The 71,518-nt window shown below is 46.6% G+C and overlaps 2 protein-coding genes across 6 annotated transcripts in view; both read left to right on the top strand.

Annotated features, from left to right (window-relative positions):
• LOC122542881 (metastasis-associated protein MTA1-like) overlaps positions 1 to 7,100 on the top strand; it is a 118,509-nt gene extending 111,409 nt beyond the window's left edge. For all 4 annotated transcript variants that reach the window (XM_087984041.1, XM_087984043.1, XM_087984040.1 and 1 more), the window contains exons 20-21: positions 520 to 674; positions 3,430 to 7,100. In XM_087984041.1, the coding sequence (XP_087840167.1) occupies positions 520 to 674; positions 3,430 to 3,580 (306 nt within the window). In that variant the 3' untranslated portion in view covers positions 3,581 to 7,100. The remainder of the gene's footprint in view (positions 1 to 519; positions 675 to 3,429) is intronic.
• An 8,898-nt stretch (positions 7,101 to 15,998) lies between these two features.
• med29 (mediator complex subunit 29) lies at positions 15,999 to 62,632 on the top strand. Of its 2 annotated transcripts, none has more exons than XM_043680997.2 (5): positions 15,999 to 16,250; positions 25,392 to 25,450; positions 28,598 to 28,682; positions 31,872 to 32,191; positions 62,402 to 62,632. In XM_043680997.2, the coding sequence occupies exons 1-4, from the start codon at positions 16,011 to 16,013 to the stop codon at positions 32,085 to 32,087; spliced, it is 600 nt and encodes a 199-aa protein (XP_043536932.1). In that variant the 5' UTR covers positions 15,999 to 16,010; the 3' UTR covers positions 32,088 to 32,191; positions 62,402 to 62,632. The 2 variants fall into 2 exon arrangements, with proteins under 2 accessions (XP_043536932.1, XP_087839995.1); XM_087983869.1 differs by lacking the exon at positions 62,402 to 62,632 and adding an exon at positions 61,382 to 61,539.
• Positions 62,633 to 71,518: the final 8,886 nt, after the last annotated feature.

Below are 71,518 nucleotides of genomic sequence, written 5' to 3'. Positions count from 1 at the left end.
TCAAGGGATATGGGGAGTGAGAAGAAAATAGATCTGAAGCCTTAAGATTAGCCTCAATTGTCTTGAATAGCGGAGCAGTCTAGCTGGGCTGAATTACCTACTTTTTCTTCTGATCTTCCTTGGCAAGTTATAGACCATGTTCTTCAGATGCTTGCAAGTGTGTTCCAAGTTTTAATTCTCTGCTGTTTGACAGTTCCGCGTGGGGATATGAGTTTGGTTTGAAGTGCGAATGAGTAGGTTTATTGCCAAACAATGAACACAAGCACAAGATAGAGGCTGATGCTCCATGCAATACCCCTGGAACCCATCAGAGGCTGCCTCTTCCTAATGCTACAGCCAATCATCAGGTGTCTGTTTACTTGTAGGCATCTTTTATATAATCCCCAAATGTATAGCACCATGGTGGAAATCATTTGGTCTCGGGTCTGTTCTTGCAGTTTCTTTCTCCCTTCTTTCCTCCCTCTTTTGCTAATCCATATCTTGTATTTCTGAATACTAATTGTTTGTGTCCTGTGACAGACTGCCATTAACAGGGGTTACATGATTAATGGGAAACCATACTCAAGAAACTCCAAAGTGCTGAAGCCGGGGTCCCTTCCCCCAATGAAGGGCAGGAGGATGAACTGGATCGACGCACCAGATGATGTTCTTTTCATAGCAACGGATGAAACTCGGTAATGACTGAACTTGCTCTATGATACAGGCAGCATCCTGTGTCTGTGGTGTACTAAGCTTGGTGATGATCTGCTGTTTGTGTGGCCTCCCTATTTACATCTGGCTAATAAACATGAGCAACTTTTAATTTTTTTGTGAGAAGTGGGTATTGCTCATTAGGCCAGTTCCCTCATGTGTCATAAACCACTTAGCAGATTGATGTGGTTCAACACATGTTATGCCCCTGTGAAATGATCATGTGAAAATCAAATCCAACCAAACAAAGTATGCTACCATTGATTGTACTGGACGTTTGTTGTAAAAATACACATCGCAGATTTGGTCGCTGATTCAAAGTGTCATCCCAAAATCAGCTGACGATATGAGGAGTAGGAGAGATGGAGACCTTGACAAGAAATAGGCTAGCAAAAGGACTAACTCTGAGGAAGGGTTGGGAAACAAGAATGAGAAATATAAAAATGAGTAAGTTCTGCAATTTATGCCGTAACAAATAGGAGGAGCCATTCAGCCCCTTATGAGCCTTATCTGCCATTCGGTAGAATCATGGTTGATCGAACATTCCGCACCTTCACTTTTCTTCCCCATAACATCATCTGCTGATGAATCTTTCTATCTCATCCTTGAGCATATGCAAGGGCTCTGACCCCACAGTTCTGTGTCAAGGAGTTCCAAAGACACCCGATCCTCTGGGAAAAGAAATTTTGCCTCATCTCAGTCTTAAATTCGTGCCCCTTAATTCTAAGGCCACCTCCTCTGGTCCTAGGCACTCCTGTGAGGGAAAACATTCTCTCAGCATTTACCCTGTCAAGCCCTTTAAGAATCCCATCACCTCTCATTCTTCTCAACTCCAATGAATAGAGTTCCAAACCTTTTAGCTTTTGCTCATAAGACGATCCCTCCATATCAACCGTTATCATTCATGTTTTCTCATGTGATACTCCATTTGCCAACTTTTTGTTCACTCACTTAACCTGTCATTATCTCTCTCTGTAAACTGTTTGTATCCATCCCGGAGCCTGCCTATGTTTGTCTCTTGCAAATATGGCTGCAGTACATTTGCTTCCTTCCACCAAGTCATTCATATATATTGTAAACAGTTGCAATCCAGCCAGAGGACGTATCTGCCTTTAACCACATTAGTTCGTCAAAATACTAGTTTTGTCATGATGGGGATGGTACTTAATTCCTCCCCTGTATTCTTTAGCATTAGTGGGATGTTTGATGTATCTTCCACCATAAAGGCTGCTCCAAAATAACTGTCTAATTCCTCTGCCATTTACTTGTTTCCCATAGCCATCTCTCCAAATTCATTTTCTAAGGGGCCTATGTTCACTTTGACCCCCTCACTACTTGTATATTCAAAGGCGTTCTTATTGTCAGTTTTTATATTCCTCACTAAATTGCCCTCTTTTCTTCCCCTTTTACTATCTTTTTGGTCTTTTGTTTCTGAATTTATTGTAGTCTTCAGGGCTATCACTAACTTTTGTTTCCTCATGATTTTCCTTTCAACTTAATGCTGTTTTTAACTTGCTCAGTCAGCCATGGTTGTTTTATCCCTCTCTTAAACTCTAGAGGAGGAAAGATTCTTTGAAAAGATTTGTAGCTCAGGTTGTGGATGAGGTTGTAGATTTGTTCGCCGATACTTATGCCACAAACCTAAAGAAGAAAACACTACACAACCAAACACGAAAGTGACAATGCTGTACATCAAAGAAATATCAGAAGTGACTACCGGACTACTCAGACCCCAAGGAATGTTAGTGACCCACAAATTGACAAACACTTCTCACCAGCTCCTCTCTAAAGTTCATCCTGTTGGATGTGGGTGTTGGGTCTTTAACATTATCTACAATATATCCTGCAAAGACTGATAAACACCACATCATACAAACAGGAAGAAAACTGACTATACAAGTGCACTCTCATCAACTCACCACTCCTGACATGGCCAGTACACACTCATTTCCAACCCCACAGACAACTTGGACACATGTTCAACTTGGACAATGTAACCATTGTAGCAGGGGCAAAATGGAGAGAATTCCCCGAAGCCTGGCAATCCAACTATAAGTCACTCAATAAACAAATTGAACTGGACCCCATTTACAAGCCACTCAGATACAGAAACGGCGGTACCAAAAAACAGAGACACATAAATGACAGGCGGGACAGACCACCAACACTTTATTGAAGACACACTGATGATGTCACCTAGTGAGGCAACGAAACATCTGCAGAAAACCACACCAGCTCAGCAAACAAATCTATGACCTCATCTTTCTTCCATGCTGGCATGCATTTTTGCTGAGTCATGGGTTACCTCCTTAAACATTCATGCTTACTGTCTTTCCTGCTAATCTATCCTCCCGTTCACTTCAACGACCTATCCTTGTTTCATTGTAATTCCCCTTATTTAAGTTAAACAGAGTTGTTTGCGACTCAAGTTGCTCTCACTCAAAATGAATATTAAATTCTGTCGTGTTTTGATCACTACTAGGGGGATCTTTTACTCTGAGATTTACAGAATGGGGAGTGATCAGCCAATGGTCAATGTGCTGAGAGACAAAATGGGGAATTGGTAAGGTCAGGATGATTCGGGAGTAGGTTAGTTTGCAGGTAGTTGATTTGGTCTCCGAAGCTAGACTATTAGTTTTCTGATCAAACCTGAACTGAAACCGCTCTTTCAGTTGGAAAGTTTGTCTGTTGTACAATTTGCAGTTTTATTTAGTATTGTCTTTTTCCCTTTGAAATTAGGAAAGTGCGTAAGATGCTGGGTCCTGTCGATATGAAGCGGGCAGCGCGTCAGCCCTACAGACAGATTCTAATTCGACAAGGACGTACATCTTCTGCATCGCAACAACCCAGGCAGCCCATGAATGAAGAACCAATTGTCATCGAGGATTAATGCAAAGTGGAGTTTTAATAAAGCGAGAGACTTGTAGTCCCTGTTATACTTGAACCTTCAGTGCGCATGAAGTAGAGCTCCTGAACTAGACTCCAAATCAAGTGCTTGTCAGCCTCACGTTTAAGATCAATTTGAAGGATTATTATTTGAGTTAGATTTCCAATGTCCTTCCAGAGTGGACAGTGGCAGTGGACAGAGTAGCTGATGGCTACAATTAAAGGCAGCTCCGACAGCCTCTTCCACCCCTTCTCGGTGGCTACTACCTTTGTTTTTGTTCCTGCAGGAAGCGGAGCTGCCTCGTGATGTTATTTGCGAACCTGAATGGCCTGTGGTTCTCTTTGTTCTTTGAACTATCCTCTTGCTCCAGTCTGTGCTGCTGGGGCTCCCAGAACAATGTGGTTGTCTATGGCTTGGTAAAAGGTTTTTTTTAAAGAAAAAGAAAAGTAAAGAAAAAGATTTTAAGAATTCCTTTTATTTTGAGAATTGTCTGTAATAGTTTAAGGAGGTGCCGTTTCTCCTCGGTTTAAGAAGCAAGTTTTGTTTTTATGAACTGGTTGGCGTGCAGTTAATGCAGTGCATTGTTTTTGCATGTTACACTGTATATTGTATCCTTGAACCCATTTAAAATGGTGCAGTTTTCCAGTGGAACCGAAGAGGGAAAAAAACTTTCTTAAAAGACTTTTTTTCATGTATGACCTTGAATCTTTTCATCACTTGAGATTCGTTATTGCAAGTTTCACAGTGAATAATTATGTACAAAATATTTTTCCATGTTTCTGACTTGGGTTGTGTTTGAAGCACCCTGATTTTCACAGTGAGATATATTCCTACTACAAGGTTCTATAGTTTAGTGTGCTGATATGTACATACACTGCTAATGTAGTTGGTAAGTTAGTGTTATTCAGTCATTCCATAGGATTCAGGGAGGGGCAGTGGATGTAAAGTTTTACTGATTCTCTTTGTAACAGCTTAAGGACGTGCAGTGTCCCCACTGGGGCAACCTGGACTCGGTGTCCCTCTTGGAATAGTCAAATGAAGCTCATCCTTAGCCATACAAAAATAATAAAGCATCAACTGAAATCTCTCCAAGTTACTTTCTTCTACTTCAGTGTTTTATTTTGTCAAGTGCTCTTTGGCTATCTTGCGATGCATGTGGCATGTTTTCTTTTCAGTGTCTGTGTGGAGCCCTTGCACCTTGTTCCAGGGCAGCCTTCACACCTTTTCTGAACCAATGCCACAGCTTGAAACATAACCCACAACGAAAGAAATGGGAGTGCAAAAACACAGCCATAGGCCAATTAGTCACACAGACCATTCGGAATCCGACATGATTGCTGAAAGAGATATAAAAACTGTCCTTTATTTTAAAGGGGTGTGACCAGGAGGGCAGATGAAGGGAAAACCAGCATTTAATCTACCTGGATTTCAAAAAGCATTTGATAAAGGAGGCAAAGTTAGCTGTGAGAAGGAAGCACAAAGGCTCCAAAGGGATGTAGGTTAGGTTAGTAGGAGAGAGTGTAGCAGGTGAAAAATAATGTGGGAACATGATGCTATCCACTGCAGGAGGAAGAAAAGAAAAGCAGTGTTTTTTTAAAAGTGAGAGATTGGGAAGTGTCAATATTCCTAGAGAGCCAAGTGTTATTATACACCAGTCACAGCAAGTAATTGCATGGTATGTTAATTAATTTGTATTGCAAAAATTATTGCAATGTGAGTAAAGAAATCTTAACTGCAGTTGTATAGGGCTTTGTGAGAGCACACCAGGCGTACTGTATACAGTTATGATCTCCTCTAGAAGGATGAATTTGGAGGGAGTGCAATGAAGATTCTCTGGACTGATTCCTGGATGACACGATTGTCCATTGAGGAGAGATTGAATACAACAAACCCAAATTCCATAGAATTTGGAGGAATGAAAAATGACTTCATTGCAACTTGGGCTTCACAAATTAGATGCTGGGACAGGCAGATGTTTGGAGCATTGGGCCCCAGTGTCCACTTTAAGCTTCAGCGTGGACTGGCCTGTTTCCACACTGTAAGGAGTCTAATCTATTTAGAAGCGAGATATTTCTCCACACATATGATTGTAAATCCTCCATTCTGTTCGGAGAGCTGTAGATGATTTGCCATCGGCAATACTTAAAACCAAACTCAACAGATTGTTTTAAAATTATACAAATGGAATTGAGGGCTGTGGAGATGGTGGGGTTGAAGCAGATTTGAAATGCCGCATGGCTTACTAATCATATTTCCACGTTCTTACACAGCTTTCGTTTTCCCCCCCTCGGGAAAATATTTTCTCCAAATCTACCCAGTTAAACCCCTTCATATTGTAAAGATTTCAATGAGCTATCTCCTTAGAGTAAGAGGAGCCTGGCTTGTTCAGTCTGTCCTGATGGTTATAACCTCTAACCTCAGAAGGTATCATCTTTCTGAGTCCTGTTTGCAATATCTCCGATGCCTCTATCACTTTTGTAATGTGGGGTCCAGAAGTGGGTGCAGCTTTCTTGAACGTGGGCTGAAGAATGTAATTTTTGTTTAACAGAACTTCCCTGATATTCAGTCTTGCTCCCCTTGAAATGAACTCCATTGCTGTGCTCACCTTTTTGTAGATTTCTGAACTGATTTTTCTACTTTTTAAACATTAAGTTCCTAGATCCGTTTGCTGCTCTATTCCAACTTATTTTGCAAGGAGTGAATGACCTCTTTACCCTTTCCAACAAATGCACCTTTGCACGAATCTCTCTTGAAATTAATTTGACAGTTTTAGAATTGTAACTAGTGTAAATATATTATGTTGGTGGCTGTGAAGCCCAATGAGACACCTTGTGGTCATGGAAAATGCTACAGAAATGCAGCTTTATCTTTTCCTGGAATCAAGGTTGATTCTAGGGTTAGTAGAATTATCTTGAGAGATTGAGGAACCTGGGCATGTGTTCCCTGGAGTTTCAAAGAATGTGAGGCCATCTCATTGGAGCTTACAAAATTCTCTCAGGATTTGATAGGGTTAATGTGGATAGGATGTCCCGCCAACTCCAACAAGGGGTGGGGTGGCAGCAGTGTTAAAATGCAGTCTAAGTCACTTAAGACTGAGGTGAGGAGAAATTCCTCCATGGCAATGGTGAATCTTTGGAATTTTGTACACCAGAGGGTTGTAAACACTCAACCGTTGAGTATGGTCAAGACACAAACCTATTGAATCTGGGTAGGGATGATTTCAAGGAATACAGTGATAATTGGGGGAAATGACTGAGGTGATAAACTTTGATCTGTTTAAATGGCAGAACAGGCTCAATGGGTCAAATAGGCAAATATCCAGGGCAACTAGGAATGGGCAATAAATGCTATCCAGCCAGCGACACCCACATCATGAGTGAAGTTTTACAAAAAAAACCTACTCCCATTTCCTATATTCTTATTTCAAACCACATATCGAAATAAACATTTCATGGTGATGTATTGCATTTTGTGGATTAAGCAATTGAATGTAAGAAAATTAAATGCACAAATGTCTTTGATAGAGTGCTAGTCATAAATATGATTTCCCAGTCAAGTGTCAATAAATGTAAACCAAAAAGGCTATAACTTATCTTTGATTTCTAATGTAAGGCCACCTTTTAAAATGGTATTATTAAAGGCATGAGTTTTACTATTTTCAACACTGCTGGTTTAAGGGTCAGCAGTACGGGTACAGTAACCAAGACTCCAGTAGTGAACAACAGTCATCCCTTCGAAAATGAAATTTTGTTAAAATACTGTAAACCAAAACCATGCTTTGATTATCACATATTTCTGCTAATGTTTGGATGATATTGGGAAAAGAGAGAGCTGTTTTTTGCTTGTTTGCTTAAGATGTGCCTAAGACCAAGCATGTAAAAGGATATCCCGACAAAGAAAATTCAGATTCACCATGATTTTAGTTAAATCTTTTATTCATCTTTTGTAATTGTAGTCAAAACTTCTCACTGTCCACTTATTTTAGTAACTCAAAGTAGTTTTACACTTGATAGATTCCAAGAATAGGATGCCTCCAGTTGTCATGGTGATGATAGAAAACCCTTTCATCACTGATTTCCCATCTGGTTGAATAACAATCAGCCCCCAGCTGATCAGGTGCTGTTCATGATCAAATTTTAACCCTTTGCAAAACCCTTCTAAATCTTATAAAAAGTGGATCAGAAGCTGACATATAGCAAAACTTAAAACCTCCTCCAGAATTTTGGCACACAATGTTAAATGGAACTTTATAGACACCTTGTGTTTAACTCTATATAAGTCACATTCACATTTTCTGATATTTAACCAATACACAGTCACTTTAAAGAGTGAATGTTGAGTGTAATTAATTCTGACACATTATTGACGACTCTGTTATAAGGGATGGATTCAGTGCCAATATTTTTCATGGGATGTGGGCTGTGCTGATGAGGCCAGTATTGTTCTCGCTATTTCAGAGGGCAGTTTGGAGTCATTGCTGTGGGTCTGGAGACACAATGACAGCAGATTTCATTCCCTAACGGACATTAGTGAACCTGATTTTTTACATTTTTTTTTGCAACAATTGTGGCTTGTTGTCACCATTTTTGGGACTGCTATAGTACTTTAAATTTTACAAGCTGCAATATGTTGGGATTTGAATCTATCCATTAGCCTTGGCCACTAGATTCTAAGGGTACTACATTTTTGTCATCCTTGTTACAATCCAATCTCAGGGCGTTGTCATATAATTTGACTGAGTTCAAAGCACTGAGAGATTTATGAAGGATAAAATAAGCAGACGTTCTTAATCACAGACATAAATGCTCCACTTTGTAATCAAATCTTAGTTTTGCTGATGTTTATATTGTATTTGCTAATGATAGACGATGCCTCTTGATTTAAGAACATTAATGGACCTCAAAGGCCATCTTGTCAGTGTTGCAGTGATGACCTGTCTGTCATCTTTAAACTTCGGCAGGTTTCCACTGCCAGCGTATAATGAGGATCCTCGTCAAGTAGTTGGTACAGAACATGAGCATAGCTGAAAGAGACATACTATTGAAGTTTATCCTGTAGCATTCATAGAGTCTTAGAGACGTACAGCATGGAAACAGACCCTTCGGTCCAACTCATCCAGGCTGACCAGATATCCTAATCTAATCTAGTCCCATTTGATAGCACTTGGCCCATATTCCTCTAAACCCTTCCTATTCATATACCCATCCAGATGCCTTTTGAATGTTACAATTGTACTGGCCTGCATCATTTCCTCTCGCAGCTCATTCCAAACATGCACCACCTTCTGTGTGAAAAGGTTACCCCTTTGGTCTCTTTTATACCTTTCCCCTCTCACCCTAAATCTGTACACTCTAGTTCTAGACTGTCCCACCCCAGAGAAAATACCTCGTCTATTTATCCTAACCATGTCCCTCATGATTTTATAAATCTCTACAAAGTCACCCCTCAGCCTCTGACGCTTCAGGGAAAACAGCCCCAGCCTGTTCATCCTCTCCCTGTAGCTCAAACCCTCCAACCCTGGCATCATCCTTGTAAACCTTTTCTGAACCCTTTCAAGTTTCACAACATTGTTCCAACAGGAAGGAGTCCAGAATTGCAAGCAGTATTCCAAAAGTGGCCTAACCAATATCCTGTATAGCTGCAACATGGCTTCCCAATTCCTGTATTCAGTGCTCTGACCAATAAAGGAAAGCATACTAAACGCTTTCTTCACTATCCTATCTACCTGCGACTCTAGATACGTTCAAGGAAATACGAACCTCCACTCCAAGGTCTCTCTGTTCAGCAACATTCATCTGGATATAAGTGCAAGAATGCCAAATTTCAAAGACTGCAACAATTTATACTGTATCTAGTTGGATGAGAGGTTGGTTGACTACTCAAGGTTTTTCTACAGGAACATTGCATTCTGTGCATTAACCACTTTGTTTAACACTTACAGAACAATTCTGATAATTATGCTGACAAGTTAAGATTGTCTCTGTAACACATCTGGGACCTATATGTAATCTCTCACTGATTTATCTACAGGAAAAGGAACATGACCAGGCATCACATTAGACATATGGGCTTGTACTTCCCTAGTGCATTCATGAATGCCTTAACCAATTTACCAACCAGTCTGCACCCTTTTCTCATGGTATAAATTATTGCTCGCTTTGGAATTTCACATGCTTACATCTGTCCTCCAGAGTGCAAGATGAAAAGTTCCAGAGCAATTTTTTTAGAGCAATATATGGTCACCAACAATCTGAGCTGGTCTGCCACATCAACGTGACACTCCAGAAAGCAAAACAATGTCTCTACTTCCTCAGGAGGCTAAGGAAATTTGGCATGTCCCCAAAGACACTCAGCAACTTTTGTAGATGCACCATATAAAGCATCCTATCCGGATGCATCAGTGTGCTATGACAATTGCTCTTCATAAATCTGTAAGGAATTGCAGAGTTGTGAACGCAGTCCAGTCCATTATCGCCATCTGTACTTCCTGCTATATCAGGAAAGCAGCCAACATAATCAAAGATCCCTCCCACCCTGGTTATACTCACTTCCACCTTTTTACAGGTAGAAGATATGAAAGTTTGAATACATGTGCGAAGACATTCAAGAACAGCTTCTTCCCTGCTGTTATCAGACTCTTGAATGGTCCCCTCAAATGTTAATATCTCATCTCTCTCTCATTGAGCTTATTGACATGGCTGATCTGTTTCTCAACCCTATTCTCCTGCCTTCTCTCTGTAACCCTTAATCCCTCCCCCCTCCCCCAAATTAATCAAGAACCTGACCACCAGTCTTAAATACATTCAATGACTTGACCTTCGCAGCCCTGTGTGACAATGAGTTCCACAGATTAGCTTTCTTCTGGCTGAACAAATCCTCCTCATTTCAGTTCTAAAGGATCATCCCTTCATTGAGCAATGCCCTCAAGTCCTAGTCATCCCCACGATTGGAAACATCATCTTCACATCTAATCTGTCCAGGCTGCTCAACATTCTGTATGTTTCAATGAGATTCCCCCCTTGTCCTTCTGAGCTCCATCATCAGCCACCATCCTCAGATGCTGCTCATATAACAAGACCTTCATCCCAGCATCATTATTATCCCATTCCAAACATTACTTAACCCTCCAACATCAGCACATCCAATTACTTCTCAAACAACACCATGGGTGTACCTACTCTCCAAGGACTGCAATAGTTCGAGGAGGTGATCACTATTATCTTCTCAGAGGCAGTTGGAAATGGAGCCAGCCAGTGATAATCACCTCCCAAGGAGAAATGCATCATCCATTAATCTGACACCAGTGGACGTTTCATGGAGTCAAATGGTCAGATTTTTCTAGCTTTCAGTCACTGAATACATCTTCATAGAATCCCTACAGTGTGGAATTAGGCCATTCGGCTCATCAAATCCACACTAACCCTCTGAAGATCATCCCACCCAGACCCATTCCTCTTACCTATTCCTGTACCCTTGCCTTTCCTACGGCTAATCCACCTAACCTGCACATTTTTGGACTCAAGTGACAGTACGTAAACAATGATGAATATTTTTTATTTAATGCAAATAAGTAATTGAAGGTTGTTACGGAATGAAAAATGTCATTTAGTTAGTTTTATCTGCAGCAATGTTGAAGAACTTACCAACTCAAATTTAAGTGATAAAGTGACATGCAGTGCTATCAACATTTGGAAAAGTGAGGAACCAACTATTTCCTATCCCCCAGCATGTATGTAATTCACAGCATTTTTATAACTGCTGAAAAGTATTCACAGGCCATGCAAAAAATGCTATGCTTTAACGTTCCATGGTTTTTTTCTCATGTGTCGCTTGCTCTGGTACTCTGGAGATTTCTCGATAATTCTATGTCAGGTAATTCCGCAATGGTAACCCTAAATGTGAGTTTAAAAGTCTGGAAATTTGTGGACATTCCAAGGACTTAGTTTCCAATCGTTCATAGCAGGAGCAAAAGTAAGCCTGTGAGTTGTGAGGTGGTTATGCAACACATACAGAAGGGAAAACCAGTAAAACTTGCAAATGACACGTGGTGTAGATATTTCCAATCAACTTGTTCAGGAATGTTATGACACACATCTGGAACAGGAGCCTTCTGACCAAGAGGTGCCTCTCTGGTGCCAGGATCAAGGATGTCTCAGAGACCTTGCAGAATGTTCTTAAGAGGGACCAGCAGGAGATTATTGTACACATTGGAACCAATCCCATAGGAAGGGAAAAAGATGAGATTCTGAAGGGAGAATACAGCTAGGCAGGAATTTAAAAACTCAAAGGTAGTAATATCTGGATTACTCTGGGTGCTATGAGCTAGTGAGGGTAGGAATAGAAGGATAAAGCAGATGAATGCATGGCTGAGGAGCTGGTGTATGGGAGAAGGATTCACATTTTTGGGTCATTGGAATCTCTTCTGGGGTAGCAGGACCTGAATTGGAAGGGGACTAATAAACTGGCAGGGAGATCTGCTAGAGTTGCTCAGGAGGATTTAAACAGGTCAGGTGGGGGTGGGAGTAAGGGAGATAGTGATGAAAGAGATCAATCTGAGACCAGTACAGTTGATAAAAGAAGCAAGTCAAACAGTCAGGGCAGGCAGGGACAAAGCAGAGAACAACGTAGGACTGATATATTAAATGTATTTATTTCAATGCAAGAGGCCTAACAGGGAAGGCAGATGAACTCAGGGCATGGTTAGGAACATGGGACTGGGATATCTTAGCAATGACAGAAACATGGCTCAGGGATGGGCAGGACTGGCAGCTTAATGTTCCAGGATACAAATGCTACAGGAAGGATAGAAAGGGAGGCAAGAGAGGAGGGCGAATATCATTTTTGATAAGGGATAACATTACAGCTGTACTTAGGGAGGATATTCCCAGAAATATATCCAGGGAAGTTGTTTGAGTTGAACTGAGAAATAAGAGATGGATGATCACCTTATTGGGATTGTATTATAGACCCCCCAACAGTCAGCAGGAAATTGAGAAACAAATTTGCAAGGAGATCTTGGTTATCTGAAAGAATAATAAGATGGTTATGCTAGAGGATTTTAACTTTTCAAACATAGACTGAGACTGCCATAGTGTTGAGGGTTTAGATGGAGAGAATTTTTTTAAGTGTGTACAGGAAGATTTTCTGATTTAATATGTGGATGTACCTATTAGAGAAGGTGCAAAACTTGACCTACTCTTGATAAATAAGGCAGAGTAGGTGACTGAGGTGTCAGTGGGGCAGCACTTTGGGGCCAGCGACCATAATTCTATTGGTTTTAAAATAGTGATAGAAAAGCATAGACCAGATCTAAAAGCTGAAGTTCTAAATTGGAGGAAGGCTAATTTTGACGGTATTAGGCAAGAACTTTCGAAAGCTGATTGGGGGCAGATGTTTGCAGGTAAAATGACCCTTGGAAAATGGGAAGCCTTCAGAAATGAGATAACGAGAGTCCAGAGAAATTATATTCCTGTCAGGGTGAAAGGAAAGGCTGGTAGGTATAGGAAATGTTGAATGACTAAAGAAATTGAGGGTTTGGTTAAGAAAACGAGGGAAGCATATGTCAGGTATAGGCAGGATAGATCGAGTAAATCCTGAGAAGAGTATAAAAGCAGTAGGAATATACTTAAGAGAGAAATCAGGAGGGCAAAAAGGGGACATGAGATAGCTTTGGATTCTCCTTAGAGTTAAGGAGAATCCGAAAGTTTTTACAAATACGTTAAGGACAAAAGGGTAACGAGGGAGAGAATAGGGCCCTCAAAGATCAGCAACACGGCTTTTGTGGGGAGCTGCAGAAAATGGGGGAGATACTAAATGAGTATTTTGTATCAGTGTTTAATGTTGGAAAGCACATGGAAGATATAGACTATAGGGAAATAGATAGTGACATCTTGAAAAATGTCCAGATTACAGAGAAGGAAGTGCTGGATGTCTTGAAACACATAAAAGTGGATAAATCCCCAGGACCTGATCAGGTGTACCCTAGAACTCTAGGGAAGCTAGGGAAGTGATTGCTGGGCCTCTTACTGAGATATTTGTATCATCGATAGTCACAGCTGGAAGACTGGAGGTTGGCTAATGTGGTGCCACTATTTAAGAAAGGTGGTAATGACAAGGGAACTATAGACTGGTGAGCCTGACATTGGTGGTGGGCAAGTTGTTGGAGGGAATCCTGAGGGACAGGATGTACATGTGTTTGAAAAGGACTGATTAGGGATAGTTAACATGGCTTTGTGCATGGGAAATCATGTCTCACCAACTTGATTGAGTTTTTTTGAAGTAACAAAGAAGATTAATGAGGGCAGAGCAGTGGACGTGATCTATGTAGATTTCAGTAAGACGTTCAACAAGGTTCCTCATGGGACACTGGTTAGCAAGGTTAGATCTCATGGAATACAGGGAGAACTAGTCATTTGGATACAGAACTGGCTCAAAGGTGGAAGACAGAGGGTTATTTTTCAGATTGGAGGCCTGTAACCAGTGGTGTGCCACAAGAATTAGTGCTGGGTCCACTACTTTTCGTCATTTATATAAATGATTTGAATGTGAGCATAAGAGGTATAGTTAGTAAGTTTGGTGATGACACCAAAATTGGAGGCGTAGTGGACAGCGAAGAAGGTTACCTCAGATTACGATGGGATCTTGATCAGATGAGCCAGTGGGTTGAGGAGTGGCAGATGAAGTTTAATTTAGATAAATGCGAGGTGCTGCATTTTGGGAAAGCAAATCTTAGCAGAACTTGTATACTTAATGGTAAGGTCCTGGGGAGTGTTGCTGAATAAAGAGACCCTGAAGTACTGGTTCATAGCTCATTGAAAGTAGAGTTGCAGATAGATAGAATAGTGAAGAAGGTGTTTGGTATGCTTTCCTTTATTGGTCAGAGTATTGAATACAGGAGTTGGGAGGTCATGTTGCGGTTGTACAGGACATTGGTTAGCCACTTTTGGAATGTTGTGTGCAATTCTGGTCTCCTTCCTATTGGAAGGATGTTGTGAAATTTGAAAGAGTTCAGAAAAGATTTACAAGGATGTTGCCAGGATTGGAGGATTTGAGCTATAGAGAGAGAGGTTGAATAGGCTAGGGCTGTGTTCTCTGGAGCATTGGAGGCTGAGGGGCATGGATAGGATAAATAGACAAAGTCTCTTCCCTGAGGTGGGGGAGTCCAGAACTAGAAGGTACAGGTTTAGGGTGAGAGGGGAAAGATATAAAAGAGACCTAAGGGGCAATGTTTTCACACAGAGGGTGGTATGTGTGTGGAATGAGCTGCCAGAGAAAGGGGTGGAGGCTAGTACAATTGCAATATTTAAAAGGCATCTGGTGGGTATATGAATAGGAAGGGTTTGGAGGGATATGGGCCGGGTGCTGGCAGGTGGGACTAATTGGGTTGGGATATCTGGTCGGCATGGACAGGTTGGACCGAAGAGTCTGTTTCCACGCTGTACATCTCTATGATTCTAGGAATGAGGTGTGTAATCTGTTGCCTAAACTGGAGATAAGAGGCAGCATTTACAACTTTGCATGCTTTTATCTTTTAAGACCAATCTAAATTTGCCCCTAAACAGGTGTTAGATTTTACACAGTGAAACTGAAACAAGAATTGCTGGAGAAACTCAATTAAAAATCACACAACACCAGGTTATGGTCCAACAGGTTTAATTGGAAGCACACTAGCTTTCGGAGCGACGCTCCTTCATCAGGTGATAGTGGAGGGCTTGATCGTAAAACAGAATTTATAGCAAAAATTTACAGGGTGATGTATCTGAAATTATACATTAAAAAATTGATTGCCTGTTAAGCCTTTCATCTGTTAGAATACAGTGATAGTTTCACTTCTTTTATGTGTAAATCACAACCTTTTTTTTAAAGTTGCATTCTCGGGTTAGCTGTTTTTCAATGTATAATTTTTCAATGTATAATTTCAGTTACATCACACTGTAAATTTTTGCTATAAATTCTGTGTTAGGATTGAGCCCTCCACAATCACCTGATGAAGGAGCGTCGCTCCGAAAGTTAGTGCTTCCAATTAAACTTGTTGGACTATAACCTGGTGTTGTGTGATTTTTAACTCTGTACACCCCAGTCCAACACCGGCATCTCCAAATCATGGAGAAACTCAGCAGATCTGGAGAGGGACCCGAAACGCTAACTCTGTTTTTTTCTCTCCACCAGACCTGCTGAGTTTCTCCAGCAATGTTTGCCATTATTGCAGATTTCCATCATGCACAATTCCCTGTCTCATTGTCAAGGTGGCAGAATGCCACTTGTGCCAGTATCAAAGATGGCGACCCAGCCCATACTGTTATCGTGGACGAACTGCGCACGCGATGCCGGCCGGAGAATGATTGACGTCTCAATGAACCAATAGGTAAAGGGATCGGTGGAGCAATGTGACCACTGAGCGCGAGGGAGCGGGATCACGCTCTAAGCGGGTAAGATGGCGGCGCCGTTGAACCAGCAGCAACAGCAGCAGCAGCAACAACAACAACAACTGGCGGCTGCCCAGCAGCAGCAGCAGCAACAACAGCAGCAGCTTGTCCAAGCCCAGCAATTGGCCGCAGCCCAGGCCCAGGCCAGTCAGCCAGCACTCACCCAGCAGCAACAGCAGGCCCAGCAACAGGACGACCCAGTCGCTAAATTCAAACTCCTGATTCCACAGCTGAAGGACTCTCTGCAGGTATCCACCTGGGAGGGCCAGTTTATCCATGGTCACCTGGAGTCAGGGGTCAGGGGATCCATGGTCACCTGGAGTCAGGGGTCAGGGGATCCATGGTCACCTGGAGTCAGGGGTCAGGGGATCCATGGTCACCTGGAGTCAAGGGTCAGGGGATCCATGGTCACCTGGAGTCAAGGGTCAGGGGATCCATGGTCACCTGGAGTCAGGGGTCAGGGGATCCATGGTCACCTGGAGTCAAGGGTCAGGGGGATCCGTGGTCACCTGGAGTCTAGGGTCAGGGGGATCCGTGGTCACCTGGAGTCTAGGGTCAGGGGGATCCATGGTCACCTGGAGTCTAGGGTCATGGGGATCCGTGGTCACCTGGAGTCTAGGGTCAGGGGGATCCGTGGTCACCTGGAGTCTAGGGTCAGGGGGATCCGTGGTCACCTGGAGTCTAGGGTCAGGGGGATCCGTGGTCACCTGGAGTCTAGGGTCAGGGGGATCCGTGGTCACCTGGAGTCTAGGGTCAGGGGGATCCGTGGTCACCTGGAGTCTAGGGTCAGGGGGATCCGTGGTCACCTGGAGTCTAGGGTCAGGGGATCCGTGGTCACCTGGAGTCAAGGGTCAGTTGATCCATGTCACCTGGGGTCAGCAGATCCATCATCATTTGAGGTCAAGGGTCAGCTAGATGGCAACTTGTTGATGGTTGGTCACCTTTCAGGAGTCAGGGTGTTAGATACTTGGTGCAACAGTTTCCAACTTCTGACCTGCTGTTGAAGCTGCAGTATTTATAGAGCTGGTTCTTCACTGGCTCGTGCTAGATGAAGCTGATGGGTGGTAATTGGTGGGTTTGAATTTGGCACCCTTTTTGTGAACATTATACCTGGGCAATTTTCCACATGGTCAGGTAATGCTGGTGCTGTAGTTGTACAGGAACAGCTTGGTGGCTTTAAACTAAAACTAAATAGTTGGGGAGGAGGGTTCAATTGCATGAAAAGTTATGGAAAAAGTTAAAGGGGCTTGAAGCCTCCACAGAGATTATTAAAGTTTCCAGAACAAGTAATAGCTCAGAGAGTATGGTAAGGGTATAGAATCTAACTTAAAGCACAATAGATAAGTGGACAACTACGAGAAGGGTGACATTAATCATAGAGGACTTCAATATGTGGACGGGGAACATAGAACAATACAGCGCAGAACAGGCCCTTCGGCCCTCGATGTTGTGCCAACCTGTGAACTATTCTCAGCTCGTCCCCCTACACTATCCCATCATCATCCATGTGCTTATCCAAGGATTGTTTAAATCTCCCTAATGTGGCTGAGTTAACTACATTGGCAGGTAGGGCATTCCACGCCCATACCACTCTCTGAGTAAAGAACCTGCCTCTGACATCTGTCTTAAATCTATCACCTCTCAATTTGTAGTTATGTCCCCTCGTACAAGCTGTCGTCATCATCCTAGGGAAAAGACTCTCACTGTCCACCTTATCTAATCCTCTAATCATCTTGTATGTCTCTATCAAATCCCCTCTTAGCTGCCTTCTTTCCAATGAGAACAGACCCAAGTCTCTCAGCCTTTCCTCATAAGACCTTCCCTCCAGACCAGGCAACATCCTGGTAAATCTCCTCTGCATCTTTTCCAATGCTTCCACATCCTTCCTGAAATAAGGCGACCAGAACTATACACAATATTCCAAGTGCGGCCGCACTAGCGTTTTGTATAGTCGCAGCATGATATTGTGGCTTTGGAACTCAATCCCTCTACCAATGAAACCTAACACACCGTATGCCTTCTTAACAGCACTATCCACCCGGGTAGCAACTTTCAGGGATCGATGTACATGCACTCCAAGATCTCTGCACATCCACACTACCAAGAATTTTTCCATTGACCCAGTACTCTGCCTTCCTGTTATTCTTCCCAAAGTGCATCAGTCACATTTAGCTGAATTGAACTCCATTTGCCACCTCTCAGCCCAATTTTGCAGTTTATCCAAGTCCCCCTGCAACCTGTAACATTCTTCCAAACTGTCCACTATTCCACCGACTTTAGTGTCATCTGCAAATTTACTAATCCATCCACCTATGCCTGCGTCTAAGTCAGTTATAAAAATGACAAAACAGCAGTGGTCCCAAAACAGATCCTCGTGGAAAATCAGGTCGGTAGCGGATCTCAAGAAAAGGAATTTATAGAATGTTGATGAAATGGTTTTTTTGGAGCAACTTGCGGTCGAGCCCAATAGGGAACAGGCAATACTGGATCTGGTGATGTATAATGAAGCAGGCTTGATGATGGAACATAAAGTGAAGGAACCCCTGGGGACAGCGACCATATTATGATAGAATTCATGCTGCAGTTTGAAAGGGAGAGATTGGACTCCGATGTAACGGTATTACAATTGAGTAAAGGTAATTAGACAAATATGAGAGAGGAGCTGGACAGTGTTGACCGGAAGGGGAGCCCAGCAGGGAAGACAGCAATGGTAGGAGTTTCTGCGGTAATTCGGGATGCACGGTGGTAATACATTCCAAAGAAGAAAACATACTAAGGGGAGGAACAGGCAATCATGCCTGATAAAGGAAGTCAGGGACAACATAAAATCAAAAGAAAAAGCACACAATGTGGTGACGATTAGTGGGACACCAGGGGATTGGATAACTTTTAAAAACCAGCAGAGGACAACTAAAAAGTAATTGGGGGGGGGGGGGGGAGCGAGAAGATGAAATATGATGGTAAGTTAGCTAGTAATAGAAAAGAAGCTTGCAAGAGTTAATTTGAGATACAGTCTGTTCTGATATAAAATGATAGTTCCGTTCCCGTGCGATTCTGTGTTATAAGAAAATCGTATAATAGCAGCGCCATTTAAATCAATGGGACCACAATTGCATTCTAGCCAATTCAAGTAAGGAAGGTTCGCATTCTACAAATAATGGTCTAAATTCTTCAATCACGTTATAGTCAATTCGCATTGAGGAAATGCACGTGATAACAGAACTGACTGTGTGTGAAAGTTAAGAGTGGACAGTGAACTGCTGGAAAATGAGAGTGGAGAAGTAGCAACGGGACAAAGAATGGTGGAGGAACTGAATAGGTACTTTGCATCAGCTTTCACAGTGGAAGACTCCAGTAGCATACCAGAACTTCAAGTGAATCAGGGGCAGAGCTGTGTGTAGTGGCCATCACCTGAGGAGAGCACAGCTGGCGAAGCTGAAAGGCCTGAAGGTGGATAAGTCACCAGGATCAGATGGACGCTGCCCCAGAATTCGGCAGGAAATAGCTTTGACGAGATTGTAGAGGCGTTGGTGATGATCTCTCAGGAATCACTGGAGTCAGGGAGGGTCCCAGAGGACTGAAAAATGGTGAATGTAACATCCTTGTTTAAGTGAGAAGAGAGACAAAAGCAAACTGCAGATGCTGGAATCCAAAGTAGACAAGCAGGAGGCTGGAAGAACCCAGCAAACCAGGCAGCATCAGTAGGTGGAGAAGTCAATGTTTTCAGGTATAAACCTTCTTCAGCAATAGAGGGGGGGGCATGGGGGGGAAGGGGGAGCTGCAGATCTGGCAGGGGTGGGGTTTGAGTGGGGAGAGGGGTGGAATAGTGAGGTCGTGATAAATAGATGGAAGGGAGGCAGAGGACAGGAAACTACAGGCTAATTAGCCTGACCCTGGTTGTTGGTAAGATTTTAGAGTCCATTATCAAGGATGAAGTTATGGAGTACTTGGAAATGCATGGTAAAATAGGGCTGAATCAGCACGGCTTTGTCACAGGGAAGTCTCGCCTGACAAGTTTGTTGGAAATCTTTGAGGAGGTAGTGAGCAAGCTAGACAAAGGCGAGCCAGTGAACATGACTTGTTTGGATTTCTAGAATGCTTTTAAAATGCCTCCATGCAGGAGGCTGCTAAGTAAGTGTCCATGGTGTTAGAGGCAAGATACTGGCATGGATAGAGGATTGGCTGACTGGCAGAAGGCAGAGAGTGGGGATTAGGGGGTCTTTTTCAGGATTGCATAGAACATTACAGTGCAGTACAGGCCCTTCACTCCTTGATGTTGCACCGACCTGTGGAATCAATCTGAGGCCCATCTAACCTACATTTTTCTATTCTTGTCCATATGTTTATCCAATGATCACTTAAATGCCCTTAAAGTTGGCGAGTCACTACTGTTGCAGGCAGTGTGTTCCACGCCCCTACTGTTCTGAGTAAAGAACCTACCTCTAACATTTGTCCTATATCTATCACCCCTCAATTTAAAGTTATGTTACTTCATGTTAGCCATCACCATCCGAGGAGAAAGGCTCTTCCTGTCCACCCTATCTAACCCTCTGATTATCTTACATGTCTCAGTTAAGTCACCTCTCAACCTCCTTCTCTCTAACAAAAACAGCCTTAAGTCCCTTAGACTTTCCTCATAAGACCTTCCCTCCATACCTGGCAACATCCTAGTAAATCTCTTCTGCACCCTTTCCAAAACATCCACATCCTTCTATAATGCGGTGACCAGAACTGTACGCAATACTCCAAGTGCGACCGCAGCAGAGTTTTGTACAGCTGCAGCATGACCTTGTGGCTCCAAAACTCAATCCCTCTATCAGTAAAAGCCAACACACTGTATGCCTTCTTAACAACCCTATCAACCTGGGTGGCAGCTTTCAGGGATCTGTGTACCTGGACACCAAGGTCTCTCTGCCAATCTACACAGCCAAGAATCTTACCATTAGCCCAGTACTCTTTATTTCTGTTGCTCCTTCCAAAGTGAATCACCTCACACTTTTCTGCGTTAAACTCCATTTGCCAACTCTCAGCCCAGCTCTGCAGCTTATCTATGTCCCTCTGTAACCTACAACATCCTTCTGCACAATCTGCAACTCTACCAACCTTAGTGTCATCCGCAAATTTTACTAACCCATCCTTCTATGCCCTCATCCAGGTCATTTATAAAAATGACAGACAGCAGTGGCCCCAAAACAGATCTTGCGGTGCATCACTAGTAACTGAACTCCCGGATGAATATTTCCCATCAACCACCACCCTCTGTCTTCTTTCAGCTAGCCAGTTTCTAATCCAAACCGTTAAATCACCCTCAATCCCATTCCTCCGTATTTTGTGCAGTAGCCTACCATGGGGAACCTTCTCAAACACCTTACTGAAATCCATATGCACCACATCATTCACTTTACCCTCATCCACCTGTTTGGTCACCTTCTCAAAGAACTCAATAAGGTTTGTGAGGCACAACCTACCCTTCTTACAGCCTGTGACAAATGGACCCAGGGGTCAGTGTTGGCGTCATAACTGTTCACGTTATTACATTAATCATCTGGATGAAGGAACTGAGGACATTGTTGCTAAGTTTGCAGATGACACAAAGATAGGTGGAGAAACAGGTAGTGTTGAGGAAGTGGGGAGACTGCAGAAGGACTTGGACAGGCTGGGAGAGTGGGTAAAGAAATGGAAGTGGAATGCAGTGTGGGATAGTGTGAGGTTATGCACTTTGGTAGGTTGATTAGCAGCATAGACTATTTCTACATGGTGATAGGCTCCAGAAATCTGAGTTAGGAGCCCTTATTCAGGATTCTGTTAAGATTAACATGCAGGTTCATTTGGCAGTTAGGAAGGCAAATGCAATGCTGGCATTCATTTGAATAGCTGAAAATGTGTTGCTGGAAAAGCGCAGCAGGTCAGGCAGCATCCAAGGAACAGGAGAATTGACATTTCGGGCATAAGCCCTTCTTCAGGAATGAGGAAAGTGTGTCCAGCAGGCTAAGATAAAAGGTAGGGAGGAGGGACTTGGGGGAGGGGCTTTGGAAATGCGATAGGTGGAGGGAGGTCAAGGTGAGGGTGATAGGCCGGAGTGGGGTGGGGGCGGAGAGGTAAGGAAGATGATTGCAGGTTAGGAAGGCGGTGCTGAGTTCGAGGGATTTGACTGAGACAAGGTGGGGGGAAGGGGAAATGAGGAAACTGGAGAAATCTGAGTTAATCTCTTGTGGTTGGAGGGTTCCCAGGCAGAAGATGAGGCGCTCTTCCTCCAACCGTCGTGTTGCCATGGTCTGGCGATGGAGGAGTCCAAGGACCTGCATATCCTTGGTGGAGTGGGAGGGGGAGTTAAAGTGTTGGGCGACGTGGTGGTTGGGTTGGTTTGTCCGGGTGTCCCAGAGGTGTTCTCTGAAACGTTCCGCAAGTAGGCGGCCTGTCTCCCCAATATAGAGAAGGCCACATCGGGTGCAGCAATTCATTTGAATAGGTCTAGAATACAAGAGCAGGGATGTACTTCTGAGGCTGTATAAGGCTCTGGTCAGACCGCATTTGGAATATTGAAAGCAGGTTTGGGCCCTGTATCCAAGGAAGGGAGTGTTGGTGTTGGAGGGGGTCCAGAGAGTGTTTACAGGAATGATCCCAGGGATGAAGGGCTTGTTCTGTGAGGAGCGATTGAGGATTCTGGGCCTGTCCTTGATGGAATTTGAAAGGATGAGGGGGGATCTGATTGAAACTTATAGAATACTGAAAGGCCTGAATAGAGTGGATGTGGAAATGATGTTTCCACTGGTAGGAGGGACTAGGACCTGATGACATAGCCTCAGAGTGAAGGGAAGACTTTCTTCAGTCAGAGGGTGGTTAATCTGTGAAACTCATTGTCACAGAAGGCTGTGGGGCCATGTAATGGAGTCTATTTAAGACAGAGAGAAAGAGAGGTTCTCGATTAATAAAGGAAAAAGGTTACAGGGAGGAGGCATGAGAATGGGTTTGAGAAACATATGAACTAAGATTGAATGACAGAGCACTCTTGATGGGCTGAATGGCCTAATTTTGCTCCTATATGTTATAATTTATGACTAGTTCTAGAGCACAAGTCTTCAGTTCTAGTACTTGGATGTTGCAAGGTCCCAGAGCCTTTGTAATATCAAGTGCTTTCAGCTCTTTTTTTCATATCACGTGGAGTGAATTGAATTTGCTGAGAACTGGCAGCTGTGATGCTAGGGACCTCTCGGGGAGGCGAAGGTGGGTCCTCCACTCAGTATGTCAGGCTACCGATTAACACAAATGTTTTAGTCTATCATTCGTACTGGAGTGCTGGGCCTCCCCACCGTTGTGGATGGGAGTATCTGTGGAGCCGCCTCCTGCAGTGAGCCATTTAATCGTCCATCGCCATTCACAACTGGATGTGGCAGGACAGCAGAGCTTAGATCTGATCTGTTGGTTATGGGATTGTTTAGCTTTGTCTATTATGTGCTATTTAACACATAAATAGTCCTCTGTAGTAGCTTCATCAGATTGATATCTCATGCCTGGTGCTGCTCCTGTTAAGCCTTTCTATACTCTTCATTGAACCAGGGTTGATCCCCTGGCTTAACAGTAATTAGAGAGTGATGAGCCACTTGGGTGCAGATTGCGTTTGAATGCCGTTGTGCTGTTGATGGCCCACAGTGCCTCCTGGATGCCCACTTTTGAATTGCTGCATCTGTTTGAAGTCTATCGCATTTAACACAGTCGTAGTGCCGTACAACATGATAGAAATCAGTTTCAATGTGTAGGTGGGGTTTTGTCTTCACAAGGACGGCGCAGTGGTCGTTTTTACTGAAACTGGATTGATGAACATGCGACACACAGGATGGTGCGGACAAGTTCCAGAAAGGAAGGGGGGGGGGGGTTTCCTCTTGTCAATTCCCTTCCCACCTGCTGAAAACTCAGTCTAGCATCTGTGTTCTTTAGGACATGACTAGTTCAATCAGTGCTGCTGCTGCCGAGTCAGTATTGCCGATGAGTACCAAAGCTTCCAACCAGCATCCATTCTGTGCATCCTCCAAGTGGTATTCAGCATGGAGGAGTATTGATTGACCTGCTGAAGGGACGAAGATTCCCTTTCCCCTGTTTGACCTCATGGTTGAGAAATAGTGCATTCTGGAGTCAATGGTGAGCATCCCCAAGGGGTCTTGCTCCCAAATGTATGTCTCTGTGCCACCAACTCTGTAGTGGTCTGTTCTGCTAGTGAGATAGGGCATACCTTTAGAACACGATCTGATGTTGCTTAACTAGTCTGCAGAATCACTCTCCCTGTTTCAGTACAAGCCCTGAGATCTTATTGAGGAGAATGTTGGCTCGTCTGTATGGTTTTAATGCTAGTTTGCTTTTCTGTCTATCTTGGTTTTGTGCAGTTGTTGGGAATTAGTGAACCTGATGGCGCTTCATGACGGTTTAGTTGTTTTACAATTCTCATTAGAAAGGTTTAGGAAGTGGAGGTGTAGGGGGCAGGCAGAATATCACTGACACTAACTTTTCCTGATTTGTTGAATGAACGAAATTGAAATTTCCCAGCTACTCGGGTTGGATTGATCTTTATCTATTTCAGAGCTGTGTCTCTCTCCATCGGAGTTACTAGTCTAGATTAGAGTGGTGCTGGAAAAGCACAGCAGGTCAGGCAGCATCCGAGGAACAGGAAAATCGACATTTCGGGCAGGAGCCCTTCATTAGGAATGGCTCTTGCCGGAAATGTCGATTTTTCTTGCTCCTCGGATGCTGCCTGACCAGCTGTGCTTTTCCAGCACCACTCTAATCTAGTCTCTGATCTCGAGCATCTGCAGTCCTCACTTTTGCCATCGGAGTTACTAATCCACTTTCCTGTTGTCCCCTATATACTTTGTCGAGTTCTCTGATGACTTCATGTTGAAAGTAAGTTCCCAATAAAAACAAATCCTCGCCTTAAAAGTCTGCATCTGACCAAGCTCAGGGTGTTAGGGATGGTGGTAGTGGCCATTAAAGATGATGATGTTGTTGTTTCAGTGAGTTCTGTGGACAGCATTGTCACTGCAAATTGTAGCTGTAAGTTCTCTGCATCTCTATAAATTTCACTGCAGCGCAAAGTGTAGTTTAGACCCTTAACCTGAGTTGGAAGTGATTGTAACCCGTGTTAGAGGCAGGACCACCTTTTTTGGATGTTTCAGCCTGAGGGGCAATAGATATTTTACGATTCATTCCCCATTAACTGCGGTTTGTCAAGATATGTGAAAGGCTATATGTTTGTTTGTGTGTGTCTGTGAATGAGAAAGAGACTTGGTGAGTGAGAGAGAGATCCGCGTTGCGAGTGTTTGTATGGGACAGAGAGATTTTGTGCATGTAGCATGATTGGATCGATCCATCTCACAGTGAACTTTGTGTCTACTTTCCAGAATCTCATGAGGATTGCAGCCCTGAACTTGTCTCAAAACACAACCATTGACAATGGACAGTGAGTATCCTTTTCTGTATGCATATAAAGACAGGGGTGTTCTCCACTTATTAAGGTGAAGCATCTTAACTGCATGAGCTCTGTTCTGAGTTGCCTTTGAGCTTGTTAAGATGGATGTGTGGTCCAGAAGCTGCCTTTTTGAGGTTGCATTGACTGACATGAGATGGCTGGGTGCGTTGCTGTCAATGTATGAGCACTACAACAATAGTTCCAGCAGGTGGCGCACTGGGGATGAGTTTGTACTGACTGCAACAGCCATCATCTAAATGGAAGGCAAAGGGCTGAATGGCTGCCTCCTGTTCTGATATTCTGACCCATCGGGGTCAGAAGGAGAGCGGGCTGCCGTGTTGTTACTGTCAAGTCCTCAGTGCTGGTGATAGGGCCAAGTCTTTACACCCTGTGACAGCAGAGCCAATTAGTTCAATCCTCAATCTCAATGTCCTTTAGAGATACACAAATAGACAATACCTGCTAAAGCATTCAGCTCCTCAATCTTGATCACTATTCAATAAGATCCTATTATATCTGGTTTGAACCTCAACACCACCTTCCTGTCTACCTACCTGTATTCTGAAACCTCTCTGGTCAGTCAAAAACCTGCTGGTCACTTTATTCAGTGGCCAGCTCACTGGGATGAGAATTCCACAGACTTAACAACCCTCGAGAGACAGAAAAAAAATTCCCTCATCTCTGTTTTAAGCAAAAGATCCTTTGTTTTTAATCTGTGTCCCTTCGTTCTAGTCTCTTCTCTGCAAGGGGAAATGTCCTCAGAGCATTCAGTTTATCAAGCCCCCTCAGGATCTTAAATGTTGCAATAAGATCACCTCTTGCTCTCCTGAACTTCTGTGCACCATCAGCCCAACATTCAAAATCCCTCCTCATTCATCCTAGAATCAGCCGAGTGAACCTTTTTTCTGAATTGCTTCTGATACAGTTACATCACTTTGTCAGTTAGAAACCAAAATTGTAAACAATACTCCAGGTGTGAGCTCACCAATACCCTGTACCTATTTTTGTATTCCATTCCCTTTGTGATAAGCAACACCATTTCAATTGCGTTCTTAATAACCTTCTGTACCTGCAGTCTAACTTTTTGTGATCCATGAACCAAGACACCAGCTTCCCCTGTACTGCTGAGTTCAGCAATCTCTCTCTCATAGAGTCATAGTGTCATAGAGACAGCACGGAAACAGACCCTTCGGTCCAACCCATCCATGCTGACCAGATATCCCAACCCAATCTATTCCCACTTACCAGCACTTGTCCCATATCCCTCCAAACCCTTCCTATTCATATACCCATCCAAATGCCTCTTAAATGTTGCAATTGTACCCAGCCTCCACCACCTCCTCTGGCAGCTCATTCCATAGATGTACCACCCTCTGTGTGAAAAAGTTGCCCCTTAGGCCTCTTTTATATCTTTCCCCTCTCACCCTAAACCTGTGATATACTCCTTTTCTATTCTTCTTGTCAAAGTAGGCGAGTTCACATTTCCTACTTTTTAACTCCACATGCCACATTTTTGCCCACTCGCTTAATCTGTTAACTATATCCCTTTGCAGCCTTCCTGTATCCTCTTGAAAACTTAAACCTTCTGCTAATATTTTGCAATGTCAGCAAATGTAACAATTTCATACTTGATCCCTTCATCGAAGTTATTCCTCTAGATTGTAAATAGTTGAGACCCAGCATTGATCCCTGTGGCATTCAGTTACAGCTTGCCTATCTAAAAGTGAAATGTTTATCTTGATTTTCTGCCCCTCCCGTCAGCTAACGGATCCTCTATCCACACTAACACATTACACTTCCTACTGCATGAACTCTTACTTTGTGAACAAAAACAGAAGTTGCTGGAAAAGCTCAGCAGGTCTGACAGAAACTGTGAAAAGAAACCAAAGGCTCCATTGACCCTTCTTCAGGACCTCTGGGTCCTCACTGTTCTCAGTGTTCTGAGGAAGGGTCACCTGACCCAAAACATTAACTCTGATTTCTCGGCACAGATGCTGTAAGACCCGCTGAGCTTTTCCAGCAACTTCTGTTTTTGTTTCTGATTTACAGCATCTGCAGTTCTTTCAGTTTTTATTTTGTGAAGTTACCTTTAATGTGGCCTCTTATGAAACTGCCGGATCAGTTAATTTTAATGTTAATTTTAAAACTGGGATAAATGTTTGTTAGTCAAGAGTGTGGTGCTGGAAAAGCACAGCAGGTCAGGCAGCATCCGAGGAGCAGGAGAATCAACGTTTCAGGCATACACACTTCATCAGGAACATCCTCAGCAAAGATATTCTGGAATATGTGCCAAAGACTAACTAAACAGTTAGGCCACAGCTCAACCATCATCTCATTGAATGGTGGAACAGATTTGAGGGGCTGAATGGCCTACTCCTATTCCTGTGTTCCATGGATAAGGTAGGGGCTTCTGTGAAACCAGTAATCTGGAAAATGTCAGTGAGGACAGAAAGGGGTTAATTGCAAGATGAAGGTAGGTGGAAAGGTTAAATTATGGAATATCATCCCAACGCCCAGCACTATGCTCTGTGTAACCTCTACGAGGTGTTAGTAACTCATCCAGAGAAAATCAGAAACAGTGGACAATTCAGAGTTTGTCATCTCCTGGTGCTTAATTCCAGTTTGCTTCTGCGGCACTGACTTTCCACCCAGTAACACCAGGCTTTGTGGATTTAATCAAGGGCTGATCTGATTGAAACTGTAATCCCTCCTTGCTCTCTGCAGCAACACCCCACCTCATCATAACCATAAATCCCTTAGCACTTAAAACTCTATCTAGCCATGCAAGTCTGTTAAAAGCTGAGTAAATCTCCCTATGTGCATTGTCCTGTCAGGCCCTTTCAGGCAAGTGTGTGATGCTGTGAGGCACCATGCTTGGAAAATTGTCCCCCTTTAGATTATAGAATCATAGTCGTAGAGATGTACAGCTGGGGAACAGACCCTTCTTAGAACTGAGGGTCTGTGAGGAACCCTGGCATTTTGTAGATTCTGAATGGAGAAATACTGCCACCAGCTGGCTACAGGGGGAATGTACAGAGGCTGGAGTTCCTTGTTAACACGTTCCACTGGCGCAGAATAGAGAGACAGTTAGTTGGAATCAATTCAATTAATTAACTGTCATTATTTTTTACCCTTTAGGAAGAGCAGTGACACAGCCCTGCAACGGTTTGATAAGAGTTTGGAAGAGTTTTATGCTCTTTGTGACCAAGTAGAGTTGTGCCTGGTGAGTATGACTGGATTTAAGTGTGGTTTTGTCCGGGTGGTCTTTATTCTGCCTAATCTGCCTCATTATTTAGGGCTCATTTTTACCACCTCAGTGTACCTTTCATACCTTAAGCTGCTTTCCTGCCTGAGTTTGTGATGTCAGTCCAACTATTGGTTACTCAAGCTGGGAATTCCAGTTATAAGAAGCGATAGCGTTATCTTTGCAGAGTGAGTGCTGTAGATTCAGGTACAATGTCAGTCTGACACAGGGGGATTAGATTAAATTCTCTGCAGTATGGAAACAGGCCCTTCGGCCCAACAAGCCCACACTGCCCCTCCGAAAAGTAACCCACCCAGGCACATTCCCCTACCCTATATTTACTCCTGACTGATGCACCTAACGCTATGGGCAATTTAGCATGGCCAATTCACCTGACCTGCACATCTTTAGATTGTGGGAGGAAACCGGAGCACCGGGAGGGAGCCCACTCAGCCACTGGGAGAATGTGCAAACTCCACTCAGACAGTCGCCCGAGGTTAGAATCGAACCTGGGTCCCTGGTGCTGTGAGGCAGCAGTGCTAACCACTGAGCCACCGTGTTGCCCAATGGGATGTGGGATGTAGGTGTCACTGGCTGGTGAGCCGCTTCCTTGAGTCGCTGCAGTCCATTTGGTGTAGGGAGATCCACAGTACTGTTAGAGAGGGAATTCCAGGATTATGACCCTGTTATGGTGACGTGACAAGTATTTACTCTCTTACCAAGTCACTTTAGATCCAATGTTAGTTCCATGGCAGGAAGCGAGGAGTATTGTATGACTGGTGATTTAGTTACTGAAAGGTCCTTTTATCAGTGAATTAAATGTCTGTGCCATGATTAAGCTATTTGGAGATTGTATGAAAATTAATTGGCTGCTTGAGAATTGGGAAGAAATTTGTAGACTGCAGGAAGATATTAATGGACTGGTCTTGCAGTGTGAAAAGAGATTTATTGACAAGAAGACGTTGAGTGCTGTTCTGGAGTACTGAGTCCAGCTCTGGTCACCCTGTGTTTAGAAGGATATGATTAAGCTGGAGAGGGTTCCAAAGAGATTTACCAGGATGTTGCCGGGAATGGAGAGTTTGAGTTATAAGAAGAGGGTGGACTTTATTCCCTGGAGCGTAGGAAGTTGAGGGGTGACCTGATAGAGGTTTATAAAATCATGAGGGGTATAGATAAGGTGGATGACAGGTGTCTTTTCCCTAGGATGGAGGATTTCAAGATTAGAGGCATATTTTTAAGGTGAGAGGAGAAAGATTTGAAAAAAGATGTGAGGGACAATTTTTCTACACGGAGAGTGGTTCATGTGTGGAGCGAACTTCCAGAGGAAGTGATGGATGCGGGTACAATTACAATGTTTAAAAGACATTTGGATAAGGACATGAATAAGAAATGTTTGGAGGGATATGGGTCAAGCGCAGGCAGGAGGGACTAGTTTAGTTTGGGATTATGTTCGGCATGGACTGGTTGGACCGAAGGGTCTGTTTCCGTGCTGTATGACTCCGTGAAGAGAATTGTGAGAATTCCCAGCAACTTGGAGTAGTGCCATAGGACGTTGAGCCACCAGCTGAAATGGAAGCAACACAGTGTCTTCAAAAAGAGGAAACCTGCTCCCTCCACCAACACCGCACACTCTCAGGTATTGGATGACATTGTTGACAGTGCGGACCAATTCAGCCAATTGACCTCGCCTCCCTCCACCCCACCCTCCACTCCCTCCACCTTCCCTAGCCACCGCAAGAGGTGTAAAATCTGCGCCCACACCTCTACCCTCCCCTCCATCCAGGGCCCCAAAGGATCCTTTCACATCCAGCAGAGATTTTCCTGCACATCCAAACACCTCATTTATAGTATCCGTTGCTCTCAATGTGGGCTCCTCTACAATGGGGAGACAGGATGCCAACTCGCGGAGCATTTCAGAGAACATCTCCAGGACACTGGTGCCTCCTGGTGCCCACCACCTCCTCCCACTTCGCTAAGGCATGCAAGTGCTGGGCTGCCTCCACTGCCAAATCCTTGCCACCCGACGCCTGGAGGAAGAACACCTTATCTTCTGCCTTGGGACGCTCCAACCATACGATATCTACATTGACTTCACCAGTTTACCCATCTCCCCCTCCCCCCACTTCATCCCAGATTCAACCCTCCAACTTTGCACTGCCCTTTTGAACTGTCCTACCTGTCCATCTTCTTTCCCACCTATCCGCTCCACCCTGCGCTCTGACCTATCACCATCACCCCACCTGCATCTACCTATTGCCTTCCAAGCTACCTTCCCCAACCCCGTTTCCATCCTCCTCCCATTTATATCTAAGACACTCGGCGCCATTCCTGATGAAGGGCTTATGCCCGAAACATCGCCTTTCCTGCTCCTCAGATGCTGCCTGACCTGTGCTTTTCCAGCACTTCGCATTTCATCTCTGACTGTGTGCAGGTCCCTCAATACTGACTCCCCGACAGTGTGGCATTCCCTCAGTACCGACTCCCTGACAGTGTGGCATTCCCTCAGTACTGAATCCCTGACAGTGTGGCCTTCCCGCAGTACTGACTCCCTGACAGTGTGGCATTCCCTCAGTACTAACTCCCTGACAGTGTAGCCTTCCCTCAGTACTGACTCCATGACAGTGTGGCATTCCCGCATTACTGACTCCCTGACAGTATGGCATTCCCGCAGTACTGACTCCCTGATAGTGTGGCATTCCCTCAGTACTGACTCCCTGACTGTATGGCATTCCCTCAGTACTGACTCCCTGACAGTGTGGCCTTCCCTCAGTACTGACTCAGTGATAGTGTGACATTCCGTGAGTTGTGACCCTCAGGCAGTGCAGCACTCCTGCTGTTCTGACCTTCTGGCTGTGCTTCCTCGGTGCTGATTCTCTGTGAATGGTCGTTCCTGTGTTTTATATTGAAGTTGCTGGAGTGTAATGTCTACCCTGGACCTTGTGGTTCAGAGGAGGTGAATAGTTTGCACTGAGCTAAAGCTCACACCTGGTCATTGTGGTCTAGAATCAGCCAGACATCCCACTGGCCTTTTCCAGTGTCCAGTAGTGTGCTCTGTGGCCAGGGGCTGGCAAAAGCTGCTTTGCCCTTCACATGGATTAGCTCAAGAAGTGGATTGTCTGACCTGGATCTCTCTTCCTTTTGCTGGTGACTTTTCTTCTTATTTTACAGAGACTGGCCTTCGAATGCCTTTCCCAGAGCATTGACAGTTCCAAACACTCTCCTAACTTGGTTCCCACAGCAACCAAGCCGGACACGGTGCAGACAGAGAGCCAGTCGTACACTCAGTACCTCAGCATGATCAAATCGCAGATCTCCTGTGCCAAGGACATTCACAACGCCCTGCTGGAGTGCTCGAAGCGGATAGCCAGCAAGGGCCAAATCTGAACGGCTCTGCGTTCCTGTTCAGGTGTTTATCCTGAGATGTGTGATTCCAGGATCGGAGCTCGAACTGCCACAAGGTCTCGTGTCTCCTGGTGCTTTCAGACAAGGTCATTATGGGGGCGGGGAGTGGGGAGCGGGAGCGGGGAGTGGGGAAGTGGGGGGGGGAGGAGTAGGGGGGGCAGGGAGTGGGGGGGGGGCGTGTAACGTCTGGACAATTCAGTGTGCACATTCCCTCAGTTCCTCCACCCTTTTAATTTGTGACCGACACACTCTATTCCTGTTTGTTGAAGTATGGCTGGGGGTGGTACGGTGTAAATGTGGAGCTAAGAGAGTGTTTACAATAAGCAGCCATTCTGTCACCTGCATTCCGTCTAGTCTATGATTGTGCAGCATTCATTGCCTTTGTACATATTCAGCTTGTCCCCCTAACTATGTTTAGCAGCATGTTCTGAAACAGAAATGCACAATTCCTGAAGAATTATAACAAAGACTTGCACTTTGAGCTCCGTGTGTCGGACTGCGGGGGCAGGGAAAGAGGATTGGAGCTGACACTGAAATTCAGTTCAACTGTAATTTAATCCATTCCTGAAAGATGGCAGGATGGCACAGGCCATTCAACCCCTCTGCTCTGTTCCATCATTCAATTTGAAACTAATTGGTACCTTGACTCCTTTAATCTACAACCTTCCTTTATCTTGACAAAAAAATTCCAAACTCAAGCTGGACTGTTTTAGTTGATCCCCAGCATCCAAAGTCCTGCGGAGGATTGAGTTCCGGATATCCATGTCCTGAAAAGTTTCCTAACTTTGCCCCAGAGGAGCATCCCTCTAATTTATAACATTTAAACCCTTGTTGTGGTACCCTCTAACCAGAGGAATTAACTGACCCTCCAAAATGATTTTATGATTGCAAAGCCCTTGGTTAAATCATCCACTCAATCTTTTAAAACTGAAGGGAACAAGGGTATAGATTATGCAGTACTGAGTCTTGTCGAACCCCCGCACTGTCAGGTGCCTTGCCTGGATTGTAGGAGCTGATCCATGTGGCTCAGTTGGTCACATAAACCCATTTGCAGTCACCTCATGTTTTCCCTGACTTTCCTTGGTGTAACCATCGATACATGATTCCCCCCCCCCCCCCCCCCCCCACCCAGCTGTGAAATTATTCAGCAGAAGTGAGGAATCCAGCAGTGGCTGCTTCAGAGTTAACCCCTGATCTGCCATTGAGGTGCACTCAGACCTGGCTGATTCCATCCCAGGTCTTGTGGGAGGGATACAGTCCCCTCTGGAATAAGAGCCAGTTGAACTTGGTCTCAGTGCAGTCAGCAAGGAGAGATTCTGGGCTTATTTCTCTTGAAATAAAATGTACAATTAATGTGAGCATTTCTACCGAGTGCCATGTTTACATCTCTCGCTTTGTTGGTATCTTCTGCAGTTTACTCGTGACTAACATCTCATGAAATAAAGGATTGTTTGAAAGAAGCGTATAGCTCACGATAATGGCTGCTGAAGAGTGATTTAAATGGTTCAGTTGAATGTCTCTGTCTCTCTCCGTCTGTCTTTTCCCTTCTTCCAGGTCACTTCTCTTTTGAAACCACTCAGCTTCTCTTTCTGACCCCAGCATGAGCTGATGCTGTAAATGAGTCTGTCAGCAAGTCATCATCACCCTCTTCTTCAAAGCTCTTGAGCCTTGAATCCTTTACAAATCATTCATAGAAGATTGAATCCCTACAGTTCAGAAGCAGGCCATTCAGCTTATTGAGACCACAACAACTCTCCTAAGCACCCAGACCACCCCCCCCTACCCTATCCCTGTAACTGTATTCCTCATGACTAACCCACCCAGCCTGCACATCCCGGGACACGAGGGGTAATTTCCCATGGCCAATCCACCCTAACCTGTACATTTTTGGACTATAGGAGGAACTGGAGCAACGTGAAGGAAGCCCATGCAAACACTGGGAGAATGTGCAAGCTCCGCACAGACAGTGGCCTGAGGGTGGAATTGAACCCGGGTCCCTGGCACTGTGAGGCAACAGTGCTAACCACCGTGTCACCCCATACTGCATCTCCAATCTCCCTTCCCTCACTGAAATGCTTCAATCTGTTGTCACTGTCCAAATCCATGCGCATCTTAGCACAACTCCATGTTTAAAGCTTAATGCTCTGATGAAGGAACAGTCTTCTCAGGTATGCTTTTCCTGACTTGGCACTATGTCACTGTCCTTTCTCTGTGACTGGGTGGAACATCCAAATGTTAGGTATTGTGGGTGTAGGCAAGGCCTGACCAAGTGTGGTGATGTTTGTTGCTATTATGGAATATTGTCTGGGAACTTGAAGCTGTTCAGTCGATACGTTGAAATGATATATCCTCTATCAGTAGATAGGCCAGAAACAAAGTTAAGAAGTGAGCAAATTACCCAAATAACCCCAATGCAGTATCACTTACCCAGGCTAGCAGAGAGTATTGCATCACACTTCTTGATTAGTATGTCATGGATAAGGTTCGGGGAGTCAAAAGGTGAGTTATTCAGCACCGAGTGCCCTGCCTCTGACCTACGCTCAGCGTTACAGTATTACGTGGCTGTCATAGCTATGTTTGTGGTTGATGGAATCTCCAGGGTGTTAAAGATGGGATTTTTGATGATAGTTATTCCTTTTGTCTGTTGGAGATATTCATGGCCAACAAGTACTGATGGTTACTTCAGTGAAAGGGCTTTTGCCCGAAACGTCGATTTTCCTGCTCCTCGGATGCTGCCTGAACTGCTGTGCTTTTCCAGCATCTCTCTAATCTAGACTCTGGTTTCCAGCATCTGCAGTCATTGTTTTTACATGGTTACTTCAGTTTATCAGCCCAAGGTTATGTGATGTCCAAGTTGTACTGTGGCCATGTGAATGGTGTTGAACATTGTGCGATCAGTAAAGGACATGTCTACTTCTCACCTTACAGTCGGGTACGGTCAGTGTTGAAGCAGCTGGAGATGGTTGGGCCCAGAACACAGCGTTGAGGAACTCCTGCAGAGATGACGTAGGGGGGTTGGCCTCTAACAAACTCAACTGTCTTTGGAGCTGGAGTTTCAACCCCCAATAGAGAATTTAACTCCAAATCTAACATTATAGAATCCCCACAGTGCAGAAAGAGACCAGTCAGTCCATTGGCTCTGCACTGACTCTCCAAAGAGAACCCCCTATTGACTTCAATTTCGCTAAAGTTCTTCGATGCCAGACTTAGCCAAATGTAACCGTGATGTTAGGGGCAGCTCCTTGCACCTCACCTCTGCAGTTCAGCTCTTTTGTCTAACTTCAGGCCAAGATTGTAATGAGACTATGAGCTGAGTAACCAAGTGATGCCAAAATGAAGCATGAGTGAGCAGGTTATCAGAAAGTATATGCCACTTGAAAGTACTGTCAACAGCCCTTCCAACACCTTGCTGGGTCAGGGCGGTAATTGGCCAGGTTGGATTTGTCCTGTCTTTGGTGTACAGGACACCTCTGGGCAATTTTTTACAAGGCTGAGTAGATGCCACTGTTGCAGCTGCACTGGAACAGCTTGGCCAGGGGTGTGGCAGGTTCTGGAACACAAAGCTTCAGGACTATAGCTGGAATGTTGACAGGGTCCATAGCCTTGGCAGTATCCAGTGCCTTTGACTATTCCTTGATGTCACATGGAGTGAATTGAGTTGGCTGAAGACTGGGGACCTCAGAAAAAGGTCATCTACTTGGCACATTATGCAGAAGGTAGATGTAAGGACGTCAGCCTTATTGCACTGAAGAACTGGGCTCCCCCAGCACTGAGGATCGGGGTACTTTGACAGCTGCCTTTTTTGACAAGATGTTTAATTTGGATGGAAGGTAGCTCACTGAGCTGGAAGGTTTGCTCTCAGACGTTTCACCACCGTACTAGGTAACACCATCAGTGAACCTCCGATGAAGCACTGGTGGTAGGGCCCACTTCTTGTTTATGTGCATAAATAATAATACATAAATAAAAAGCGGGCCCATACCACCAGTGCGTCACCGGAGGCTCACTGATGATGTTACCTAGTACGGTGGTGAAACGTCTGAAAACAAACCTTCCAGCTCAGCGAGCAAACTTAGATCCAGAACCTCAACCTGAGCTACAAATCTGCTCAAAACTCGCTAAGATGTTTAATTATCCAGCAGCATTCACAACTGAAAGTGACAAGGCTACTGAACTTTGGTTTGATTCTTAGGTTGTGGAATCCCTCTGCTGTCTCACAATGTAATACCTGATACATGTAGTCCCGTGTTATACCTTCAGCTCTTTTCTACAGCGCTGCTGCTGGGAGGTATGAGTTGTATTCCAGGAGCATTATATCTGAGTGTAACTAGGGACTCTTAGGCCCATTGTAATGGATCAGCTGAGAGAGCAGGACTGAACTAATTGACCCCACTGTGTACAGTGCTGTCTTTGAGACATTGCACAATTCACTGACTCAGATTACAGCAGTACAGTACAGCCTGTTCCTCAGCTGTGGAACAGACCAAGCCCGGGGCGAAATACAAAAAGAAACGTGCAATAAAAAACATCCAGTTGCCGATACCATCTGGAACCCGTACTCCCAGGAATGCCCTTTTGTTCCAGTCTTTTGCACGATTTCTGACAAAGGGGAAATTCCCAAACTGCCCAGCCCTTGAAATGGAAAATCACTGACCTCAGGCTTGGTTTCATTTTTATTCGTTGCCAAGCATCGTGCTGCAAACTGTGTCAGACTGTCTCTCACTAAAGCAGAGACTGTGTTAGTGCCAGTGCTGTCTCTGACAGGGGCGGGGGGGGGAGCGGGCTGGGTGGTGGGGGGCAGGGGGGAGCGGGTTGGGTGGTGGGAGGCAGGGATACAGGCTGTGTCAGTGCCAGTGCTGTCTCTGACAGGGGCGGGGGGGGGAGCGGGCTGGGTGGTGGGAGGCAGGGGGGAGCGGGTTGGGTGGTGGGAGGCAGGGAGGAGCGGGTTGGGTGGTGGGAGGCAGGGGGGAGCGGGTTGGGCAGTGGGAGGCAGGGGGGAGCCGGTTGGGCAGTGGGAGGCAGGGGGGAGCGGGTTGGGCAGTGGGAGGAAGGGGGGAGCCGGTTGGGCAGTGGGAGGAAGGGGGGAGCCGGTTGGGCAGTGGGAGGAAGGGGGGAGCCGGTTGGGCAGTGGGAGGCGGGAGAGTGGGCTGGGTGGTGGGAGGCTGGGCAGCGGGCTGGGTGGTGGGAGGTGGGGGAGTGGGCTGGGTGGTGGGAGGCAGGGGGAGCAGGTTGGGCAATGGGAGGCAGGGAGGCGGGGGAGTGGGCTGGGTGGTGGGAGGCAGGGAGGCGGGGGAGCGGGCTGGGTGGTGGGAGGCAGGGAGGCGGAGGAGTGGGCTAGGTGGAGGGAGGCGGGGAAAAGGCTGGGTGGTTGGAGGCAGGGGAGCGGGCTGGGTGGTGGGAGGTGTGGGAGCGGGCTGGGTGGTGGGAGGCAGTGGGGAGCGGGTTGGGCAGTGGGAGGTGGAGGAGCGGGCTGGGTGGTGGGAGGCAGGGGAAAAGGCTGGGTGGTGGGAGGCAGGGAGGCAGGGGAGCAGGCTGGGTGGTGGGAGGCAGGGGAGCAGGCTGGGTGGTGGGAGGCGGGGGAGCGGGCTGGGTGGTGGGAGGTGGGGGAGCGGTTGGGCAGTGGGAGGCAGGGAGGGGGGGAGCAGGCTGGGTGGTGGGAGGCGGGGGAGCGGGCTGGGTGGTGGGAGGTGGGGGAGTGGGTTGGGTGGTGGGAGGTAGGGGGGTACGGGTTGGGCAGTGGGAGGCAGGGAGGTGGGAGAGCGGGCTGGGTGGTGGGAGGCGGGGGAGCAGGCTGGGTGGTGGGAGGTGGGGGAGCGGGCTGGGTGGTGGGAGGTGGGGGGAGCAGGTTGAGTGGTGGGAGGCAGGGAGGCGGGGGAGCAGGCTGGGTGGTGGGAGGTGGGAGAGCGGGCTGGGTGGTGGGAGGTGGGGGGAGCAGGTTGAGTGGTGGGAGGCAGGGAGGCGGGGGAGTGGGCTAGGTGGTGGGAGGCGGGGGAGCGGGCTGGATGGTGGGAGGCAGGGGAGCAGGCTGGGTGGTGGGAGGTGGGGGAGCGGGCTGGGTGGTGGGAGGCAGGGGAGCGGGCTGAGTGGTGGGAGGCAGGGGAGCGGGCTGAGTGGTGGGAGGCAGGGGAGCGGGCTGAGTGGTGGGAGGCGGGGGAGCGGGCTGGGTGGTGGGAGGTGGGGGAGCGGTTGGGCAGTGGGAGGCAGGGAGGCGGGGGAGCGGGCTGGATGGTGGGAGGCAGGGAGGCATGGGAGCGGGCTGAGTGGTGGGAGGCAGGGGAGCGGGCTGAGTGGTGGGAGGCAGGGGAGCGGGCTGGGTGGTGGGAGGCAGGGGAGCGGGCTGAGTGGTGGGAGGCAGGGGAGCGGGCTGAGTGGTGGGAGGCAGGGGAGCAGGCTGAGTGGTGGGAGGCAGGGGAGCGGGCTGAGTGGTGGGAGGCGGGGGAAGCGGGCTGGGTGGTGGGAGGCGGGGGAAGCGGGCTGGGTGGTGGGAGGCGGGGGAAGCGGGCTGGGTGGTGGGAGGCAAGGAGGTGGGGGGAGCGGGCTGAGCTGTGGGGGAAGGGGGGAGCGGGCTGGACTGAGTGGGCAGGGGGGAGGGGGCAAATTCTGGTTGGTGCAATGAGCCACCTGCACCCTGAGAAATGAGATGCTCAGCCCCAAAACCTCACAGGAGATCGGGGTGGCTCGGGTGTGCGGTGAGTTTCCAGTCAAACTGACCCCTGTCTGTCCAGAGGTTGACATTGGCCCTGCACCCACAGACCCTCTCCCACAATCTGAGCTTAGCTCGGACCTCTCCTCTCAGTGCCCTTTCGAATGACATGGGGGTACTCTCTGTAAGAGGCTGATGCTGCCCGCTCCTTCACCCGCCCAGACACATCTTTGGTGTAAAGTTTTGCCCCTCGGTGGCAGATATCCGCAGTGGAGGGCCCCCTGTGAAGGGATCCGGGGCGGAGAGTCCTGCACACAGCCATCCGTAGGCTGAGTAAGCTCACCAGGTGCCAGTCCATGTCGCCTGGAGGAGACACTGTTTCACGTAAATGTGGAATGATTCCATTTTCAGCCCCTTTTTAATTCTTTTGAAGGTGCTGCTGCTGCTTCAGGTTTGGCAGCACTTTAGCCTCATGCTCCTGACGGCCGGGCTCCCAGTGTGGGGAGAGGTGGATCTGTCTGAGGCCATACTTGTGGCTGCGGCCCTGGGCCTGGCCAAGGTGACCAATTAACATGTGCAGGCAGCGGGCTGAGGAAGGGCTCATCGTTCCTGACTGCTCCTCTTTCACGTTTACATCCGCACTCGGTTGTCTCTGGACAGGGAGCACACTCTGCTCGCCAGAACAGTCAAGGCCTTTTGAGACCAATGGGCACACGGGCTGGAGTGCATCATCAACCCAGTCACTGTTATTTTAATTTAGTTTCTTTTTCATGGTATAAGCTTCCTTTCAATGTTTGGTTTGTGTTTTATTTCTATATAACATTCCAGTAGGTGCTGTTTAAATTTATTTTTGACTTGCACTTTTAAAAATAAAGTGGTACGAGTCTTACTCGATCTTACCCCGTGCTGTCCCTGTCCTGGGAGTATTTGGTGGGGGACAGTGTAGAGTTGAAAAATGTGGTGCTGGAAAAACACTGCAGACCAGACAGCATCAGAGGAGCAGGAGAATCGACGTTTCGGGCATAAGCCCTTCTTCGGTGGTGGACAGTGTCGAGGCAGCTTTACTCTGTATCTATCTCAGTGCTGTCCCTGTCCTGGGAGTATTTGATGGGCGACAGTGTAGAGGGGGGTTTACTCTGTATCTCATTATTGTCCCTGTCCTGGGAGTATTTGGTGGGGGGACAGTGTAGAGGCAGCTTTACTCTGTATCTATCTCAGTGCTGTCCCTGTCCTGGGAGTATTTGATGGGCGACAGTGTAGAGGGGGGTTTACTCTGTATCTCAGTATTGTCCCTGTCCTGGGAGTATTTGGTGGGGGGACAGTGTAGAGGCAGCTTTACTCTGTATCTATCTCAGTGCTGTCCCTGTCCTGGGAGTATTTGGTGTTGGACAGTGTAGAGGCAGCTTTACTCTGTATCTATCTCAGTGCTGTCCCTGTCCTGGGAGTATTTGATGGGCGACAGTGTAGAGGGGGGTTTACTCTGTATCTCAGTATTGTCCCTGTCCTGGGAGTATTTGGTGGGGGGACAGTGTAGAGGCAGCTTTACTCTGTATCTATCTCAGTGCTGTCCCTGTCCTGGGAGTATTTGGTGTTGGACAGTGTCGAGGCAGCTTTACTCTGTATCTATCTCAGTGCTGTCCCGGTCCTGGGAGTATTTAGTGGTGGGACAGTGTAGAGGCTGCTTTACTCTGTATCTATCTCAGTGCTGTCCCTGTCCTGGGAGTATTTGGTGGGGGGACAGTATAGAGGCAGCTTTACTCTGTATCTGTCTCAGTGCTGTCCCTGTCCTGGGAGTATTTAGTGGTGGGACAGTGTAGAGGCTGCTTTACTCTGTATCTATCTCAGTGCTGTCCCTGTCCTGGGAGTATTTGGTGGGGGGGCAGTGTAGAGACAGCTTTACTCTGTATCTATCTCAGTGCTGTCCCTGTCCTGGGAGTATTTGGTGGGGGGGCAGTGTAGAGACAGCTTTACTCTGTATCTATCTCAGTGCTGTCCCGGTCCTGGGAGTATTTAGTGGTGGGACAGTGTAGAGGCTGCTTTACTCTGTATCTATCTCAGTGCTGTCCCTGTCCTGGGAGTATTTGGTGGGGGGGCAGTGTAGAGACAGCTTTACTCTGTATCTATCTCAGTGCTGTCCCTGTCCTGGGAGTATTTGGTGGGGGACAGTGTAGAAGGGGGTTTACTCTGTATCTATCTCAGTGCTGTCCCGGTCCTGGGAGTATTTGGTGGGGGGGCAGTGTAGAGACAGCTTTACTCTGTATCTATCTCAGTGCTGTCCCTGTCCTGGGAGTATTTGGTGGGGGGACAGTATAGAGGCAGCTTTACTCTGTATCTGTCTCAGTGCTGTCCCTGTCCTGGGAGTATTTGGTGGGGGACAGTGTACAGGCAGCTTTACTCTGTATCTAACCCAGAATCACAGTAGTGTTGTGGTGCAGGGGAAGGCATTTGGCCACATTGTGTCTGTACTGGCACTCTGAACATTTTGACTTTGTAGCAATTTCCTGCCATTTCCCCTTCTCCACGCAAAGTGTTTCTGTTTGAGTGATTGTCTAAGCCCTTTTAGAATATCTCAATGAACCAGTCTCCACCAGAACACCAGTGTTGCACCCACTCACTGTTTGACCATGTCTTTTCTCACCTCACATTTGTTTCTTTTGCAAAACGTTTAGAAGCCATGCCCTCTGTTGCCAATGGGGAACTGGTTCTCCCTGGCTGCTCCATCTCGACCCCTCACAATTTTCGAAACTTGAATCACATCTCCCTCAGCAGCTCCTCTCTAACAAACTGTCCCAACCTCTCCAGTTATTGTCACAGTCGAGGTTTCTCATCCCCAAGATAAATCTCATCAACCTTTTCATGTCTCTCCAACGCGTATGCAATCTTTCTAATGTGTGGTGCCCAGAATAGGACTAAGGTCAAACCAGTGTCTTATGTAAATTCTTCATGTTGTCCTTGTTCCTGTATTCATGTGCCCCTATTAATGGAATCTGGAATACTGTCTGCTTTATTCACAGCTCTCTCTACCCATTAATACTGCCCCTAATAACCCATAGAGTCACACAGCATGGCTACAGATCCTTTGGTCTAACCAGTCCGTGCCGAATATAATCCCAAACTAAGCTAATCCCACCTGCCTGCTCCTGGTCCATATCCCTCCCAACCGTTCCTATTCATGTCTTTTAAACATTGTAACTGTGCCCACATCCATTGTTTCTTCCACACATGAACCACCCTCTCTGTTAAATATTTGCCCCTCGTGTCTTTTTTAAATTGCTCTTCTCTCCCCTTAAAAATATGGCCCCCCCAGTCTTGAAATCTCCCATTCTAGGGAAAAGGTGCCAATCATCAACCCTGTCTATACCCCTCATCGTTTTATAAACCTCTGTAAGGTCACCCCTCATTCCTGATGAAGGGCTTATGCCCAAAATATCAATTCTCCTGCTCCTCGATGCTGCCTGACCCGCTATGCTTTTCCCGCACCACAATCTTGACTCTGATCTTCAGCATCTGCAGTCCTCACTTTCACCGAGTTGAAATAAGTTCCAGCCTCTCTTTATAACTTTAACTTTCCGTTAGCTCATGTACACTCAGGTTTCTTTGCTCCCTTCCGACTACTACTGTCTGTCCATGCAGTTTGAATCAAGATATATCAGCTCTCACATTTCTGCATTAAACATCATCTGCCACCCCTCTGCTCATTCCAACAACTTCTCAATGTCCTTTTAGAGTTCGACACTGTGGTCCTCACAGTTTAGCATGCTCCCAAGTTTTGGATGGACCGCAAACTTTGAAATTGTTCCCTGTATGACAAGATAATGTCCTCTATATATTATATAATCAGGAAAAGATAGGGTCCTGACATAATCTTCTGGGAAACCTTCCTTCAGCCTGGAAAATATTCATTAATCAATCGTTCGTTTCAAATCACTGAGCTAATTTTATATCTATGTTGCTAATGTCCCTTTTATTACGTGATGTATACATTTCCTCACCAATCTGGTGTGTGGTATTGTTTCAGATGTCTTTTGGCAGTCTGTGTACACCATGTCAACAGCTTTATCCTCATCAACCCTCTCTGTTACCTTTTCAAAAACTCCCGTAAGTTAGTTTGACACAGCCTTTCCTTGATATTGGCATTTCTGAATTAAGGCACATTTTTCCACGTGGCAATTAATTCTATCCTGACCAGTTGTTTCTGGAAATAAGAACAGAAATTGCTGGAAAAGCTCAGCAGGTCTGGCAGCATCTTTGGAGCGAAATCAGAGTAATCTGGGTCACTCACCCCCAAAATGTTAACTCTGGTTTCTCTCCACAGATGCTGCCAGACCTGCTGAGCTTTCCCAGCAACCTCTGTTTTGGTTCCTCATTTACAGCATCCGCAGTTCTCAGTTTTAATTGTTTCTAGAAGTTACACTGGCAAGCCCAGAGTTAGGCTGAACTCATAATTACAATCTTTATTCAACAAGAGCATGATGTTTCAAACTCTCTCATCTTCCAGCAGCACTCCTGAATCCGCAGAAGATTAAAAGGCAATTGCCAGTATTTCTGCAATTTCCACTCTCTCTCCACTCAGTATCCTTCAATACATTTCACCTGATCCAGTTCCTTATCATTGGCGGAGGCAAAGGCCTATTCATATTATCACTAGACTATTAAGCCAGAGATCCAGGTAATGTTCTGGGGACCCAGGTTTGAATCCTGCCAGAGCAGAGGTTGGAATTTGAATTCAGTACAAAATCTGGAATTAAAAAAGACTAATGGTAATCATGAAACCATTGTCACTTGTCATTAAAAAAACCCATCTAGTTCACTAATGCCCTTTAAGGAGGGAAATTGCCATTCTTACCTGGTCTGATCTAGATGTGACTCCAGACCCACAGCAATGTGGTTGATTCTAAATTGCCCTCTGGGCAATTAGGGATGGGCAATAAATGCTGGGCTAGCATCCTCATCACATGAATGAATAAAAACAACTTTAAGTACCAACAGCTTATCCAATACCACCTCCTTAGTATTAAACCCTTCTAGTGACTGAGCTTTTACCTGGGTAGCATTAGCCTTGTATGTAAAAGACAGATGCAACATATTAACTTAATACGTTAGCCATTCTCCCCTTTCTTGATCCCTGATCAGCCCTTAGTGTTCCTTTTACTCAACCTTTTACTATTCGTCTGTTTATAGAAGACTTTGTGATTTCCCTTTAGCTTAACTGCCGGTCTTTTTCATAATCCCTTTTTGCCTCTCTTTTTTTGACATCTCCCTTCCGAACCTTCTGTGTTTGGTTGGATTCACGATTGTATTTACTATCATAAGCAGATGTTTGCTTTTTAAATTTATTTTCCCTATCGGTGCTCTACCTGCCCTGGCAATGTTGATTGAGTGAATATCAATGAGAGTTCTCTGGTGTGTGATAGCAAATGGGTGTCTGAAACCTGAGAGTTTGTGCATCGACCCGAAACGTTGACTTCTCCGCCTCCTGATGCTGCCTGGCTTGCTGTGTTCTTCCAACCTCCTGCCTGACTACCTTGGATTCTAGCATCTGCAGTTATTTTTGTCTCTACATCTCTGTGACTCTATAATTGGGGTTTACATTGGCAGCTCAAACTGGACAATGAATCTGATCAGCAGTGACCTGAAGGTGGCGATCATGTGCAGTGAATGCAAGTCTCTCCCTGGTATCTCTCACCATCAGAGTTGATAGTCTGATATTAGAACTGAAAACAGTAACAGGGATAAAAGACCTCATTTATTTTGAGAAAAGTACTTTATATCATGTAAATGAAGTGCAAGAAATTAAAAAAACCAGAGAGCTGTGAAATTTAGTCTCAATACAGAAAAGTGCTACATCTGATATAAAGGACTTGCAGAGAACTGGGCTCCCAGTTCATGCTAAACACCATGTCCTACACATTGGCCTGAGCTTCCTTGCATTGATGGATGTTGAATGAAGCCAGGCATAGTTTCCCAGGCATAGATCCCTGAGGAATAGGATTCTCTGTGTTCTCCCCTGTTGTTTATGGTAGGTCGTCCCAGCCACAATTCCACGCTTGCTAACGTCAACTGGCTATAAAGACTTCCATTTACCATAAATAACTTTGTAAAAATAAAACGTTCACACCCTTTTTTTAGATCAAACGTCATAGGGGTGACCTTTCTGCGGGTAACGTTTTCGAGAACTTGACTTTCAGAATCGCACAATAGTATAGCACAGGATGAGGCCACTCGGCTCAATGTGTCTGTACTGACTCTTCTAAATGATCAGTTCACCTTAGGCCAGTCCCCGGCCTTCATTCTGTAACCTCGCACCTTTCAGATAATCCAACTCGTTCTCAATAGCCTTGGTTGAAACTGCCTTCTCACTCTCGGACAGTGCATTCCACATCCAAACCACTCAAGCCCTCATTGCTTCTAATTAACTTAAAACTGTGCTCTCTCTTCCTGATTCTTCTGACAGTGGGACCACTTTCTTCCTCTCTACTCTACCTGGACCCCTTCTGATATTGAACAGCTTGATTAAATCCCCTCTCAGCCTTCTCTCTCCAAAGAAAACAGTCTCACATACTCCCATTCACCATGTTACTGAAGTTCCTCATCTCTGACTTCACTCCTCGTTGGCTTCACATCTTGCAAATGCACACAAGTTCGATTTAGTCTCAACTGAGATCCAGAAATTCCTTTGTATAGTAACAACCAGCATGGTCTTTTCCCCAAGGTAGTGGAGTCCAAAACTAGAGGGCATAGGTTTAAGGTGAGAGGGCAAAGATTTAAAAAGAACCGAAGGAGCAACTTTTTCGCAGAAGGTGGTGCATGTATGGAATGAGCTGCCAGAGCAAGGGGTGGAACCTGGTACAATTGCAGCATTTAAAAGGCATCTGGATGGGTATATGAATAGGAAGGGTTTAGAGAGATATGGGCCAAGTGCTGGCAAATGGGGCTAGATTAGGTTCAGATATCTGGTCAGCATGGACGAGTTGGACCGAAGGATCTGTTTCTGTGCTGTACATCTCTATGACTCTGTAGCACTGTTCAGATTAATTATCATTCAGAATAACTAGTAATTTAAATTGTAAGAAATGTACATATATGAGCATATTAAGCATGAATTTGCACAGATTCATTACCATTAGAATTTTACACATACAGTCATGTAAATCAGATTGCTGGGATTACACTTAAATTCTGAATTTTGTGACCTTTGTGATTCAACTCAGCTCAAGTTTTACATGAAGTATATAGAAAACTAGAGTCTTTTAGATGAAAAATCCTGCAGCTGAGTTTTATGCATGCTTTTCAATACTGGTCATCTCAAAGAGCTTTGTGGCCAATGAAGTGTGGACACGATTAGAATGTACCGGATTGCCAGCCAATTTGGATGCAGTGAGCTCCAACCCACAACAATGTGATAAGAACCCGGGTAACTTGTCTTTGAGATTTTTTATTTGAGGGATAGGGATTGGACAGGACTCCAGGGACAACTTCCCTGCTCTTCTCCAACATAGCACTGTGGGATTCTTTATCAATATCCCCATAATAAACCCTTAGTTTAAACATCTCGTTCAGAAAGGGAGTGCCTTCAACAGTGTAGCACTCCCTCAGCAGAGTGTCAATCTTTGATCTTTACAACTCAACTTTTGGAGAGGGAGTTGAATCTGTTAACATGTTATTTAGAAGCATGAATGCTTCATGGTTAGCACTGCTGCCTCTCAATTCCAGTCTCGGGTGACTGTCTGGAGTTTGCACATTCTCTCTGTGTCTGTGTGGGTTTCTGCCCACAATGTGCACGTTAGGTAGATTAGCCATGCTAAATTACCCAGGGATGTGTGAGCTAGGTGGAGTAGCCATGTTAAAGGCAGGTTTATAGGATAGCGTAGGGGGGGGTCTGGGTGGGACGCTGTTCAGAGAGTTGGTGTAGACTTGATGGACCGAATGGCCTGCTTCCCCACTGTAGGGATTCCATGAGCCATAGCTGGTAATACAGGCACTTTATTACAAAGAACTTAGATAATATTTCTACCAAAAACCTGACTTCTGAGCGGATTAGTTGTCTGAGTTGGAGCATTTCAGCTATGACAAGAGGCTGGATAAACTCAGGTTGCTTTCTTTGGAATACAGGAGATTGAAGGAAGAACCTGATGGAGATGTGTAAGATTATGAGCGGCATGGACAGTGTTTTTTTAATTCACTCATGGGATGTGAGCATCTCTGGCCAGGCCAGCATTTATTATCCATCTCTAAATGCCCAGAGTCAGCCACACTGCTGTGGGTCTGAAGTCATGTGTGGGCCAGACCAGGTAAGGATGGCGGATTTCCTTCCCTAAAGGGCGGTAGTGAATCCAAATGGGGCTCTTTTCCCGACAATCAACAATAGTTTCGTGGTCATCATTAGATCCTTAATTCCAGAATCTTCATTGAATTCAAATTCTATCATCTGCTGTGGCGGGGTTTAAACCGAGGTCCCCAGAACATTGCCTGAGTTTCTGGATTAATAGTCTGGCAATAATACCATGAGGTCCATGCCTCCCACTGCCTGTGAATAGAAAACCTAAGTTGAAGGGTAACAAACAAGGGGGGGGGAGCACACTTTTAAAGTGAAAGGCAGGAGGTTTAGAGGGGAAGTGAGCATCTAAACATGGATTGATTTCCGCTTTAAATCTACTCAAAAAGCAAGCAGCCCCGGGATACAGAATTCCAAAGGTTCACCACCCCCTCCCTGACTGAAGAAATCTCTTCATCTCAGTTTGTAACGGGCTGACCTCCGAATATGAGACCGTGCCCCCATGTGTTCGCAACGCTCCAGCCTGTGGAACCCAGCCTCAGCATCCACCCCAGTCAGATCTACCCAGAGGCTCGTAACTTTCACTGAGATCATGATTTGGAGATGCTGGTGTTGGACGGAGGTGGACAAAGTTAAAAATCACACAACACCAGGTTATAGTCCAACAGCTTTAATTGGAAGCACTAGCTTTCGGAGCGCCGCTCCTTCATCAGTCAGTTATAGAGGACACAATTGTAAGACACAGAATTTATAGCAAAAAATTTACAGTGTGATGTAACTGAAATTATACATTGAAAAATACCTTGATTGTCTGTTGAGTCTTTCATCTGTTCGAAAACCATGATAGTTTCACTATAAATTCTGTGCCCTACAATTGTGTCCTCTATAACTACCTGATGAAGGAGTGGCGCTCCGAAAGCTAGTGTGCTTCTAATTAAATCTGTGTGACTATAACCTGGTGTTTCCTGTGTGACTATAACCTGGTATAACCCTTCTTTCCTGAAGAAGGGCTTATGCCCGAAACGTCGATTCTCCTGTTCCCTGGATGCTGCCTGACCTGCTGCGCTTTTCCAGCAACACATCTCCGGCTATAACCTGGTGTTGTATGATTTTTAACTTCAATGAGATCAATTCTCATTTTGTCAAGCTCCTGAGGATACAGACCCAGCCTACTTCACCTATGAAGACCCTTTTCTCCTGGAATTAATCAGGTGGATGAATGTTTGCTGCTCCTCTACCAGGGTAACTAGATCCTTCTTCAGGTACAGAAACTAAAACTGATCTCAGTCCTGACCAAAGACCTGACTAGTTGCATCTTCTGATCCCTTTGCAGTAAAGGCCAGTGTATAATTTGCCTTCCTAATTGCCCACTATACCCACATACCTCAGTGTTCTGCCAGAAATACCTCACTCCTTCAGAACATTAATATTTCATAGTTTCTCACAATTGAGAAAAATATTCTGATTTCCTATTATCCCTGCCAACCTCCCATCTCCCCTCATGATAGTCCATCTCCTATCTTGATGCCCACTTGCTGTGCCCCTTGGGCAAGCTGGTTAGCAATCTCCTCACAGCTCAGTGCCACAGCAAGCTTTGCAGTGTCAGCAAATTTGGAAACACCCCACTCCAACCCGTGATATTGATTGTAAATGGCCAACACCGCTGCATAACCCAGTCACAGCCTACCATCTTTAAAATGCCCCTTCTCTCCCTCCTGTCTACTTCCGGTCTGTTAATCAATCCTCCATTCATGTCGCATGACTCCCTACCAAGTCTTACTCAGACTCCCAGCCGTAGTCATAACAGGATGTAACAAGAATGAATGAATGATTGAGGGGTATGTTAAAACAGTAATTTTATTGAATATAATAAAATAGTATAATGATTCTAAAACAGCTATAAATGGCAATACAAATGATAATATTTTTAAAGAGAAATGAAAAGAGGAATAATTTTATTGAAAGCAAGAAAAGCATCATAGAGGGAAGAAATGTAACTTTACTGTAGTACAGGTATTAACCCCAAAGTGACCCACAATCCAAAATGGTAAAATAACCCTAACTTAGGTCTGTCAACATTAAGTCTCTAAACAGAAGCTGCTCTGGAAAAGCTCAGCAGGTCTGGCAGTATCTGTGGAGAGAAATCAGAGTTAATATTTTGGGTCCAGTGACCCTTTCTCAGAACTTAATTTTTCTAACTGGCCTTGGGCACATAAAATTCATCGAGTCTCTGAATTGCTTCACACAGGAGTGAGTCATTCCATCACTGTCCCTTCCCTCCCTCCACAGTCTGCAGTGGCTGACTGTTGACCTCTCAGTTGCAGTCCTGAGTTCTGGAAGCAGCGGGTGACTTTTAGCCAAAGTTCTGGCTCAATTCCAGGCTTTCAAGTCACCCACCCAGACTGTCTCAAAACAGGAGGTCTGAATAAAGTATGACTCTTATCTGTCGCAGACTTAATAAAGTCTGCAAGTGTCACGAAGCTCAGGCTGTTGTCCGTCCTTGCCAGCTGCAGACTTTCAGAATTGTTCACTCCAACAAAACTGAAGTCCTACAGAAAACGCTGGAGAAACCCAGGAGTTGTGGCAGCATCTGCGCAGCGATAAACGGAATTAATGTTTCAATTTGATTCTTTTTTGTCAAAATACTCATCTGATGCCCCCTTGAATGCCTCAATTAACTCTGTCTCTGCCATACTACCTGGCAGGGCTTTCCAGACACTAACTACTCGCTATGCAAAAATATTTAGAATTTATTCCTTTTGCAAAATACTCATATTTGTACCCTCCCATTCACGATCCTCTTATGACAGAAAACAGTTTCTCTCCATCCTGCCAATCTTCTTGATTTCAAAAATTTCTGTCCAAACTCCTCCTCGCCTTCCCCTTTCAGAATAAGTAAAATCCTCCCGAGTTCAATTTCTCTGCGTAGCTGAAGTTTCTCATCCCTCGGATCAAAGATACGTGTGTAGGAAAACGGGATTAGAAAGGGCATGTGGGTGCCTTTGGGTCAGCATGGACAAGATGGGCCAAATGGCCCCCTTCTGTGCTGTACCATTTCTAGACTTCAAGCATTCTAACAAGTAGCACATAGAACTGTACACAGCGCTGTAGCCGAGGTGCAACTAGAGTTATAGAGGTCTACAGCATGGAAACAGCCCTTTGGTCTGACTTGGTCATGCCACCCAGTTTTCACAATCTCATTCCATTTGCCTACGTTTGGTCCAGATCCCTCCACATCTATCCCATCCATGTACCTGTCCAAATGTTTCTTAAATTGCACTCACCTCCTACCTCTGGCAGCCTGTTCCAGACTCTCACCATCCTCTGTGTGAAAAATTGTCCCTCTGGACCCCTCAGTATCTCTCCCCTCTCACCTTAAATCTATGCCCTCTAGTTTTAGACTCCCCTACATGGGGAAAGGCTGTTGGCTAGCTACCTTTATCTATGCTCCTCATGATTTTACAGACCTCTATAAGGCCATCCCTCAGTCTCCTATGCTCCAGGGAATAGTCCCAGCCTATCCTTGTAACCCAAATCTTCCAGTCCAGGTATCATCTTAGGAAATCTTCCCTGCGCTCATTCAAGTTTAATAATATCTTTTCTATAATAGGGCGACCAGAACTGCACGCAGTACTCCAAATGTGGCCTCACTCATGTCCTGTACAGCTGCAACAAGATATCCCAACATCCATACTCAGTGCTCTGACTGATGAAAGTAGGCAAGACAAAAGCCTTCTTCATCACCCTGTCTATCCATGCCACATTTTCAAGGAGTTATGAAACTGTACCCCTAGATCCAGAGTCTTATATGAGTTCAGAATAACCACCTGACCTCTATCAATGAAACCTCTACGCATTATTAACTGCTCAGTCGACCTGTCCTTCCATCTTTACTGTCTTATCCACTTATATATCCAGGTCTGTCTGCCTCTGCAAAGGATAATGGCCTTCATTTTACATGAACTTCTCCCAAAATTCCAAAATCACAACTGATGCAGCTTGCTTCTTTTCAAAATGGGGGCGGGAGGAGATGGACCGTCCTATGCAGTGTGTCAGGGTCGCTAATGGTCCCTAGACCTCAACATGGACCCATCTCTGGCCTGCAGCCTCATATCCTGCGTGGCTGTAGTTGCCACTGGGTCAATTCTCATGCTAAACCTGGTGGCGAGGGATTCAAATGTGAGGCAGAATGCCCACATCTGATTCCCCCTTTTACCCACCACAACAAAAAAATAAAGCAGCCTTGAGAGAGGCATCAGTTGTAATACACTGGGAAAGGACTCTGTTGGCAATGCTAATGTACTCTGACATTAACTTTACTGTCGGTGCTCCAAGAGATGATTGGACTACAGAGAGTGGGAACGGTAATCTGTACGCTGTGTATTCGAATGTGAAGAGAGGATTTACAAGACGTGCTGAGATTGAGGCTTCACCTGGAGGCCCACTGAAGATGTTACCTAGTAGGGTGACGAAACGTCTGGAAATGAACCTTCCAGCTCAGCGAGCAAACCTACGTCCACATTGGGGAAGGGTTTTCCTTGGATAAGGCAGGGATAGAGATGCAGCAGACCCGGACCAGTCTAGATCCGAGTTTCCCAAAGTCAGGATGGGGACCACAAGTGGAGTTGCCAGCTCTGAGTCAGCAGTGGTTGCCATGGAGCTCTGACTGAGCTGTCCAGCCATCCCCCCTGCTCTCACTGAGGGCCCACCACAATGCTCGAGCCTCAGAATTCCCATGGATGGAAAATGTTGGGAAATGTAAAACGTTGGAGTAGTCCTTCCAGCCCTTTGAGCCTGCTCCTATATGATCATACCCTTTTGTTTTGGCCTGAACCTCTTGCTGTGGCAGAGAATTCCACAGGCTCACCATAGAATCCCTACAGGATGGAAGCAGGCCATTGGGCCCACTGAGTCCGTATTGACTCTCTGAAGAGCATCTTACCCACCCAGACCCATCCCCTAACCTTTCCCTGTAACCCTGCATTTTCAATGGCTAACCCACCTAGCCTGCATATCTCTGGACACTATGGGTAATTTCCCATAGTCAATCCACCTAACCTGCACATCTTCGGACTGTGTGAGGAAACTCGAGCACCCGGAGGAGACCCACACAGAGAACATGCAAACTCCAAACAGACAGTTGCCCAAAGGGTGGAAACAAACCCGGGTCCCTGGCGCTGTGAGGCAGCGGTGCTAACCACTGAGCCACTGTGCTCCCACTCTCTGGGCATTTCTCCTCACCTCAGTCCTAAGTGGCACACCTCATATCTTCATGTGATTCCCTGCTTCTGGGCTGCCTGGTCATCAGGAACATCCTTCCTGTGTTGACCCTGTTTGTGGCCAATACAACAACTTGCTACCTGTCCCAAAACACATGGACCTCTCCAGTTACTTACAGTTGCATGGGGATTTCATTCAGTTTATTGTTACCGGATAGATTATGGTGGGGACGGTTTTCTCTTACCCAGCCCCTCTCTCCATATCCACCCCGGACATCCTAGTGACTCGGTGAGTCAAGATGACTGGAGATGTGGTCATGGCTGCAGTGGGTGAGTTAGACATAGAACATAGAACAGTACAGCACAGAACAGGCCCTTCAGCCCATGATGTTGTGCCGACCACTGTTCCTCATGTATGCACCCTCAAATTTCTGTGACCATATGCATGTCCAGTAGTCTCTTAAATGTCCCCAATGACCTTGCTTCCGCAACTGCTGCTGGCAACGCATTCCATGCTCTCACAACTCTCTGTGTAAAGAACCCGCCTCTGACATCCCCTCTATACTTTCCTCCAACCAGCTTAAAACTACGACCCCTCATGTTAGCAATTTCTGCCCTGGGAAATAGTCTCTGGCTATCGACTCTATCTATGCCTCTCATTATCTTGTACACCTCAATTAGGTCCCCTCTCCTCCTCCTTTTCTCCAATGAAAAAAGTCCGAGCTCAGTCAACCTCTCTTCATAAGATAAGCCCTCCAATCCAGGCAGCATCCTGGTAAACCTCCTCTGAACCCTCTCCAAAGCATCCACATCTTTCCTATACACAGTATTCCAAGTGCGGTCTAACCAAAGTTTTATAGAGCTGCAACAAGATCTCACGGCTCTTAAACTCAATCCCCCTGTTAATGAAAGCCAAAACACCATATGCTTTCTTAACAACCCTGTCCACTTGGGTGGCCATTTTAAGGGATCTATGTACCTGCACACCAAGATCCCTCTGTTCCTCCACACTACCAAGAATCCTATCCTTAATCCTGTACTCAGCTTTCAAATTCGACCTTCCAAAATGCATCACCTCGCATTTATCCAGGTTGAACTCCATTTGCTACCTCTCAGCCCATCTTTGCATCCTGTCAGTGTCCCGCTGCAGCCTACAACAGCCCTCTATACTGTCAACGACACCTCCAACCTTTGTGTCGTCTGCAAACTTGCTGACCCATCCTTCAATCCCCTCATCCAAGTCATTAATAAAAATTACGAACAGTAGAGGCCCAAGGACAGAGCCCTGTGGAACACCACTCACCACTGACTTCCAGGCTGAATATTTTCCTTCTACTACCATTCGCTGTCTTCTGTCGACCAGCCAATTCTGTATCCAGACAGCTAAGTTCCCCTGTATCCCACTCCTCCTGACCTTCTGAATGAGCCTACCATGGGGAACCTTATCAAATGCCTTGCTGAAGTCCATATACACCACATCCACAGCTTGACCCTCATCAACTTTTCTAGTCACATCCTCAAAGAACTCGATAAGGTTTGTGAGGCATGACCTGCCCCTCACAAAGCCGTGTTCACTGCATTTAATCAAGCCATGCTCTTCCAGATGGTCATAAATCCTATCCCTCAGAATCCTTTCTAATACCTTGCAGACGACAGACGTGAGACGTACTGGTCTGTAATTGCCGGGGATTTCCCTATTTCCTTTCTTGAAGAGAGGAATTACATTTGCCTCTCTCCAGTCCTCAGGTACGACTCCGGTGGAGAGCGAGGATGCAAAGATCTTCGCAAGTGGAGAAGCAATTGCATTTCTCGTTTCCCAAAGCAGCCGAGGACCAATCTGGTCCGAGCCTGGCGACTTGTCAATCTTATGTTTGACAGAATTTTCAGCACATCAGCTTCCTCTATCTCTATCCACTCCAGCATGCACACCTGCTCTTCAAAGGTTTCATTCACTACAAAGTTCGTTTCTTTCGTAAAGACAGAAGCAAAAAACTCATTTAGGGCTTCCCCTACCTCCTCAAACTCCACACACAAATTCCCTATGCTATCCCTGATCAGCCCTACTCTTTCTTTGACCATTCTCTTATTCCTCACGTAAGTATAAAATGCCTTTGTGTTCTCCCTAATCCGTTCTGCCAAGCCTTTCTCGTGCCCCCTCCTGGCTCTCCTCAGACCATTTTTGAGCTCCTTCCTCGCCTGCCTGTAATCCTCTAGAGCTGAGCTTGACCCTAGCTTCCTCCACCTTATTATGTAAGCTACCTTTTTCCTTTTGACGAGAAGCTCCACCGCTCTCGTCATCCAAGGTTCCTTTATCTTACCACTTCTTGCCGGTCTCAGAGGGACATATTTATTCATCACTTGCAACAATTGTTCCTTAAAAGCTGTAGTATCTTTTGCCGATGAACCTTACAGCTGTACCCACTGCTGTATCAGGGAATACCATTCTCTCTATGACTCTGAACAGATACCCAGGCCAGTGTCCTTTATGCTGACTCTGCTATATCTAAGGGCCATGCTGACCTCCATAGGCTTCACCTCGCAATATTGCCTCCTGCTGGAATCTGGGCTGTGGCTGCTGAGTGTCTCTACTGCACTCTGGAGCTAGCAGTGTCTGGATCAGTGCCTCTCAGTGAGATGGTGGATCTAATGTATGAAGAGACACTGGATTCACTGGAACTATATTCACTGAAGTTTGGAAGTATAAGTTGGGGGGGGGGTTTAAATCTCAGAGGAACCTATGGGCCAAGTGCTGGCAAATGTGACTAGATTTATTTAGGATATCTGGTCAGCATGGATGAGTTGGACTGAAGGGTCTGTTTCCACGCTGTACATCTCTATGACTCTATGGGGTAAGTGCGGGGAGGGTATTCCCGATGCTGGACCAGTGGCCACTGCAGGTACTGCAGTCAGTCCCTGAGTGGGGACCACAATAGAGCAAACCCCTCTACTGGGGTCAGTCAGGAAACCTCTCTGCTCTGCTACACGGTTAGTAAGTAGCACCTTCTGCTGCTATCACAAGTAGTGCGATTTCCCTTTGGTTGTCACACACAGATTTTTGTCCTTTGCCTTTGAGTGGTTGTCCAACCTGCTTGGTGTGGGTTTGATGGTAGCTGAGATCCTCAGGTTTCCTGGAGTTCACAACTTCCCCTAAGGGCAGGGATCCGATGGCTTTATCAACCTGTATGACAGAGGGTTTTTGGGGCCAGTCTGGAGACTTAGCTACAAGATTTATGGTGGATTTGGGTGGTTAAGCACATCCCTTGATTTGTTCATCCAGCAGTCTTTAAAAACTTTCTTAGCGAGTTTTGAGAAGATTTGTAGCTCAGGTTGAGGTTCTGGATGTAGGTTTGCTCGCTGAGCTGGAAGGTTCATTTCCAGATGTTTCATCACCATACCAGGTAACATCATCAGTGAGCCTCTGGGTGAAGCACTGTTCATGGTTCCTGCTTTCTATTTATAAAAACCCAAATATATAAATAGAAAGTAGGAATTATCAACAGTGCTTCGCCCGGAGGCCCACTGAAGATGTTAGCTAGTAGGGTGATGAAACGTCTGGAAATGAACCTTCCAGCTCTGCGAGCAAACCTACATCCAGAATAAAGCTCTATCAGCAAGCACGTATTCCCCTTCAGTGCTGATAACTGCATGTGGCTGTTGTGAAGGAGACCAATGCACAATCTTCAAAGGTCTATAGCTAGCGCTGATGTAATGATGAGACTGGAAGGGCGGCTCAATGGTTAGCACTGCTGCCTCACAGCACCAGGGACCCAGGTTCAATTCCAGCCTTGGGCGACTATCTGTGTGGGAGTTTGCACATTCTCCCCATGTCTGTGTGGGTTTTCTCAGGGTGCTCTGATTTCCTCCCACAGTCACAAAGATGTGCAGGTTAGGTGAATTGGCCATGCTAATTGCCCATGGTATTCAAGGGTGTGTAGGTTAGGTGCATTAGTCAGGGGTAAATGTAGAGTAGGAGAATGGGTCAAGGTGGGATACTCTTCGGAGGGTCAGTGTGGACTTGTTGGGCCAAAGGGCCTGTTTCACACTGTAGGGATACTGTGAAGCTCTGTGGCTTGTAGGGCCTCCCTGCAGCCCCAGTCCACTCTCTTGGGAGAATTTCTGCAACCCTGGACAGTGCATTAGTCCCTGACCACACTCTGAGGTTACTGCATCCCTCTCCTGTCACAGGGCCATCGTTGGTTTCTCTTGTGCGTTCCTCGGACATCCTTGACCTCTTCAGTATCGTCCCTCGGGGTTTCTTTGGAGGCTGACTGTTCCTCGGGTCTGAGCTTGTCCTGTCTGCAGCCTTCTGGTCTCTGCACCTCCAGCTTTCTTGAGGGTCTGGTGCTACATTATTCATCCTTTCAATGTGGGGGTTAATTTCATCACAGAGCACAGCTTCCTGTGGTTCTCTCCAAACCCTGCGAATCAGAACGTAATTCTCTCTCTGCTGCCAGACCTGCTGAGTTTCTCCAGTATTCTCTGTGCTTGCTTTATCTTTCACGTTCCTCTGTTTGGTGATGAAGGAGACTGGCTTGTGCTGGGCGTTTAGACTCTGGGCGTGTCCCCTTATGCTTTTCCTTTGCCTATGGACGATGCTAATGATTGATGTATTCCAGAGGCTGCAGACACTCAGGGCAAGAATGTTAATTCTTTTGCTTTTCCCCACAATGTAATCTCAGGCCTCACAATTAGCTCCTGACCCTCGTATTGGACTCCCCATTAGTTCAGCAGAGCGTCCTCAGTAGCTCTGACCAGGTCGCCACTTGGCCCATCGTGTTTCTGCCAGTCTCCAAAGAGCTGACTACAGTAATCCCGTTTTCCAGTTCCAGTTCAGAGCCCTGGAGGATATGCAAATAAAAAATCTAATTATTGGTTAAACATAGGATTTATCCTTGACAATCTCAGAATTTTAAAAAAATTAATTTGTGGGATGTGGGTGTCACTGGCTAGGCCAGCATTTATTACCCTCCCTAAATGCCCAGAGGGCAGTTAAAAGTCATCTGTGGGTCTGGAGAGACATGTAGGCTAGATTGGGTAAGGACCAGAAATTTCCTTTCCTAAAGGGCATTCCTGATGAATATTTCCTCAATAATGGGAAAATGCTCTGGGAAGGATGTTGTGAAACTTGAAATGGTTCAGAAAAGATTTTACAAGGAGATTGCCAGGAGTGTTTGAGCTATAGGGAGAGGCTGAATAGGCTGGGGCTGTTTTCCCTGGAGCGTTGGAGGCTGAGGGGTGACCTTATAGAAGTCTATAACATGGATAGGGTGAATAGGCAATGTCTTTTCCCCAGGGTAGTGGAGTCCAATACTGGAGGGCTTAGGTTTAAGGTGAGAGGGGAAAGATTTAAAAGGGACCTGAGGGGTAACTTTTACCACACAGATAGTGGTGGAATGAACTGCCAGAGGAAGTGATGAGGCTAGTACAATTACAACAGTTAAAAGGCCTCTGGATGGGTATGTGAATAGGAAGGGTTTAGAGGGATATGGGCCAAATGCTGGCAAATGGGACTAGATTAATTTAGGATATCTGATCAGCATGGACAAGTTCGACAGAAGGATCTGTTTCAATGCTGTACATCTCTATGACTCCATTACCTTAATTCGAAGTCACTGATCCTTCCAACAAGGGGAAAGGTTTCTTCCTAAGACCCTAAGTATGCCTCTCTAATAACACACATCCCAATCATGTCCCCGCTCAATCTTACTTTCAGAACAATGACCTGAGTCCTGAAGAAGGGCCTGTGCCCGAAACGTCGAATCTCCTGTTCCCTGGATGCTGCCTGACCTGCTGTGCTGTTCCAGCAATAAAGTTTCAACTTTGATCTCCAGCATCTGCAGACCTCACTTTCTCCTGAGTCAGTCCAATCTCTCCAGCTCAGGTAACATCCTGGTAAATGTCCTCTGCACCCTCTTCAATTACAATCACACCCTTCCTGCAATGTGAGATTCCAGAATTGCACACAATATTGCAGCTAAGCAACATTTTTATACAGTCTGGTGCTGACGACCTTAATTGTGAATATTCTGGTTCCTCACCATTCTCTCAATGGGGAAAAAAAGAATCTGACAAAATCTCCAACTGATCCTAAGTCTCACGTTAACGTTCTTTGCTGCGATCCTACCTGCAGCTGAGGCAAATAAATTCCTCCTTTAACCTCTCCAGTCTCACGTTAACGTTTTTTGCTGCGATCCTACCTGCAGCTGAGGCAAATAAATTCCTCCTTTAACCTCTCCAGGGTACTGGCCTTTCCTAAAGTGTCTTGCAAAGTCAGGTGCCCAGGGAAAGACCCAGCAGAACTTGGGATTGACATTCTTGTCATACTGGAGTTCCATTTTGAAGAGTACATAGAACATAGAACATTACAGTGCAGTACAGGCCCTTCGGCCCTCGATGTTGTGCTGACCTGTGAAACCAGTCTGAAGCCAATCTAACCTACACTATTCCATTCTCGTCCATATGCCTGTCCAATGATCATTTAAATGCTCTTAAAGTTGGCGAGTCTACTACTGTTGCCGGCAGTGCATTTCTACTACTCTATGAGTAAAGAAACTACCTCTGAATTTGTCCTAAATCTATCATCCCTCAATTCAAAGCTATGTCCCCTTGAGCTAGCCATTGCCACCCGAGAAAAAGGTTCCCACTGTCCATCCTACCTAACCCTCTGATTATCTTATATGTCTCAATGAAGTCACCTCTCAACCATCTTCTCGAACAAAAACACCCTCAAGTCCCTCAGCTTTTCCTCCTAAGACCTTCCCTCCATACCAGGCAACATCCTAGTAAATCTCCTCTGAACCCTTTCCAAAGCTTCCACATCCTTCCTATAATGCAGTGACCAGAACTGTACACAATACTCCAAGTTGGCCGCACCAGAGTTTTGTACAGCTGCAACGTGACATCATGGCTCCGAAACTCAGTCCGTCTACCTATAAAAGCTAACACACCATATGCCTTCTTAACAACCCTATCAACCTGGGTGGCATCTTTCAAGGATCTATGTACCTGGACACCGAAATCTCTCAGCTCATCTACACTACCAAGAATCTTACAATTAGCCCAGTATTCTGCATTTCTGTTACTCCTTCCAAAGTGAATCACCTCACACATTTCCACATTAAACTCCATTTACCACCTCTCAGCTCAGCTCTGCAGCTCTGTAACCTACAGCATCCTTTGTCACTATCCACAACTCCACCGACCTTAGTGTCATCCGCAAATTTTACTAACCCATCCTTCTACACCCCCATCCAGGTCATTTATAAAAATGACAAACAGCGGTGGACCCAAACAGATCCTTGTAGTACACCACTAGTAACTGAACTCCAGGATGAATATTTCCCATCAACCACCACCCTCTGTCTTCTTTCAGCAAGCAATTTCTGATCCAAACCGCTAAATCACCCTCAATCCCATGCCTCCATATTTTGTGCAATAGCTTACCATGGGGAACCTTACTGAAATCCATATACACCACATCAACCGTTTTACCCTCATCCACCTGTTTGGTCACCTTCTCAAAGAACTCAATAAGGCTTGTGAGGCACGACCTACCCTTCACCAATCAGTGTTGACTATCCCTAATCAACTAATTCCTTTCTAGATTATAATAAATCCTATCTCTTATAACTCTTTCCAACACTTTACCCACAACTGAAGTAAGGCTGACAGGTCTATAATTTGCAGGGTTGTCTCTACTCCCCTTCTTAAACATGTTGGACCAGTATGTACCATTGTTAGAAATGGGGAAAAGTGTTGTTTTTGCAGATATAGAAAAAGCATACAGAAAAGGGGTACTGCAAGAGAACTATTAACCCTGCAGGTACTTAGGGAAAAGTATCTCTACTTTTCAGTGCATAATTATGGATAATTAAGTACTAACTTTAATGTAGATTTATGAAAGAAAATAATTCCTTTTACCATAATGTTTAAAATAACAGTTTCAGCAAAAAGCTAAGATTACTGAAACATATAAGCGAAGCGCGAAAAAGATACATTGTTAAGATGTACGTACAGGAATGGAATGTACCTGTGGACAATGAAAGAAGTTACAAAGGGAACATTGAGATAAGAGTTTAGCCTTATGACAGCACGTGCAAGGGGGAAAATTGCCAACTTGGAAAGAAGGGAGCAATGGGCGTGGAGCACAGATGGGCAGAGGCGAAATAGTAAGAAAGATTGGGTAATGGAGGGATCGGAAGAGGTGACCTCACGTAGCTCGAACGTATTACTGTGTATTAGTTTGAATAATCATCACTTCAATTGCTTTCTGCAATTGGGGTCCTTTCTTGCAAGATCGTAGAATAAATTGTCTTGTTCCTAGCTTTGGTGGTCTGGTCTAAATTTTATTGAATTTTGTTTCTAACACCGTGAACCAGTTTTACTGGCTTTTCCTTCTGGGTTGCTAATTGTGACTCACTCCATTCCTGCATGTCAAACTCTGTAAATCCCACTTTAGAGGTAGAACCAGTCTAACTCAACAGTGGGACACAGACAGATGTCACACCTTAATGCATTGTCTGAGCTGGGATGGCACCTATTGTCAGAAAAGCTAGACCTATCTTGAGAACGTAATTTAAAAGAAGTTCTGGGGTTTACATATCAAAGAACAGAAACCAACACATCCCATTCTAAAAGATGAAAGACTTGATCTAAAATTGTTTAATGTATCATCACATCTTCATGACACTGTACTCAGTTGGCTATAAATTCTGTGTCTTATGATCTTAGTCTCTACAACCACCTGATGAAGGAGCAGCGCTCTGAAAGCTAGTGCTTCCAAATAAACCTGTTGGACTATAACCTGGTGTTGTGTGATTTTTAACTTTGTCCACCCCAGTCCAACAGAGACACCTCTAAGTCATGACTCCACTCCTGGAAGTTTCATCACATGACTTGCTCCCATCCCAACCATTGGTCGGCTGATCTGTCCATCTTTGTGATGCACTGCCATCCTGCACCAATCAGGAAGCACAAAAAGACTCATTCCCACCAGTGGATGATGGTTAATTAATAATCTAGTGGCCCTGAATATCCCCTCCTCCTAATTCAAACACTTTCATATCTGTAGATAGCTCAAAGGAAACAATAAATTTTTAAAACCTTTATTAATATTAAGTGGCTTTTTTTTGTTGTACAGGGCAGGCACTTGGGAATTGATCAATCCTGGAAAACACAGGCCACTCCTGAAGAGGACTAGCAACGTTAGTGCCCTGAATTGTGCAGAACATTCCAGATGAGGAGCAAGTGAGGACTGTAGGTGCTGAAGAGCCAGAGTTGAAAAGGGTGATGCTGGAAAAAGCACAGCAGGTCAGGCAGCATCCGAGAAGCAGGACTGTCGATGTTTCGGGCATAGACCCTTCATCAAGAATCTGAGGAGAGGGGAAAGAGGGCTGAGAGATAAATAGGATGGTGAGGGTGGGGGTTAGGGGGAAGGTAGCACCCTCCTATTTATCTCTCAGCCCCCTTTCCCCTCTCCTCAGATTCTTGATGAAGAGTCTATGCCCGAAACATCGACTGTCCTGCTCCTCAGATGCTGCCTGACCTGCTGTGCTTTTCCAGCGCCACCCTTTTCGACTCATATTTCTAGCTGAGGCCTATCTTGGTTCGTTGACCATAATTTCCTAGCTTCTGCCTCTATTTATGAACCCTCCCCAAAAATCTTGGTCAACAGCTTTCTCAACCCGTCTTGCCACTTGCAGTGACAGCAAACAGAAAGAAAAATGTGGATTTGTCCTGGTAGCTCAGCTGGTTTGGGGATTGAGTTGCTGTCACCGCCTGTATGTTGCTGACTAACTTGTTCTCTCAGGTGGAAATGTGAGCTCAGTCTCATGCAGCAGTAGTCTTACAGAAACCAGATTTCGACATAACACAAGATTAGTTTTGTTTTGTCACTAATGCCAAAATAATCACTAACAGCAAGCACTCAGGTTAAAAACTGCCGGGTTCTGTTTCTGTTCAGGCTGCAACCGTCAATCCCAGGAGGCCTCAGAATTGCTCTCCTTTTCCCAAGTCAAACCCAGTTTGGTTCATATTTGCATCATCTTCCATTGTGTCGGACGGGTGGTGTTTTACGATGTTTGTTTTTGCATTAAATCAACATTTGTGATTGATTAAACACTCTCACGGCTGAACAAGGTTTCATGTTTTGTTTTTAAAGAAAAGACTTGCATTTATGTAGTGACTACCGAAGGCCTCGAAGGAAAGGAGGGACTCTCGGATTGCGTTGCAAATTTCCCGGTGCCAATCTGCACGCAGCACGTTCCCACAAACAGCAATGCCACAGCGAGCAGAGAACCTTGGTTTTGTTTTTGGAATGTTGACTGAGGCACGGGTGTTGTCCAGGAAACCAGGGAAGGTCTCCCTTGTTCTTCATTAAACTAATGCTTTGAGGGTCTGTTGACTCCGTGTGAGTGACCCCTGTCTCCTACATTATCTTGCTCACTGCCACACCACCAAAATGCCCTACTCTGTGTGCCTCTTCTTGCCCCACTTGGTTGCCCTGCTTGATGCCCACCCCATTTAGTGCCCAGTTTGTACCCCCACTGCCTGGCACGATGGTTTTCATAAGGGGCAGATATTAGTCCGAATTTGACACCGGGTCTAAAGAGGTAATTACACGACAGGGAGCCATGTCAACAGTTCGGTTTTGTCTCTTGAAGAAGATTGAGAGGCAGAAAAGTGGAAATAAAGGCAATACACTGAAGGCGGTTTAGTCAGGTGACGAAGTCAGCTGACTAGGCCTGAGTCACACTGTGTCATTGCACACATCAGACTGAGCTGTTTCCAGTCAATGAGTCAAAACTGTTTCAGCTTCATAACTGTTGCCAAAAATGATCAAAAACACTGCTCCTAATGTAATCCAATTCCAGTCAGTGTGGGTTGCTCACCTGCCAGCTGATGCAGCCCCGTGTGGTGGCGGGATGTATCGTTGCAGTGGGATTCCCGTGTCATTGCTATAGTGATCAGAAGGTATACCTCCAGTGCGTCAGCCTTGCTGGGAGGGTTCACAGTCACTCTGTTCGCCACACCTGCTTTTCACTCAAAGGTGATGTCAAACGGACCTAATGCAGGGGCGACACTGTTATTAAATGTGAGCTCACTTTCTCGGTCTATGGACACTGCCCGGCCCAATGTTTTGTTTCAGATTTCCAGCGCCTGCAGCATTCTGTCTGTCACAGAGCTCATGGTCCCTTCCTTTTTGGCATTACATTGTGTAGCAGTTTTAAAAAGAGAATCTAACGGGGCAAAACATGCAGGATACATAACAAAGTGAAGGTCAATGTGTGCAGGACCCATACCGCAGTGAGAGTCAGTGTGTGTGGGACCCCATACCCCAGTGAGAGTCAGTGTGTGTGTGGGACCCATACCCCAGTGAGAGTCAGTGTGTGTGAGACCCCAAACCCCAGTGAGAATCAGTGTGTGTGTAGGACCCCATACCCCAGTGAGAGTCAGTGTGTGTGTGTGTGGGACCCCATACCCCAGTGAGAGTCAGTGTGTGTGTGGTACCCCATACCCCAGTGAGTGTCAGTGTGTGTGTGGGACCCTGTACCCCAGTGAGAGTCAGTGTGTGTGTGGGACCCCATACCCCAGTGAGAGTGTGTGGGACCCTATACCCCAGTAGGCCTAATGTGTGTGTGAGACCGCATACCCCAGTGAGAGTCAGTGTGTGTGTGGGACCCCATACCCCAGTGAGAGTCAGTGTGTGTGTGGTACCCCATACCCCAGTGAGTGTCAATGTGTAGGACCCCATACCCCAGTGAGAGTCACTGTGTGTGTGGGACCCCATACCCCAGTGAGAGTCAGTGTGTAGGACCCCATACCCCAGTGAGAGTCAGTGTGTGTGTGGTACCCCATACCCCAGTGATAGTCAGTGTGTGTGTTGGACCCTGTACCCCACGGAGAGTCAGTGTGTGTGTAGGACCCCATACCCCAGTGAGAGTCAGTGTGTGTGTGAGACCCCATACCCCAGTGAGAGTCAGTGTGTGTGAGACCCCATACCTCAGTGAGAGTCAGTGTGTGTGTAGGACCCTGTACCCCAGGGAGAGTCAGTGTGTGTGTGAGACCCCATACCCCAGTGAGAATCAGTGTGTGTGTAGGACCATGTACCCCAGGGAGAGTCAGTGTGTGTGGGACCCATCCCCCAGTGAGAGTCAGTGTGTGTGTGGGACCCATCCCCCAGTGAGAGTCAGTGTGTATGTGAGACCCCATACCCCAGTGAGAGTCAGTGTGTGTGTGTGAGACCCCATACCCCAGTGAGAGTCAGTGTGTGTGTGTGACCCCATACCCCAGTGAGAGTCAGTGTGTGTGTGAGACCCATACCCCAGTGAGAGTCAGTGTGTGTGAGACCCCATACCCCAGTGAGAGTCAGTGTGTGTGAGACCCCATATCCCAGGGAGAGTCAGTGTGTGTGTGGGACCCATACCCCAGTGAGAGTCAGTGTGTAGGACCCATACCCCAGTGAGAGTCAGTGTAGAGGACCCAAACCCCAGTGAGAGGCAGTGTGTAGGACCCATACCCCAGTGAGAGTCAATGTGTAGGACAGATACCCCAGTGAGAGTCAGTGTAGAGGACCCACACCCCAGTGAGAGTTAGTGTGTAGGACCCATACCCCAGTGAGAGTCAGTGTGTAGGACCGATACCCCAATGAGAGTCAGTGTGTAGGACCAATACCCCAGTGAGAGTCAGTGTGTAGGACCCCTACCACAGTGAGAGTCAGTGTGTAGGACCCATACCCCAGTGAGAGTCAGTGTGCAGGACCCATACCCCAGTGAGAGTCAGTGTGTAGGACCGATACCCCAGTGAGAGTCAGTGTGTAGGACCGATACCCCAGTGAGAGTCAGTGTAGAGGACCCATACCCCAGTGAGTGTCAGTGTGGAGGTCCGATACCCCAGTGAGAGTCAGTGTGTAGGTCCGATACCCCAGTGAGAGTCAGTGTAGAGCACCCATGCTCCAGTGAGAGTCAGTGTGTAGGACCCATACCCCAGTGAGAGTCAGTGAGTAGGACCCATATCCCAGTGAGAGTCAGTGTAGAGGACCCATACCCCAGTGAGAGTCCGTGTGTAGGACCGATACCCTTGTGAGAGTCAGTGTTTAGGACCGATACCCCAGTGAGAATCAGTGTGTAGGACCGATACCCCAGTGAGTGTCAGTGTGTAGGACCCATACCACAGTGAGAATCAGTGTGTGTGTAGGACCATGTACCCCAGGGAGAGTCAGTGTGTGTGGGACCCATCCCCCAGTGAGAGTCAGTGTGTGTGTGGGACCCATCCCCCAGTGAGAGTCAGTGTGTGTGTGAGACCCATACCCCAGTGAGAGTCAGTGTGTGTGAGACCCCATACCCCAGTGAGAGTCAGTGTGTGTGAGACCCCATATCCCAGGGAGAGTCAGTGTGTGTGTGGGACCATACCCCAGTGAGAGTCAGTGTGTAGGACCCATACCCCAGTGAGAGTCAGTGTAGAGGACCCAAACCCCAGTGAGAGGCAGTGTGTAGGACCCATACCCCAGTGAGAGTCAATGTGTAGGACAGATACCCCAGTGAGAGTCAGTGTAGAGGACCCATACCCCAGTGTGAGTTAGTGTGTAGGACCCATACCCCAGTGAGAGTCAGTGTGTATGACCGATACCCCAGTGAGAGTCAGTGTAGAGGACCGATACCCCAGTGAGAGTCAGTGTGTAGGACCGATACCCCAATGAGAGTCAGTGTGTAGGACCAATACCCCAGTGAGAGTCAGTGTGTAGGACCCCTACCACAGTGAGAGTCAGTGTGTAGGACCCATACCCCAGTGAGAGTCAGTGTGCAGGACCCATACCCCAGTGAGAGTCAGTGTGTAGGACCGATACCCCAGTGAGAGTCAGTGTGTAGGACCGATACCCCAGTGAGAGTCAGTGTAGAGGACCCATACCCCAGTGAGTGTCAGTGTGGAGGTCCGTTACCCCAGTGAGAGTCAGTGTGTAGGTCCGATACCCCAGTGAGAGTCAGTGTAGAGCACCCATGCTCCAGTGAGAGTCAGTGTGTAGGACCCATACCCCAGTGAGAGTCAGTGAGTAGGACCCATACCCCAGTGAGAGTCAGTGTAGAGGACCCATACCCCAGTGAGAGTCCGTGTGTAGGACCGATACCCTTGTGAGAGTCAGTGTTTAGGACCGATACCCCAGTGAGAATCAGTGTGTAGGACCGATACCCCAGTGAGTGTCAGTGTGTAGGACCCATACCACAGTGAGAGTCAGTGTGTAGGACCCATACCCCAGTGAGAGTCAGTGTGTGTGAGACCCCATACCTCAGTGAGAGTCAGTGTGTGTGTAGGACACTGTACCCCAGGGAGAGTAAGTGTGTGTGTGAGACCCCATACCCCAGTGAGAGTCAGTGTGTGTGAAGGACCCTGTACCCCAGGGAGAGTCAGTGTGTGTGGGACCCATCCCCCAGTGAGAGTCAGTGTGTGTGTGGGACCCATCCCCCAGTGAGAGTCAGTGTGTGTGTGAGACCCCATACCCCAGTGAGAGTCAGTGTGCGTGTGAGACCCCATACCCCAGTGAGAGTCAGTGTGTGTGTGTGAGACCCATACCCCAGTGAGAGTCAGTGTGTGTGAGACCCCATACCCCAGTGAGAGTCAGTGTGTGTGAGACCCCATATCCCAGGGAGAGTCAGTGTGTGTGTGGGACCCATACCCCAGTGAGAGTCAGTGTGTGTGAGACCCCATACCCCAGTGAGAGTCAGTGTGTGTGTAGGACCCCATACCCCAGTGAGAGTCAGTGTGTGTGTGGGACCCATACCCCAGTGAGAGTCAGTTTGTGTGTGTGGGACCCATACCCCAGTGAGAGTCAGTGTGTGTGTAGGACCCCACACACCAGTGAGAGTCAGTATGTGTGTGGGACCCATATCCCAGTGAGTGTCAGTGTGTGTGGACCGCGTACCCCAGGGAGAGTCAGTGTGTGTGTGTGAGACCCATACCCCAATGAGTGTCAGTGTGTGTATGGGACGCCATACCCCAGTGAGAGTCAGTGTGTGTGTGTAGGACCCATACCCCAGTGAGAGACAGTGTGTAGGACCCATACCCCAGTGAGAGTCAATGTGTAGGACCCATACCCCAGTGAGAGTCAGTGTGTAGGACCGATACCCCAGTGAGAGTCAGTGTAGAGGATCCATACCCCAGTGAGAATCAGTGTGTAGGACCCATGTCCCAGTGAGAGTCAGTGTAGAGCACCCATGCTCCAGTGAGAGTCAGTGTGTAGGACCCATACCCCAGTGAGAGTCAGTGAGTAGGACCCATACCCCAGTGAGAGTCAGTGTAGAGGACCCATACCCCAGTGAGAGTCCGTGTGTAGGACCGATACCCTTGTGAGAGTCAGTGTTTAGGACCGATACCCCAGTGAGAATCAGTGTGTAGGACCGATACCCCAGTGAGTGTCAGTGTGTAGGACCCATACCACAGTGAGAGTCAGTGTGTAGAACCCATACCCCAGTGAGAGTCAGTGTGTAGGACCCATACCCCAGTGAGAGTCAGTGTGTGTGAGACCCCATACCTCAGTGAGAGTCAGTGTGTGTGTAGGACCCTGTACCCCAGGGAGAGTAAGTGTGTGTGTGAGACCCCATACCCCAGTGAGAGTCAGTGTGTGTGAAGGACCCTGTACCCCAGGGAGAGTCAGTGTGTGTGGGACCCATCCCCCAGTGAGAGTCAGTGTGTGTGTGGGACCCATCCCCCAGTGAGAGTCAGTGTGTGTGTGAGACCCCATACCCCAGTGAGAGTCAGTGTGCGTGTGAGACCCCATACCCCAGTGAGAGTCAGTGTGTGTGTGTGAGACCCATACCCCAGTGAGAGTCAGTGTGTGTGAGACCCCATACCCCAGTGAGAGTCAGTGTGTGTGAGACCCCATATCCCAGGGAGAGTCAGTGTGTGTGTGGGACCCATACCCCAGTGAGAGTCAGTGTGTGTGAGACCCCATACCCCAGTGAGAGTCAGTGTGTGTGTAGGACCCCATACCCCAGTGAGAGTCAGTGTGTGTGTGGGACCCATACCCCAGTGAGAGTCAGTTTGTGTGTGTGGGACCCATACCCCAGTGAGAGTCAGTGTGTGTGTAGGACCCCACACACCAGTGAGAGTCAGTATGTGTGTGGGACCCATATCCCAGTGAGTGTCAGTGTGTGTGGACCGCGTACCCCAGGGAGAGTCAGTGTGTGTGTGTGAGACCCATACCCCAATGAGTGTCAGTGTGTGTATGGGACGCCATACCCCAGTGAGAGTCAGTGTGTGTGTGTAGGACCCATACCCCAGTGAGAGACAGTGTGTAGGACCCATACCCCAGTGAGAGTCAATGTGTAGGACCCATACCCCAGTGAGAGTCAGTGTGTAGGACCGATACCCCAGTGAGAGTCAGTGTAGAGGATCCATACCCCAGTGAGAGTCAGTGTGTAGGACCCATGTCCCAGTGAGAGTCAGTGTGTAGGACCGATACCCCAGTGAGAGTCAGTGTGTAGGACCGATACCCCAGTGAGAGTCAGTGTGTAGGACCGATACCCCAGTGAGTGTCAGTGTGTAGGACTGATACCCCAGTGAGAGTCAGTGTGTAGGACCGATACCCCAGTGAGAGTCAGTGTGTAGGACCCATACCGCAGTGAGAGTCAGTGTGTAGGACCCATACCCCATTGAGAGTCAGTGTGTAGGACCGATACCCCAGTGAGAGTCAGTGTGTAGGACCGATACCCCAGTGAGAGTCAGTGTGTAGGACCCATACCCCAGTGAGAGTCAGTGTATAGGACCGATACCCCAGTGAGAGTCAATGTGTAGGACCCATACCCCAGTGAGAGTCAGTGTAGAGGACCCATACTCCAGTGAGAGTCAGTGTAGAGGACCCATACCCCATTGAGAGTCAGTGTGTAGGACCGATACCCCAGTGAGAGTCAGTGTGTAGGACCCATACCCCAGTGAGAGTCAGTGTAGAGGACCCATACCCCATTGAGAGTCAGTGTGTAGGACCGATACCCCAGTGAGAGTCAGTGTGTAGGACCGATACCCCAGTGAGAGTCAGTGTGTAGGACCGATACCCCAGTGAGAGTCAGTGTATAGGACCGATACCCCAGAGAGTGTCAGTGTGTAGGACTGATACCCCAGTGAGAGTCAGTGTGTAGGACCGATACCCCAGTGAGAGTCAGTGTGTAGGACCGATACCCCAGTGAGAGTCAGTGTGTAGGACCCATACCGCAGTGAGAGTCAGTGTGTAGGACCGATACCCCAGTGAGAGTCAGTGTGTAGGACCGATACCCCAGTGAGAGTCAGTGTGTAGGACCGATACCCCAGTGAGAGTCAGTGTATAGGACCGATACCCCAGAGAGTGTCAGTGTGTAGGACTGATACCCCAGTGAGAGTCAGTGTGTAGGACCGATACCCCAGTGAGAGTCAGTGTGTAGGACCGATACCCCAGTGAGAGTCAGTGTGTAGGACCCATAACGCAGTGAGAGTCAGTGTGTAGGACAGATACCCCAGTGAGAGTCAGTGTAGAGGACCCATACCCCAGTGAGAGTCAGTGTGTCGGACCCATACCCCAGTGAGAGTCAGTGTGTAGGACCCCTACCACAGTGAGAGTCAGTGTGTAGGACCCATACCCCAGTGAGAGTCAGTGTGTAGGACCGATACCCCAGTGAGAGTCAGTGTAGAGCACCCATGCTCCATTGAGAGTCAGTGTGTAGGACCCATACCCCAGTGAGAGTCAGTGAGTAGGACCCATACCACAGTGAGAGTCAGTGTGTAGAACCCATACCCCAGTGAGAGTCAGTGTGTAGGACCCATACCCCAGTGAGAGTCAGTGTGTAGGACCATACCCCAGTGAGGGTCAGTGTGTAGACCCGATACCCCAGTGAGAGTCAGTGTAGAGGACCCACACCCGAGTGAGAGTCAGTGTGTAGGACCCATACCCCAGTGTGAGTCAGTGTGTAGGACCCATACCCCAGTGAGAGTCAGTGTAGAGGACCCAAACCCCAGTGAGAGTCAGTGTGTAGGACCCATACCCCAGTGAGAGTCAATGTGTAGGACAGAAACCCCAGTGAGAGTCAGTGTGTAGGACCGATACCCCTGTGAGAGTCAGTGTGTAGGACCAATACCCCAGTGAGAGTCAATGTGTAGGACCCCTACCACAGTGAGAGTCAGTGTGTAGGACCCATCCCCCAGTGAGAGTCAGTGTGCAGGACCCATACCCCAGTGAGAGTCAGTGTGTAGGACCGATACCCCAGTGAGAGTCAGTGTAGAGGACCCATACCCCAGTGAGAGTCAGTGTGTAGGTCCAATACCCCAGTGAGAGTCAGTGTAGAGCACCCATACTCCAATGAGAGTCAGTGAGTAGGACCCATACCCCAGTGTGAGTCAGTGTATAGGACCCATACCCCAGTGAGAGTCAGTGTGTAGGACCGATACCCCAGTGTGAGTCAGTGTTTAAGACCGATACCCCAGTGAGAGTCAGTGTGTAGGACCGATACCCCAGTGAGAGTCAGTGTGTAGGACCCATACCCCAGTGAGAGTCAGTGTGTAGGACCGATACCCCAGTGAGAGTCAGTGTGTAGGACCGATACCCCAGTGAGAGTCAGTGTGTAGGACCCATACCCCAGTGAGAGTCAGTGTGTAGGACCATACCCCAGTGAGGGTCAGTGTGTAGACCCAATACCCCAGTGAGAGTCAGTGTAGAGGACCCACACCCGAGTGAGAGTCAGTGTGTAGGACCCATATCCCAGTGTGAGTCAGTGTGTAGGACCCATACCCCATTGAGAGTCAGTGTAGAGGACCCAAACCCCAGTGAGAGTCAGTGTGTAGGACCCATACCCCAGTGAGAGTCAATGTGTAGGACAGATACCCCAGTGAGAGTCAGTGTGTAGGACCCATACCCCAGTGAGAGTCAGTGTGTAGGACCAATACCCCAGTGAGAGTCAGTGTGTAGGACCACTACCACAGTGAGAGTCAGTGTGTAGGACCCATCCCCCAGTGAGAGTCAGTGTGCAGGACCCATACCCCAGTGAGAGTCAGTGTGTAGGACCGATACCCAGTGAGAGTCAGTGTAGAGGACCCATACCCCAGTGAGAGTCAGTGTGTAGGTCCAATAGCCCAGTGAGAGTCAGTGTAGAGCACCCATACTCCAGTGAGAGTCAGTATGTAGGACCCATACCCCAGTGAGAGTCAGTGAGTAGGACCCATACCCCAGTGAGAGTCAGTGTATAGGACCCATACCCCAGTGAGAGTCAGTGTGTAGGACCGATACCCCAGTGAGAGTCAATGTGTAGGACAGATACCCCAG

This window comes from Chiloscyllium plagiosum, unplaced genomic scaffold, assembly GCF_037043375.1.
Source record: "Chiloscyllium plagiosum isolate Xiang-an unplaced genomic scaffold, Cpla_swu_hap1 HiC_scaffold_47, whole genome shotgun sequence".
NCBI classification, from domain to species: Eukaryota; Metazoa; Chordata; class Chondrichthyes; order Orectolobiformes; family Hemiscylliidae; genus Chiloscyllium; species Chiloscyllium plagiosum.
The sequence above is the reverse complement of the archived record's forward strand: the minus strand, read 5'-3'. Positions and strand labels throughout refer to the sequence as shown.

What these genes read in the sequence shown, in the direction of transcription:
- med29 (XM_043680997.2), top strand. Translation starts at nt 16,011, where the DNA reads ATGGCGGCGCCGTTGAACCAGCAGCAACAGCAGCAGCAGCAACAACAA. An exon ending in ACAACCATTGACAATGGACA is followed by an intron (nt 25,451 to 28,597) that starts GTGAGTATCCTT and finishes TTTACCCTTTAG; the next exon opens with GAAGAGCAGTGACACAGCCC. An exon ending in ACCAAGTAGAGTTGTGCCTG is followed by an intron (nt 28,683 to 31,871) that starts GTGAGTATGACT and finishes CTTATTTTACAG; the next exon opens with AGACTGGCCTTCGAATGCCT.